The 64,911-nt window shown below is 53.3% G+C and overlaps 1 protein-coding gene and 2 long non-coding RNA genes across 11 annotated transcripts; all 3 read left to right on the top strand.

The window, feature by feature from the left end:
* Positions 1–15,895: 15,895 nt before the first annotated feature.
* LOC311440380 (uncharacterized protein) lies at positions 15,896–25,682 on the top strand. Of its 4 annotated transcripts, XM_084527233.1 has the most exons (6): positions 15,896–16,027; positions 17,649–17,722; positions 17,896–18,227; positions 19,205–19,360; positions 20,961–21,077; positions 21,929–25,682. In XM_084527233.1, exon 6 carries the CDS (start codon positions 22,041–22,043, stop codon positions 23,205–23,207), a length of 1,167 nt encoding a protein of 388 aa, XP_084383359.1. In that variant the 5' UTR covers positions 15,896–16,027; positions 17,649–17,722; positions 17,896–18,227; positions 19,205–19,360; positions 20,961–21,077; positions 21,929–22,040; the 3' UTR covers positions 23,208–25,682. The 4 variants fall into 4 exon arrangements, with proteins under 4 accessions (XP_084383359.1, XP_084383358.1, XP_084383360.1 ...); XM_084527232.1 differs by lacking the exon at positions 20,961–21,077; XM_084527234.1 differs by lacking the exons at positions 17,896–18,227; positions 20,961–21,077.
* Positions 25,683–32,248: 6,566 nt separating this feature from the next.
* On the top strand, positions 32,249–33,726 carry LOC311440382. The gene is made up of 2 exons (XR_014695375.1): positions 32,249–32,652; positions 33,295–33,726. It is a non-coding gene; the product is annotated as an uncharacterized lncRNA (long non-coding RNA).
* Positions 33,727–37,302: 3,576 nt separating this feature from the next.
* Positions 37,303–47,045, top strand: LOC311440381. Of its 6 annotated transcripts, XR_014695371.1 has the most exons (5): positions 37,303–41,034; positions 41,234–41,669; positions 42,263–42,562; positions 43,373–43,445; positions 45,410–47,040. It is a non-coding gene; the product is annotated as an uncharacterized lncRNA (long non-coding RNA). The 6 variants fall into 6 exon arrangements; XR_014695369.1 differs by having other exon boundaries at positions 43,373–47,045; XR_014695370.1 differs by having other exon boundaries at positions 43,341–47,045.
* The last annotated feature ends 17,866 nt before the right edge of the window (positions 47,046–64,911 follow it).

Here is a 64,911-nt window from a genome sequence, read left to right as displayed (position 1 = left end):
CCTGCGGCTGGAAAAGATGAGTCAAGGTGCTCGAAGAGGCTGCAGCTGTGGGGAGTGAGCTCAGCCAGCGGGGGCTGCCGGGAGCAGCAGGGCACGGATCCCCCGTGAAAGGGGGCTTCTGGCATTTTCCAAGCCCTCCCATCCGCAGCATCTCGCAGCAGCCTCCCCCGGGCAGCTCGTCATCTCCCCGTGCTGAGCAAGGCAGCGCAGCGGTGCCGCGTGAATCACGGCAGCCAGCAGAGCGCACGGCTGGAAAGGCGCTCAGGCGGGCGTGGATTTGGGGACAGGGCTTTGGTCGCTTGCCCTGAGCCGTTCCAGCGAGCACGGCATTCGTGCTGTGTAATGAAACCTGCCCTCGGTCTGTTGCACGTCCTCCTGTCCCCACGTGGCTGCTGCGTGCTGGGGTTTGTGCCGCTCTAAGCACCTCCCTGCCCTCTGTCTGGTGAGCTTAAACCAGTATCCCACTGGTGGTGGGAACTGGTGCATGCTGGCCCCTTCCCACTGCTTTTTTCCTGCCTGCTGCCTGTCTTTGCTGCTCTTTCTTTCTTCTGGAAAGCTGGGGAAATAATCAGGAGTTTGCAACAGTTTCCTAAGGAGCCTCTGCTCTGATTAAAGGCAAATAGGAGAGGCTCTAATTGCATCTGTGCTTTTATCTCCTCCCAAAGCAGCACGGCTTGTGGGGAGAATGAGAAAATCCTGGGTACCCGGGGCCGAGGAAACTTCTCCAGTCCCTGTGGTTCACCAGAAGCAGCAGGGCTCGCTGCCTCGATAGCTCTGCTGCCATCAGCAGCGTCCCAGCTCGCATCCAGCACGTGAGAGGAGACCCTTGGGCCCAAAGGGAGGTTTGGCAGAGGGGTGGCCACCGGCACAGGGCTGTGGTCCTGTCCTACCCAGGAGAGCAGACACGGCTGGGTGAATCACAGCATAAATGCTGCTCCACCGGAGATGTCACCCGGGGAAGGATGCGGGTGGGGACAGCCCCAGAGGGGGTGCCCAGACCTGCCAGCAGCAGGGCCACCAGCCCTGCACCCATAAGGGTTGGGGTCCAGCTGTGACACCCTGCTCAGCCCCCTCTGGGGCCAGGGGGCTGCTGGATGGGCGAAATGTCTCCTGTGGTGCACGAGGACGAGCCCTTGCGCGTTCCTCGCTAACCTCCCTCTCTGCTTCATGCATTTTCTAAGCAAATCTCTATGGAAACAGGTGCTGTTGGTAATGAAGCCTCCGTTTTTCACTCTGCTTTGCTGCTCGGGAGGAAGGAGGGGGCAGAGACCTGTGAAGGGCAGGCGAGGTTTGGGTTTGGGCAGGGAGAGAGGCTTTGGCTGCCCTGGCGGAGACGGGAGCTGCTTTGGCATCCCTCGGTCCTGTCGTTGCTGGAGTGAGACGGGGGCTGAGATCAGCCCGAGCCCTCCTTGGCTGCCTTGGTTTTTGGCAAGGACTCGATGTCTGGCTTGCCCAGCCCTTCCTCCTGTCCCAGCTGGGTGGGGGAGCATTGAGGTGTTGAACCAGGGGGAGGGCAGAATATTACCTAGAATTAATAACACCGATTTCATGTCTCCCCAGCAAGCTGCCAGTGTTACAGGCTACCTCGAAGGTCACCCAGTGCTGGCCTTGGCTCAAAATACAGCCAACAAGGCACCACGGGGACCAGGTGAGCCCCCTCTGGGGGGCTGGAAACCACCCCAAGACATGAGGACGCACGAGCCCCTGCCGCCGTGGGACGATGGAGCTCCGTCATCCCGCAGAGCTTCCCGCCCGCAGCCCGCTCCTCCCCGGCTCGTGAGCTTGCTAACTTGCTTATTTTTGGGGAGGGTGTGTGTGTGTGTGTGTGTGTGTGTGTGTGTGTGTGTGTGTGTGTGTGTGTGTGTGTGTTTCAGGAGGAATTCAGCAGCAGATCAGCACTCTCCCTGCATCAGGCAGCAGCGCGCCGACGCGCGCTCGGAGCTGCGGGAGGGAGCTGTGTTTGTCGGCGCCTGCTGCAAGACACCCTTGATATTCGGGGCAATTCCATGGGATGCTGAACCCAGGGGATTTTCAGGATGCTCCGGGCTGTTTCTATTTCCTGCCCAAAGTAAGCTTGGTCTGGAATCAGGTGTAAAAATCCTGGGGTGCAAAGGGGAGCCCAGGCGGGTGCCCAGCCCTCTGGGTGGCAATGAGGGTCGCCCACCCATCCAGGTGCCCAGGGGTGCTTGGCCAACAGGAGGGCACGCTGGAAGAGCTCTTCCTCTGCCTCCTTGCTTTTCTCTGAGCAATTCTTCCTGCTCAGACCAACCCAGCCATGTGCAGCCTTCCTGGCTCGCTCCAGACCACATCCCTGCTCCGCTGGAGGTGCCAGCACTGGTATTTGGGGACTGCCAGCGCCTTTCAGGGGCACCGAGCATGGAAAATGTTCCCTTCCCACTCCTGTTTCTGGGAGAATTGTATTGCTTTAAGAACAAGGGATTCAAAAAATAACACTAATGGTGCTTTCTTCCAAAACGAGTCAATATTAGAGTCTTTGTGGCTCTGCTACAATTACAATACGTGATTACTGGGGTTGAAACACTGGTTAATTACCTAGTCATTTGTTGTAATGCTCCCAATTAGCTTGTGAAAGCGTAGCAAATGCATTACTTCACACCTGTTTTTAATGGCTTGTACAAGGTTATTCATAGATAGTGGAAGATAAACCATTGTGCACGTGGTTTTAGGGTAGTATTGCATTTTGCTGCTTCATTACGTGTCCTTCTTTAGGCTGGGGAGGGCAGTAATTCGTACCTGAGATGAGCTGGGCACCTTTTGCTCATCTTTCACGGCTTTGCATGGCTTTCAGGGTGGGTGTGGGAGCCCAGCAAGGTTCAGCCTGCTGGGAAAATGGCTCAAAAAGATGTCCCCCAACATCACCCACCTCACCGAGCCTTGCGAAGTGTGGTTATCCTGTGCCAGAGGGAGCAGAGGAAAGGTTTTTGTGCCCAGCTGTCCCCAGCCCTGCTTCTGCTTGCGGCCGCTGCGCACTGCCTGATTTCGTGCCCACCAGAACACGCGCGTCGAGGCAGTGTTTGCCCATACGAGTGCCTGTTTGCCCACACAAAGCATTTGTACATCTGGCTTGGCAGATTGGTGCACATGCAAAAATGGGCAAGGAAACACTGAGGCCTGGATGGCAAAGCGGGGCTGGTTTTCTTCTTTTTCTAGGGAAGGTGCTGCTCGCAGGTACCCAGCTATGACTGCATTCAAACGTGCCCTTCGCAGGGATTTGGCTCCTGGTTTTTGCACTCTGACGGTTTAAATTTTGCCTGTGTTCAATGTGGTAGGTCATCTGAAACATTTGTTAGCTTTTTGCCCCTACAGCTTTCTAATGAGCCTTTCCTGACCTTGGCGTGGAGCGTGTTTCTGGACGTGGCTCTCTTGGCCTCCTCCATCTCCCATTCCCCTCTCTTTTAACCCAAGGTCTATCAAAGCCTCTCTGCAACGGCTGAGATGATACATGGGTGTCTAGGTGCTGCTCCTCGTCTGATTTCCTCCCTCAGCAAAGCCATGCTCGAGAGATTATCCCAGCCCAGCTGATGGTTTTTAACCACAATGGCCATGAAACTCTCCATTATGCATCTCCAAGCTGCTTAGCGATAAAGTGGGTGGAGAAGGAAGCCACGTTTCCTGCTCAAAGAGTGTGTGGGAATACCTTTTCAAATGTTAATTTCTCATGTTTTTCAAACAGCTACCCGAAGGCACTGGTCCGAGCAAGCGCCGAGAAGCATGTGCATATGCAAACCAGCTACTGACAGAGTAGGATTTAAGAAGTCTGCAGAGAGATTTGTTGGTGGGGGGGGGGGGAAGGAAGCAGAAGGAGCTGTGGGAGAAAGCCTGCCACCGTTTTTCCCCCACTTAAAAGTTAAAATGAGGTGTGTGTGTTTTCCCCTTATCTCCTGCTGGGAGAGAGGTGCTGGATGTGAAAGCCCAAAGGGAGAGGGACTCAAACACCCAACATCAAACCCAACACTGCTGAATGTCCCTCTCCCAAATCCTTCACCCTACAGCACCCAACATCAAACCCTGACCCACAGCAAAGCCCCCATGCAGGGCTGGCCTTGGGTAAGTGCCCAAAGGAGGTACAAAGCCACGTATCCTCTATTCTACACCCAAAGTAGTTTGGTTCCCCCAATATTAAGATGTCCCACTGCAAAATTCTGCAACTTCCAGGACTTTATTATTGATAAAAACCCTTCCTGCAGGAGCCGCCCAGGCAACGCGTGGCTAATTGTCTGTTGTTAATACATATCCTGGGGTGTTCAGTTGGAGCTTTTGCTTTAAAAACAGGAAAAAAAAAGAGTAGTGTGTGATTTTTTTTGTTAATGCAGATCTGAAAGAAAAAAAAATCTCTTGGGTCTGTACCCACCGCAAGTTTTAAAGTGCAGAATCTATGTCTGTTATTGAATAAGAAATGCATGCTGACTGCCAAATTTCAGCATGAAAGCAGCCAGAAGCTATCTGGGAAAAAAAAAAAAAAAATGTTTTGCAAATACCTTTTGTAATTGTAAAAATTAAAAGGAAAGAAAAAAAAATAGAAAGAGTTCACCAGTCATTTATTTCTAACCTTTGAAAAATAAGAGATCTTGCATAACTCAGAGCCCAGAACGACATCTAAGCTAACAGACTCTTCAAACGTGAGTTTATGGTTTGCATCCTATTCCTCGCAGCCAAGCAGTGTTGTAACCAGTGTCCCTTCATTTCCAGAGGTCTGATGCCATTTCCAGGTCTGATGCCAAGGTGCCGAGCACAACTGAGCGGTGACTTTTTTGGGGATGAGGATCCAAGGTCCCTTCACCTCCTGCAAGGTAAGGAACCACAGCCTTGGTTATTTTTTCCTGGGAGGGTTTTGCTTGCATTTTGGACAGCCCTGGGACTGTAACATCCCCTGTTTTTAAGACTGGAGGTTGTCATTGTCGAATGGAGAATGCAGAATTGTCTGATGGGGGTACAACAGGTACAGCTCTCCCCAGTCTCAGTGCCCCAAGTGTGGGACAGCACAGCTGATGTTGATGTGCTTTCCTCACCTTGGCTCTCCTGGGAGCCCCTCTTGCCTTACTCAGCTCCCACTCTACCATCAAGCCACTTAACACACAAAAAAGAAGCCTTCATGATGCACAAAGCAGAGGAAATCACTGGGAAAGGCTCTGCAAAACATGCTTTTTTTTTTAAATTTTTTATTAGAGGTCAAGAATTTCACGACCTAGTGGAAGTCACGAACAGTACGGGACCAGGCATTTGTAACAGTTGGTGCCTGCTCTGTGTAGCTGCTGCTGCTAATATCCCCAGATAAATTCTTCTGTGACTAATCTCTTGGAAAGAAAAACATAAAGAAGCTGTCACATGAAACGAGATGATTTTGATGTTTGTTTTGTGTTTATAAACATAAATTCTGCCTCTTGGGCTGTGTAATGTGCTTTATCTAAAACCCTGTTAGTCTCTGGCTAGGAAAATATTTGTTTGCTTTCTGTCCTCGTCCCATCCTTCCATCTTCCTCCAAAAGCCAGCCAAGATGTCCTTATCCTTCCTTTTGGACTCAGGCAAACATCTGCATGTTTTGCTGGAGATCTGGAGGTACAAAGTCTTAAATTCTAAAAATAATTGCAATTTCATTCAATGTGATTAAACTATGGAAAAATTCTTTTTTTTTTTTTTATAACAGCAACAATAAAAATAATAAATAAATAAAAAAAAACCAACAACCAACAAACCTGTTGGCGTCATCAGAACCTAAAAATAACAGGAAGACGACTGCTGGTGCCAGAACGATACCAAACAAAATCTATTATTGAATTAGATTCTTTCCAATTGTTGTTCTTAGGAATATATTTCCCTTTTCCCCTCAGGGTTTGTTTGGAGCCAAAGTATCCTGCCTGCCAGTGCCATTCCAGCACTCAAATTAACAAGAAGTGATGTCTCTTACAGTAAAAACCAATATCTATTAAAATATTGATGAAGCTGAGGAGTTTGCGGTGTCTGGTTCCTGGCTGGGGATGGTTGGCAGGGAGGGCAGCGTGGCAGCCTGGAGCAACCACGTGTGGCCCCAACAATGGACCAGGAGCATGAGAAGAAGCCCAACACCAGGTATTGGTGTAGCCTGTGGTGTGCTGGGGGCACCTGGCTTTTTTTCTCCCTATTTTTCTGATGATGCCAGGTCAGCAGTTGTTGCTTTCTCTCCAGGGTAGGCTTAGAGGCCCTGCTTGCTGGGCTTTGCTGTCCATTCACTTAAAAGATTTCATCTTTTATTTATTTTGCCCATCTTTCTCTCTAATTAAGCTCCGACCAAGCTTGTTTCACTGGAGCTGAGCAACTCAGCAGCCGTGGGACATTCCCCTGTGATGGAGAAGGGACTCGGTCCAACAGGTCAGCTTTTATATCTTAATCTACACCTCTAGCATCTCAGCACTACTTCAAGGCTCTCCTGAAACCATCTGTCTTCATCTCTCAGGGTATTCTTTGCTCGTTGGCATCTTATTTTCAGCTATTTCATTGTGACCACGGTCTTGGCCAGAAAAACTACATGACGGACCTGCCGTGCTCTGGGTGGTTTCTCCTTGGGTGTTGGACACGTCGCACGCGATGCCTTCAGCTCCGCCATCCAGACGCGCACTAAATGGCACCATCCGGGCTGGAAGGAGCCGTGTGTTTTCTTCTACCACCGTGCTTCCAAATACATCTCTCCTCCTTCCTCTCTGTACGGTAACTTTGCACACACAGACGTCAAACAGCAGCTGCTTGGCCGGGGTTTTGAACAGCAACTAGCGATTTCAGCTGCCTTAATGCCGGAGCTAGGGTTTCCACTCCATGCAGAGAAAAGGCTTCCTTTTCTTTTCCACTAGCTGGAGATGTTTTTACCAATTTTCTTTGTAAATGCAAGCCGTGGAAGCAGTCAGGCCTTATCAGGTGTGAACGTCTTTGAGGTTTCCCCTAAGTAGAAAGAAAATGTCACGGTGCCTGGCGGAGCCTCGTTAACCTGGCTTCTCTTGCTGTGATTAAGTGTGAGCAAACTGTGAGGTGTCAGATGTAAACAGCGAGCTGGATAATTCTGGAGGTCACTTCAGTGCTGTGCTTGGGAACTCGAGCAGAAAGCTGTGCTGAGAAAGGGTTTCTCAAGAAATCTTTGCTCCAGCCCCAAAATTTCTGGTGCTTTGACACTTGGAATGAAACGGGTATGTTGTAGGGTTGGAACTGAGGACCCGAGAATCCTCCAAAGCAGCCAAAGGAAGCCTAAGAAATGCAGCTGAAGGAATTGATTTTTAGGGCAGAGATTTCGTTGCGGTAGCTGAAATTTCACTCGTCAACAGGTTTGTTTTTTGCAGACCTCCCAGCTTGCAGTGCGTGGCTGCTGCTTTTCCAAGAAGCGCTGGAGAGCAGAAGGGAACCAAATCCAACAGGTAACCCCTTGGGAGCACTACAGGAACGAGTTGCTATTCACTGGCAAAAAGGCTAGAGGATATGATTTTTATTTTTTTGGTGTGTGTCCTCATTTAACTTATTTGATGACACGAGAGTCAAAAATAGTTTTTTTCACCTGTGCTGGAAAGCAGTAGCACAGAAATCCTAACTGCAGGGATTGAAGTGCTGCACCAAGGGGCTGAAGACAGCCATGGGGCTGTGGAAGAAGGGGCATGCCTGTGTACTACCAGAGAAGGGGGTAAAGCTGAGTATCCCCCCCAAGAGCACCTCCAAGGAGTGGTGTTGATGCCCCAAAGCACACAGGAGAGCCAGGCGGTGTCTGTCTTTTGATCAGAGTCAACGCTGGGACAAAGTGTCCCAGAAATTGCTCCCCCTCCCATGGATGGGGGTCGGGCAGGGACATTGCAGCATGCGGCTTTGCCTGCAAGTCCCACTCATCATGCACCAGGTTGTCTTCTGTGTAATCCTCCCTTCTGCCACACGTGGCTGAGTGATTTCATCACAGCCAGGCATTGTCCCCGGTAACGTGATGGGAGGCGACCGCCTGAGTGGCTTATGCCAGAAAGTGAAAAGTATGGGGTAAATGCTGGAACAGATTGCGTGCGGGGTTACGGAGCCTGCATCCAAAAGGCTTGGGTGCAGAGCCACTTCTTAAGCATTTCTGCCTGGCATGGCTTTTCCTGGAGCTGACCATGCCCTAGCGTTGGAGAGGCAAATGGCCAGGCTGCTGCAGTTCCCTTCAGCCCTATTTTTCATGAGTTTTGTTGTATTGCTGCTGGAGATCAGGAAGTATAAAAGTGAGACTCTGTCTTCTCTTATAAAACTAGAAGTAAATGCATAACAGCTTAATTGAAATTACTGACTTCCCCAGACAAGCTGGATGTAACTAGATCTACAGCAATCTGGTTAATGCAGAAAAATGGCTTGTGATAGGGCACGGATGAAGGCACTGAGGACGGAGTGGCGAGACAGCCAACCTCCATGGGGAAAGAAGAACATGTAAATTCGTAGCTGACACAAGAAGGATAACTTGAGTAAACCCCAAATCTGGTAGCTTGACCCTAAAGCAGGAATAGGAGGGGACAAGGGATTGGCTTAAATTGCACAGTCGCTGGGGTTTGGGTTCTTTGTAGAGTTTGTTGAGCGGCTTCCTGATGTTCTGTACCTCATCTGAAGGCTGAGTACGAACTACAAAGTTGTAGATGAAAAGAAGTCATTTAAGAAGGTAATTGAAAGCACAACAAATCCATTGAGCTGAGGGGCTGAGGTGTTTTGTCCTTGAATTCATCTGGAAACCCTTTACCATCTGAAGGACAGGCTATAGGAAAGGAGGACTACCTAAAAAGCATCTGGAGAGGGGCTTCAGGTGCTCTTTTCCCTATTTATATTTATTAGAGATGAAATTGAAGAGCAACGTGATTGAATTGTGCGTATAAAGAAGAGCTTCCACAAACAAGAAAACATAAGCAATGTGGGAAGGAACAGAACTGCAAAGAGAACGAGAGGAGCGAAACCGAACAGGATGCCAAGCTGCAAAAGACATTTCAACAGCACCTAATTAAAACTGTTCGCATTTGCAACAGACAGAAGGTAAAGACATTCACTAGGAAACAGAAGAAAGGGGAAAAAGAAAAAAAAAAATTATAAGGAGTTATTTAGTCAATCACAGGAGATTCTGGAAAAAATAACAAGCTCGAGGAAAGGCCGGCTGCAGAACATGAAATGCATCGAGAGTTTGGGGGTTATTTCTATTTGTCTTACAGCAGAGCCGAGAGACTCCAGCTGGTAGTAATGAAAAAAAATCAGATCACATAGCAACTAGCCCAGGACTGGGAAATCAACCCAGTTCTCCCAGGTCCCGCTCCACTGCCTTAATCATGAGATTATCTGCCAGCTTCTTTTGTTAATTGATGAATCTTAATCTTTTGGCTTTAGAAACCATAGGCACAGCCGCACTGGTGAGGCTGAAAATCCAGCGTGATGCCTTTGGTAGCAGGAGGAGCTAATAACAATTTTTCTCCCATGGCACATTTCAAAGTCTGATGTGTTCACCACTGGTTTGCCTGGTTTCAGCCGTGTAGCAGAGCAGCAGCACCTTAAAAGTGGAATAATCATGACAAACGAGTCCTCAGCCATCTTTCAAAGAGAACAAATCAAATCTTCGCTGGTGTGACAAAAACACAGAAGATGAAAAAGCAAGATGAAGAAGCTACACTGTGCTTTGCTTGTCTCTGTCTGAGCAAAATCATTTTAATAATTGGCAAACATGGAATGAAAAATAACAAATAACATTTGAAAGGGAAAAGACTCCAGTGTGGCATGGCTGAGAATGAAAACAGGAAAGTGTTTTTTTTTTTTTTCCTTCTTGTGGCAGAGCCTCCGCTTTCAGGAAGAGCTGGCTAGGTGAAAACTGAGCTTTCTTGCTGGAGAGAGGCTGATTTATGTGTACACGAGAAATCTCGCTGTTCCCAGATAAGATACCTAAGTGCTTCGTTAACGATGACTGATGAAGAAGCGGACAGAGCTGTAAGAAAGAACTCTTCATTAAGGAAACCAGGAGCTGTCAGAGGCCTTTGGTAACCAGTCTAGATGCTGTCTGAGATCTGGTCATCCTCTCCTTGTCCACCCATGATGCTACGTGGAGATGCCATAAATCATGTCTACAGTCATCAAGAAATAAGATCAGACCACAGGTTAAGCAATCCCATGCTGGGAGGATGCTCGTTTTTCCCCTCTGCCTGGTTAGGTCTAAAATAATGAGCCCTGCCTTGGTGGATGGCAGCTGGCAGGGGTGTCTTATCCCCCCTAAATTCCCAGAGCAGGGGGTGCCAAGGGGCTGGGGAAGGCCTTCTCAGGCCAGTCCTGGTCACTCTCTTGCTTTGGCATGCTTGTGATCTGTTTGTGGCAGCCAAGGCCAGGCAGAAGTTGTGTCCCCAGCCCTGGCTCAGCCATTTCGTGCTGGGCACTCAGCTGTGTGCTCTTGCTGACCACAGTAGGAGCACCTGACACAAGAAACCCGCTCCTAAACGGGACAAGAAAGCATAAAAGCCAGTCTCTTTCTTTCTAAGCTGCTTTTGCATGGAATATCTTGAGAAATGAGCAGTGTCACAGGGAGACAAGTGGCCTAGGCACGTGGCTGCAGTGAGCATCCCCTCAATATCATCATTTTTGCAGGGGGAAGAGCAAAATCCCTCTCCCCCCCCCCAGACTGCCTCCTCCTCTGGGAAGTGACTGATGAGCCTGGCAGCCTCTGAACAAATATTTCCGATGCAGAGAATTCACTTGTCAACTTGGAGGAGCCCCGGGAGGAAATTTCCAAAGCAAATCTGTCGGAGATAATGACACCGCGCGAGGAAGCCCTCCTTAGGAGGAATGTCTTCAGAAGATGTGGTGTGTCTGAAAATACCATCCTTCTGCGTGTTGCAGTTGATGAGCTAAAATTCAGGCAACCGAGGCTGAGTTTTTAACCTGTGAGCTATAGCAGATGAAGCACAAGGAGGAGGTGATTCACTTTTTCACCTTCCCTGATGCTTCCTTGGTCAGCCAGAAATATTTTTTTTTTCCAGATCAGAAACCTCCCTTTAGTACTGAGATAACTCACTGTGTTCTGCCTCGTCTGGATTACAAAGCAGGGATTTTCTGTGCATCTGGATGTTTGTGTAATTGCCTAACAGAGTGAAACCCCATCTCAGCTGAAACCTCTTAGCTCCGCTGCAAGATAAAAACCAATTAACAGTAACCGTAACCAGAAACATTTTTAGTGTGAGGACGGGCAGAGAATGGCAAATAGATACATCAACAAATCTGTTTTTGCCTTGTACTTTGCTGTTTGCAATCAATGGGTCATTAATTTTTATGTGGCTACCGTGTACTTATAAGCAGTTTGGGAATCTTGGAGTTATTACGGATGACAGGGGCTTTGATTATGTTGGCTGCTCTGCGTTGCCCGTGATCCTTTGGTTTAAAAGTCACCCCAAAGGACACAGCAGGCAGAGTCACGCACCAGGGAAGACCTGGTACCCAGAAGAAACATGGCCACGGGCTGTGCCCTGTTCCCTGCTCACGCTGGTTGAATCTCTCTAGTGCGTTTCATCAAAACGGGGCTGGATCTGTAAAGCCATCGCCCCTCTGAAAGCTCATCAGCATGCATGCTTAGTAGGTGTTATTCAGCTCGTTCTTCTAAGTAAGTGGTATTTTATCCTGTCAAATATGAAATTGGCTCAGGTCAGAAACTTTGTGCTGAGCTAGACAATCTTCGTGGTTTTCAGTAATTAAATCTGGGACAGATAACCGATAGATTCTTCAGCTGAGCAAGAATAACTATTTTAACCTCTTTTTCTAGGTGTTTTTGATTATTTTATATTTTCTAATTCATTAGCTCAAGTTTCAGTTCTCTAGGAAGGAAAAAAAAACACAACAGAAACTGTTAAATACGTAGGGCAATTTAAATTTTACTTGGCGAGTTGATTGCTTTATATAAAGTATGGTTTATTTTCTGCAAAGTCACGGAGGCATCTGTACAGGATATATGCGTAAAACCACGTGAATAATGCTAGTTGGATTCAAGCAAGTGGTGCTTTTTTAATCTGAATAATTGCAGAGTTTCCAGTAAGGAAATACAGAGACATCAAGGATGAGATTGCCTGTTATCACACTCTGCACTGGAGCAGTGCTTCGGTTATCATATGTCTTAAGCTCTCTCTCCTGGTTTGTTTTGTGTTAGTCTGTGTTTCGAGATAATCTAGCAGTGATTACCTGTTTAGTTGTATTATATCCTGTTCCCTTATGCACTCGTTCAGGACTTCATTTGCTCCCATCTTGCAGACGGTTTTAAAGGTTAGGCTTGCTCGTCCATATGGAGCCGAGCTGCCTCTGCTGCAGGTAAGTGTTTCGTGAGATCTCCCAGGTGTAAGAACACCATACTGCATTTGTTACACTTCAGATCAGAAAGGCTGACAAATGCAAATCAAACCAGACCCTCAGCGTCTCGTAGGTTAAGAGGGTTTTGCAGAGACATTTGTACATTTAATATGTAGCTGTGTGTCCTGCTCGGCCCATCGGTAGCATGCTGTGGGCAGTACAAAGGCAGCATGCTGGAGCCATTCAGCCTGGCAAGCTGTGATGCTGGCACAAACCTCACCAGTGCTGCCACAGCCACCTCGTGCCCATGGGACAGTACAGACTCAGCTCCCTGTCAGTGAAGGCAGAAATAAATAAATAAAATAATAATAATAATAATAATAATAATAATAATAATAATAATAATAATAATAAGCTTCTCTGCTGCCCTGAGTGTGCCTAGTTCCACAAAAACATCTCTTTTGTGGGTGATGACAGAGAGCAGTGGCTGAAAAACAGCCAGCTGGGGCTCACTAGCTGCCCATCAGCAAGGGATTTTTATGTCTTGACTCTCCCAAAAGGGAGCCAAATGAAAAGGCATTCATACAAATATGCAAAGACGGACACCTTGGTCATTCAGCAATCTGGTCTGGTGGAACATGTCCCTGCCCATGGCAGAGGGGTCGGAAAGTGATGATCTTTAAGGTCCTTTCCAATCCAAACCGTTCTGTGATTCTATGATCTGTGGCCAAAATATTCAAGGCAGATTGATTCTCGCCCTTGAACTATGTGATCTTTGTGAGGATGGTCCTGCAAGCAGGTGCATAGACCCCAACAGAGATGTGAGAGAGATCTGTTGTGGTAGAAAACCGACTGTGTCAACCAGTCAAGCTGTGGTCCAACAGTTAATCTACTGAGAGTTTGCAGATAGGAGAAGGGAAAGCAGGTGTTCCTATAGATTTCTGTTTTTCCTCCTTGCTTCTTTTTTAAAAAGGATAAATCTCTGCTGTGCAAGTTTCCCGACAGCTGAATGCAAGCAGAAGACAGCCTGTCTTATCTCCATTTGCCCCCTTCTGTGCAAACGCTTCAGTTGCTTCCCTGCAAATTCAATGTTTCTCCAACTACTGACGTGCTCCTCTTCCCCGCACTGCAATTATGAACCAACGTGCTGATGTTTAAGTAAAATGTTTTGTTTTTAAATGTGCGACATCCAAATTTACAAAAAAAAAAAAAAAATTCACCTGCCTCCCCAGATTCTCTCCTATGGTAATTATAGAAATCTCAGCTCTCCAGCAGAAGTGTCAGTCGATGGAGAGTTCAGCTCCTTTTCTGTCTTCAGAGACTGAAGCTCTGGAAAAATATTCTGGGGATGGTGCAAACAGCTGGGAGGTGTGGCAGGTACATGCTGGAGGGGAATGCTGAGAGTTTGGAAATGCAGAGACTTGTGGGGCTGCCTGTCCCCTTCTTCCCACCACACACAGAATATTGCTGGGTCTTCATTTTTAAATCCTCTAACGCTCTGCTGTCAAGGCACGCGTTGTTTTCACAGAGTTGGCACCCGAAGTTATTTTTTTCCAGCTCCATTTAGAGAAGGGTAACAAACGTTCTGGGTTTGCTCTGAAATCATTACAGGAGGAGTTCCCGGTTTATAAATCACGGTTGCTCCTGCAATGAAAGCGCAGCTCTTCTGTCAGTGTCAGCTCCGTGGTGTTTCTGGCTGCTAGGACAAGGTCCCAGACTCTGTCCCCAGCATGACAGAGGCTAAGGGTACATTTGCAAAGTCACTTCAGGGATCGACTTTTTATTAGGGATTCTTATTTACTTATTGCACTCCCTTATTGCACAAGAAAGCTGGAGGCATTTTTTTTTTCCTAATTCATTTTAGAGGCAATCTGACATTTTCTAATGGCTCTCAGGTATATATAATTCATCCTGTTCCTTGTGTGCAAATATATACTGGAAAATTATTTGGGTTCCTGCTTTTTTAGGACAATCATTATTCTCACTTTTTTTTTCCAGGTTGACCTATAAATGTCCATATGCTGCAGGATATTTGCAGTAGGTGTAGGTTCCTTTGGAGACAGTCTTGTGTGGGAGACAATATGACAGCTCATCTGCATAGCACAGGCATCATACCCCTGACTTGATTTAGCAAAGAGTCCTGGATCTGGAGGCTTCTCCCCTGCAGCCCGTGTATTTAGGGGATTGCTCACACACACACAGTGCACTCGCACTCTCTCACACAGTCATTCCTCCGTTATCCGTGGGCAGTGCAGGTGGTTTGCACAGAAATCACGGCATGCAGCAGGCGTGGCTGACACCCTGCTCGGGGGCATCGCTTCTGGGCTTGCTGGTGGTGGATCCCCCTCATGCCACTGGACATCCTGCGTTATTAAATGGGTGTTAACAGTCTGCTGCTCCTGTGACGGCGTGGTGCTGTCCCCTGATGTGTTTTTTGATGGCTAGTGTGACCACGGTGTGCATTCGTTGCTCTTTGGCTTCCTCGGCCCTGCTGGCTGAGTGGTTGTGTGAGGAGGGGGACATCGGGGGACATCGCAGTGTCAGGCGATGGTGGTGTGACAGGTCAGGGGACAGGGGTGGTCCCAGTGCGACAGGCACACGGTGGGATGGAGCAGGGGTTGTTCTCTGGCGGTGTTGGTCACACAGGTGTGTGTGATGGGGACTGATCTTGGGGGCTTGGTCACAGCAAGTGACGAGGCTGGTCCCTGGCTGTGTCAGTCACCCTGCGGGTGTGATGGGGCTGGTGGTCCTCTGCTTGTGACAGTCCCTGGGGGTGTGATGGGGCTGGTCCCCTGCCTGTGACAGTCCCTGAGGGTGTGACAGGGGCTGTGCTCTGCCTGTGACAGTCCCTGGGGGTGTGACAGGGGTGATGCCAGGTTGTGACAGTCACACTGGCGGTGTGACAAGGGGCAGTGCTCTGCTTGTGACAGTCCCTGGGGGTGTGATGGGGCTGGTCCTACACCTGCATCAGTCACACTGGGGGTGTGATGGGGCTGGTCCTTTGCCTGTGACAGTCCCTAGGGGTGTGACAAGGGGCAGTGTTGTGCTTGTGACAATCCCTGGGGGTGTGACAAGGGGCAGTGCTCTGCCTGTGACAGTCGCTGGGGGTGTGACAGGGGCTGGTGCCAGGCTGTGACAGTCACACTGGGGGTGTGACAGGGGTAGTGCTGTGCTTGTGACAATCCCTGGGGGTGTGACAAGGGGAGTGCTCTGCCTGTGACAGTCCCTGGGGGTGTGACAGGGGCAGTGACAGTCACACCGGGGGTGTGACAGGGGCAGCGCTCTGCCTGTGCCTGTCCCCCCGGGGCTGTGACAAGGCTTTATCACTCAAACTGAGGGAGGAACAGGGGCCGGTCTCCGGGTGTCAGTCACACTCGGGGAGCGCCGGGGGCCGCTCGGTGGCCGCGTCCCCGGCCCGGGGGTGTGACAGAGCCGGCCCCGGCCGTGCCAGTCACGGGGGGGTGTGCCATGGCGGGCAGGCGGGAGGCCTCCATCCCCTCCTCCTTCACACCGATTGGCGCGCCGCGCTGCCAGTCACCGATTCCCGCGCGGCGATTGGCGAGGAGAGCCGTCAGTCAGGCAGCGAGGCGGGGCCTGGCGCGTCAGCGGCGGGCAGCAGCCGGGGGGCTGCCGATGGTCCCGGCAGAAGATGGCGGCCGCCGGCCGGGCCGGGCCCTGAGCAGCGCCGCGCCCGCTCCGCCCGCGGGGCCGAGGCCGCCGGGGGGCAGCGCCCGGCCCCGGCCGCACGGTGAGGGGCAGAGCGGGCACTGCGGGCAGCCCCCGGGCCCGAGGGGGCGAAAAGAGGGCGATGGGACGGGATGGGGGACCCGAGGGGACCGGGGGGGCGCGGGGCTGGCTCGCTGAGGGTCGGGCGGAGCGCCCCGGCCCTGCGCCTTTTTGGGCTGAAAAACCTGCGGAGAGGGTACGGCTGCTAAAAATCCGCGGCTGGAGCTTCAGAAGGTCCTGCTGGAGAAGTGTCCCGCTGCTGAGCGGCTGCTCCGGGAGGTACCAGCGGGTACCAGGAGAGCTGCAGGGCTCCCAGACCTCTTTCAGTTTTTTCTGCCTTTTCTGTTTTTTTTTTTTTTTGTGTGTGTGTTTGTTTGTTTGTTTTTGCAGCAAAATGTGTAAAGATACAGCATGTGGGCTGATAACAGATACACAATTCGCCCCCCTAAAGCCCCAGCCCAGAGGGGTGGCCTTGCCCGTGCAGCGGTTGGAGTTGGCAGAGTTGGGCTGGGGGCGTTAGCAAAGTCAGGCGAATTCTGCACAGAGGTTTGGTGACAGCCCAGATCGATACCTGCAGGAGAAAAGGGAAGTTTGAGAACCTGGAGCATGCCAGAAAGGCTTCTTGCAGTCCTCACCTGGTTTCCTCCAGCTGATTGTGCCTTGGTGACTCCAGATTTTGTGACGGCGCCTGGCGTTGGCTGTAGTGAGGAGCTGTCTTCTAGTTTGGAGCTGTTTTCTCAACATGTTCACCTATCTGAATGCCTTATTTACAGGATGATAGTTGTCCGGGACCCCAAGACCTGGAAGGCCCCAGAAAGCTTTGCAGAAAAGGAATAAAGCCTTACGTGCCTTTAGGTGACTAAAGGTAGTGCAGTGATTCCTTGCACTGGGTCACTTGAGAGAGGGCAGCATCAGATCCTGAATCTTCCTTGAACTGCTCTCAGCAGGGTGCTGCTGTGCTTGTTCCCTTTCTGCAGCTGTAGCGTGTGTTATAACCAGCACTGGGAGGAGAGAGCTGCCCCCTGCCCCTTGATTAGGGCTTATTTTGCTGTGCTGCAATAAATCATCGAGGCTGATGGAAAATGCTTGGAATGTAAAATTTAATGAAATCATGTGCTTGTAAGTACAACGTTTGAAGCAGGAGGCAAGCTATGTTCCAAATACCTCATTATTAGGAGTAAAATTAAAAAAATACACAGAACTTGATAAAGCCAACTATATTAGTCTGAAAACCAACATGCGTGTGATCAGATCTCTGAGCTTCATTTTTCATTTTATTCTTTTTATTTAGGTTAAAAAGGTTAGCAGGGTGGCCTGCTCTTCATTACTGAAAGCAAGAGGCTAGTATGGGGACTGTGCTCGTGATTTGCATGAGTGTATCAACACTTCTGTGGGTGCAAGTCTTGGGGTGTGTAAATGCTGGCTGTGTTATCCTGGCATAAGAGCCCTTTTCTGTCGTGTCTCAGAGCAACAACAGGAAAAAGTGTAGTGAATAGAGTTGTCCCGGGTCCTCAGTCTAACCCGTGAGTTAGCATTTGGAGTGTTCTGAGTTGTGTATTACTCCTAAAGTATTTTGAACTAAATTGACGTCTTAAATCCTAACTTTGCCTGGCAGATAATAAAATTCTTGTTTATTTTCTAAGGAATCTGCCCTGGAAGAAGCCAGCCATGAAAGGTCATGGGAACTTGTGCTGCCTGTCTCCACAATTACTAACAAGTAAGTACTCTGTGACTCTAGAGGCTGGAGGTGGACTTGGTTTCTGTCAGTGACAATCCCCACACAGGTGGGGAACACTTGGGTGATTCCAGACAGCCCTCAGAGTTGGTGGGCTGCAAATCCAGCCTCCAGCTGGAGGTGGAGGAAAATTACTCACCCCCATCTACTCCTAGGTGCCTTCCTGCTGGACCATCAGTTTGAGAAGACGTTCGTATAGAACTGCAGTCTGAAGAAGAGGAAAGCTTTGAAACTTGCCACCAGAAACATAATTCAGCCACCCCTGGGGTTTTTGACACCTCCAGTACCAACTTAGACCTGCAGAGTGAAGACAAAGATTTAGAGCGCTGTTCCTCTGAACGCTCAGAGGAACCTCAAGGAGGGAGAAGCAAGGATGATGCAAGCATCATTCTTATTAATGCTTTTGGGGAGGAGGACCTGGAACCCATCTCTAGAGATGCTTTGACTTACAGGAGAAAGAAATGCAATGCCTCTTTCCAGGATGCAAGTGAGTTGCAGGAACTCAAGCAGATTCACCTTGTGGGAAACCCGTGTCACTGTTGGTAGCAAGCAGCTCTTCCTTACTGCAAATTTATAAATGCACATATGCATTGTAGTGGCAGGCCACGTGAGTGTCCAGGGTGTGACGAGGGTTTCACTGGCACGGCTAGTATCTGGAGGCAGCTACCCAGTGTGCACAACATAGAGCATTCAAAGATTTTAGGAAATGGTGTGGCTGGGAACCCTTGGTCTCAAGTGCACAGGACCCAGGAGGATGAGAACAACATCTATCAGGAATATTCAGATGACCATAAACCTGGAGAAGAATGTAAACTGTAAATCTGTCCAACGTGTGGCAAAGGTTGCCATGAACTTAACGTGCTTTCCAAGCACAAGGGGCTCTACTGGCAAGAGTCCCCACCCTCTGATGCTGGTTTTGCAGAAGTCTCACTGCTAGGCTGCACAGCCCGCTTGGCCAGAACCACTCGTCATCCCTTCTTTCCATGCATCCCCTCGTGTTTTAATGTATCAGTTGTAATGACCCATGATTTGTGTGCGTATTGGGTTTGGGTTTTGAACAGAAAATGACCATTTATCACCTGCACCCCACACAAACATGCTGGCTGTTGGTCCCATACATGCTTCTGTATTGCTAGGGTCTTCCTAATGAATAATGATGAACAAAGGGATGTGTTAGGGACAGCGAAGAGGTACGTGACTTTGTGTGTCATGGGTCTAGGTGGAAGAAAGCCTTTGCTGTGCCCAACTGCTGCATTACAGTAAGAAATGTCAGAGATTTTAAATTCAGAAAAAATGCTTGTTTAAAAAAAAAATCATGAGTTTTTTCCTAGTTTGTGAGAGTTGAAATGACAGCTCTTTCTCTGCAAGATTCTCACAGCAAAACTTAAATGCCATATTTCCATGCTAATAATGTACACTCCTGTTTGGTTTTGACTTCATCTCCCCATGTGCTGTTATTTGTAGATACCCATTTTGAAAACCTGTGAGCTTTGTTAAGAAGATCCACTGAGACAGCTGTCCAATGTTCGGCATAACTGCAACGCTGAAAGCAGGAGCAATCTCTGCAAGATCATGTGGTGGTGCTGGAGAGTGATGGTGACTGCAGGAAGCACCGCACCGGTCAGTACGATAACTGGGGGAGGAACGTGTAGTGGAAGAGAAGCTGTTGGGAGGTTAATAACGGGGCTTCACGGGGACTGCAGCTTCGACTCTTTGTGTTGAACAATTAGTCTGATGGTGCTAATGCAAGAAAGGAGTTGTGGGAATGAAATGTGTTGACGTGGAGTATGAACAGAGCTGCAGAAAAATAAGAAGACTTTGGGAAGTGGTGGTAGACAAATGGTGAAATTTTCTGCTTCAAATTGGTGGCTTATCAGCTGTGAAGGAGGGAGGAAAGGAGCCTGAGAATGCCGGGGGGCTGCTGCTGTCCTGTGGCTTTGAAAAAGGTAGATGGGATCCTAGGATGTGTCAAAGGACTGCCATTAAGAGTAAGGAAGTAGTGCCAGGTAGTGGAAGGCCTGGTGAGACATCAAAGAAAATGCTGCATGCAATTCTGGGTGTTGAGGCTGAAGGAAAATCTCATTCAAACAGGGAATGAGGCACAGAAGTCAGGGAGGTGGCCAGAGCCTTACAAGCACAGAGCCTGTTTCTTCTAACAAACCAAAGCCTGGAATCAAATCCAATCGCTGCCAAACTTCTGTGGAAAGATGAGCAGTTACTGTTGGCAGGGGGTAATCGTGAGCTCCCTGATAGCCCTGGGGCTGTTCCTCTGCCTGTTCTTGCAGCTCCAAGCAGCAAGGCCACCCAGAGGGGCACTGGGGGGTCACCCTGCCACCAGCTGCTGTGGGACTGGGTACGCTGTGACTGCACTGCCAGCATGGGGCCAAGCTGAGCCCAGGTTTTGATGAGAAGCCCCACAGGTAATGAGCAGGGCAGGGAAAAGCGTGGTGTTTTCATTTTGCCTTAATTTTTCCTTTTTTTTAAAGCCTGCATCATGATTTAAATACTTTTCCCCCCATGGAAACCAGGCGGGCATGGTCAGGGAGTTTTATTAAGCCGAGCAGTGCCAGCCTGCTTTGAGAAGTTCTTCTTCGACAAAGGAAAAAGCAAATCAATGACTCAACTAGGGATCTGAAGGTGTGCCACGGGAGATGCTCGGCATCTTGTAGGGAGTGAGGAATAGTTCCTGTTTTCATGCAAGTAGTATTAAATTAGTGGGAACAGTTGAAGTTGGTGGGTGAGTTGAGCCATTCTGTTCCAGGCAGTGACTAATGAAGACGACCGATTCAGGCTTGTTTTCTGCATCACAGTAGAAGAAAGCGCAGTTTGTGTCTCGAATGAAACCGGCCTTTCTGAGACGTGAATGAGACCTTTCACTTAAAGCACGCTGCTATACTGCCTTTATAACTATTTAAGCGTACTGAAATCAAATAGCCAAGCTTTGTATTTGTGTGCATGTCAGTATGGAATTGTATCCATGCATACATACGTGCTTACATGGATTTGTGAGGGTATATAAGTGCTTGTGTTCAGAGAAGTCTTACCCAGACAAAACCAGCCACGAGGAAGTGAAGAAACAGTGGGAGTGCAGGGAATATGAAACATGGGTGTTAAGGAGAACGTGGGGGTCAGGGACAACCAAGGGAGTCATCAGGATGGAAAAAAATTGTGCTTTCCGAGGTTAGATTAGCAATTCAATGCAAACACGTTTTTAAACCAGGTGATTGAAAGCTCCCCGTGGAGCTGCTGTCATCAGAGGCTGCTGGGACAAATCTTGAAAACCTTGCAAATCCACAGCTTGGGATGGCATAAATGAAAACATCTTCCTCACAAGAAGGTTTGTGACTCATGCGTTTTGGACCGATTACCTTTGCATATATTCATATTCTCTGTTAGCAAGGTCAGTTTGCAAGGGCTGTTTACCCAGAGTATTTGAAGCTGTCGCAGCGGACCAGCTCTGGAAGATTACTAGCGGCGCTTTGAAGCCTGGGAGGATGGTTAGCAAGCTTTCTGGACAGCTCTTTGATACCTTTTCTTGCCTGTTGCTGCAGAACAGCGGTCTTCTCTGCATGGTGCCAGCTGATGGTGGCACAGGGGTCCCAAACATCCTCAGGATGCTTCGGATAACGCTGGTAAAGATGACCGAAGGTGCTCCAGAGCTTGCCAAACCCACCTTCTGTACAGAGCCTCTTATTGCTGCTGGGTTTGGCTGCTTGGCATAGTCCCGCTGTCTAATTGCATTACCTTACCAGTCACAAGGTGCTTTCCTCCAGTAACAGGTTCTTCTAGTTTTATTTAGCAAAGTAAAAACAAACATGAGTCCTTTGGATAAAGACTTGTGGGGGCAACTAGGGAGATAAGTGCAGGACTTTGCCTAAAGCGTTTGCACCCCGGAGTTCTGAAGGCTTCTTGTCTTTAAGTGAGTTAAAATTGTAAGTTGTTTAACAATTTATATTTGTAGAGGAGGCTGAATTGTGACAGAGGATTTAACCTTGATAAATGTAGTCTGTGTGTATTCTACATGCTGAATGTATATATTCTACAGCTATAATAGCAGAAAAATTGTTTTTCTCCTTCCACGTAAATGACTGCCTGTCCCATTCTTTTAATAAATAAAAATAATCTTTACTGTGTTAACTTCTATTAATACCAGAAAATCACTGTTGAAACGGATGTTTTATTTTCAAGGGAGGACTGTAAGGAGAGCTGAGAATGAGATGGACCTACCATGAAAGACTTGACTCTCTTGGCATCAGCATCATCAAGGAGCTGCAGGTGAACACGGCGTACACAGCAGAGGATGGATGTGAAGGTGGACTGGGGCTCTGAGAGTAACTCTTGTGACACAGGTGAGAAGCAGTCAAATTATTCCAGAAAGACCACCGAGGAGGTGGGCCACAAACCTAACCTTCAGGAGGAGGTGGACATGAATTTCTCGGAGACATCCAGTCCTTGTTGCAACTCTGCTGGACTGCCAGGTAAGCAGGAGCTTCCAGCAGAGCTGCAGAGCGAAGACAAGGAATCCTATGAGAGCTGCTACCAGAAACGAGGTGAGAGCACGACTGGGATATTTGTCCCTTCCAGTACCAACTTGGACCTGCAGTGTGAAGATAAAGACGCAGGGCGCTGTTCCTCTGAGCGCTCCAAGAAGCCACGGAGAAGAGCGCGTGGTGATAATGAGAACGCCATCCTTGGTGCTGTGTTTGAGGAGGACGTGGAACCCATCTCTGGAGAAGCTTTGCCGTATCGGTGCAAGAAGTGCGGTGCCTCTTTCCAGGGGATGAGCGAGCTGCAGGAGCATAAGCAAACTCACCTGGTGGAACACTCCTATCGGTGTCCTGTCTGCGCCAAAGAGTTCTTCCGCGCGGCCAATTTGCGCATGCACAAGCTGATCCATTCTAGTGACAGGCCGCACAAATGCCCCGAGTGCGACAAGGGCTTCATTCGCACGGCCGATGTCTGGAGGCACCTGCGCAACGTGCACAAGATAGAGCGCTCCATGGTGATTTTGGGGAATGGCATGGCTAGGAACCCCTGGTCGATCGTGCACCGTAACCAGCAGACTGTTGAGTACACCGACCAGCCTTGTGCGGAGAACCACAAGGCTGAGGAAGAAGACTGTAAGCCTTACGCCTGCCCCACGTGCGGCAAAGGCTTCGATAAACCTAACCTGCTTTCCAAGCACAAGGTGATCCACCGGCAAGAGAAGCCCTATAAGTGTCAGGAATGCGGCATGGCGTTCGTGCAGCTGCTCAGGCTGAAAAGACACCAGCAGACTCACTCCGGGGAGCGCCCCTTCTACTGCGAGGAGTGTGGAGGGACGTTCACCCGCCTGGCATCGCTCCAGCGCCACCAGCGCATCCACACCGGGGAAAAACCCTACTCCTGCGACTACTGCGGTCACTCCTTCACCGAGTCAGGCACCCTGCGGAGGCACGAGCGCACGCACAAGCTGGACAAATCCTAATTCTTAGTTCCTTTGTGGCTGCGGTCTCCTTTGGTTGCTTCGTAGCCTGAACGAGGCCTGTTAAAGAGGCCCGGGGAAAGCACTCCGCTGCATGCACTACAGCCAGTCTGGACCAACTTGAGCGAGGAGCTCAGGAACTTGTGCTGGTAGAGCTTGCACTTACTGGCTTTAAACTGTCTTCGCGTGAATAAATAGCTAAATTACCACTGAGTAACGAAATGTGAGACTTGTGAAGACTGAAATAGCTCACGTGCTGGCACTGTGTCACCACTGTGAATCGGAGATGCATCTGCTTGAGCTTTTTGCAAGGATGCATGGGCTATGAAACTTCTCTCTGCAGTCTTGGTCACTGGACAGATTGGCCCTGCCCTCTCAAGTGTGGTGGCTCCTTGGCACTGGGTCTGGAGATCTGTTGTTGCAGGTCTTTGCTAAGCCAGAACAGTCCGTGGTTGTCCTTGCGTCCTCCTTGCATTCTGCAGAGTTTTTCTTTCCATTATGTATTTTTATTTGGAGGGGAAGTGTCATGTTAGTTACTTAAAAAACAAACAAACAAACAAACAAAAAACACAAACAAAAGACCTACCCACAAAACAGTTCCTTAATAAACTAAACACTTATCAGCTGTATTTCATAAATGTTTCGGTCCAAGGGAGCACCAGTCCTTTATGCACCTTTGTGTTACTGGTTGAATGACTGTTAATAATGAAGAGAGTTCTATTTTCGTTATGACACTGCATGTTCTTAGGGCGAGGGATTTGAACTCATTTATATTTATGATGGGACCGTGCGCTCTGTATCTGTCCAGCTGAGTACGACAGTAGCAAAAGCTTGAGAACACAAAAATTGAAAGAGCAGGAGAAAGACCCAAATTAAGTCACCTTTGCTACTTGTTGCATAGGAATCTTTTCCTAAACATTATTTCCTAAACATTTTTGGACATAAGGAAGCTTCTCCTAACAAAACCATGTTTTGTGCCCTGTCTGTGTACTACTCAAAGTGCGTGCTAGACCCTTCACTTTGATTTAGATTCAAACGATCAGTGAAGAACAATTTCCTTAGAAAATAGCCAGGCAGACTCGAGCAGATGTTGCCAAATACCCCAGGACTATAACACTGAAAGAAGCATGTAGTGACACATTATGGCAGTGGGGTTTGTAACTTTGAAACATAATTATGGCACTTAAAGTAGTCTATTGTTGAGCACTTTGGTAGAAGCATCCAGTTTGTCCTTAAGTGACAGCCCAAATTTCCTTTCTGTGTCAGAAAGCTTTGCTTCCTTCCCCTGCCAGCTGCTGTAATTTCACTGGTTTCTGTCTAATGCGTTCTGCCTTTTCAGCAGGAGGCTGTGCAGCAGGGTGAAAGTAAAACTTCAGGGTAATGTACCTTTGCATTTCCTACCAGGCTATTTCATGTAAAGAACTGATGTGCCATTTGTTTGCAGATTTCGTAGAGTAAAAATGACTGATATTCCCCCGGATTTCGGTGCAGGTGTGAAGTCCAAGCTCCACGTTTCTGTGGTTAGCTGTGATGCTGTTTGAGGGGTGCTGACTGTTTAGCTGAGCAGGAGAGTTACAGTCCTGGTTACTGGAGAGTAAACCACCATCCTCTGCGACACTTTAGCGTGATTGTGAATGGGAGATGAAATCTCCCAGTCTCACCAGTAGATCATTACAATTTCATTCCTCAAAGGAGCCTCCAGATAAGGGCTCTGATCTGCATTTCAGGTCTTAGGGATGTGTTACGCCGTCTCTGAAGTGATGTTACACAGATACCTGCGCTGGGATGGATCTGGACCCTGCGTACCATTTGCATTTACTACAGCTGTGAGAGAGACTTCTCCCACCTCCCCCCTGCAGGTAGTTCCAGTATCAAAGGGCTTTTCAGAGAGACTCTCAGCAAAGGGCCTTATCTGAGGGCTGCTTTGTCTCTCTGTAAGAGGAAAGATCTTCACACAGAGAAAGTTCTGGCTAAAAGGCAATAGTGGGAAAATGATCTGCAGAGAGAGGTCTGTTCTGCAGGAACCGTGCTGTTCCACATAATCCGGAGTGCCCCAGAGAGAGGGAGGATGGCAAGGTGACAGAGCTACCCTGGAAGCTGCCATGCACTGACTTTGCACCCTCATCCTCTAAACCCGTTTTTAAGGTGTCAGCTACAGTCTCCCTTTTTCAGCATCCTCCTCTCCCTTGGGTGTGCAGTACTCTTGCCGTAGGGGGGTTTAATATCCAATTAAGCTGCACCAGCGTGCACACCTTTATGTTGTGTGACTGTTCTGCTTAGGCAGTTGCTGTAATTAGGAGCATCGAGTTGTTCTGCTGATTGGGGTTAGCAATTGGTGGGATTTGTACCTGGGAAAGCATAATGGTGGAAGTGTTTTGAACAAAGGCCTGCTTAATGGGAAAAGTAAATGGCTGGTGAAATGGAAACTACTAGGCTTAACTAAAAGGTTATTAAAAAGATACTTGCCTGGAAGGTTGACTTGGATGTGTGAAGAGAGTAATTAAAATGTACAATGGTTTCTGGGAAAAGTCTCTTGGACCCTCTTCAAAGAAACTTCCACAAACTCCTGCAGAACTACAGGAAATCCCTTGCAACCTAATTTAGCCCAGAGCTCGTCACTTCTGTGTTTTACGTTTTTAATGTCAAGGTTTGGAATTCACTCCTCTCTTGGTGTCAGTGTGAGTTGCAGGTAGACTGCAACAGGCATAGCCAGTCGCGATGGTGATCAAAATACACCTCGTCTGCCCTGCAGCCCCTGGCCAGTCCTTGCCCTCTGCAATGCCCTTTTTTTTTTTGTTGACAGAGATGTTGCGTGGTAAGCAGGCCTGTGCAGTGGAATGAAATCCAGCAGTGGCTTTCTGCCTTCGCCAGCTCTTGAAGTGCATTCGGTACCAGCAGCAGCTGTGGCTGTAGGTGGGTGTAGCAGCCTCGCACAAAGGAAAGGCTGCTGTAGTACAGCCTTCTGCTCCTCTGCGTGCCATCTTCCTCCTCTCACAGCTTGCCTTCGAGTGTGGAGGAGTCTGCAGCAGCAACCTTTGATGTAAGCAGGGAGTGCTAAGCAATCCATCATTTGTCAATTAATCTGAGCAAGGGGGATTGAAATCTCGGGAGCTGGCAGCTCTGATTTAACGTGAGGCCTCGTCACGTGGTGATCTGCCTCTGATCTTGTCGAGTTCCTGGTGGCGTGAGGAGCCCCCGCTGTGGCTTTCCCGTTTGCAGACTGAAAACAAGCAGAGGCAGAGATCTCACCGACAGAGCAGCAGATGAATAGCATTTCACTCGTATCATACGCTGGAAGCAGAAGGGAAAACTGGGGGTTTTATTGTGGAGGCTCCAGTTGTGTTGGATGCTCACAAAATCAAAAATTCATGCCTCTGTGCAAGGTTGGAGTCATTATAAAAGCAACCACCGAATGGGAAGTAGCCCGTGCAGCAGGTAGTATGGATCTCTGCATGTTTACAGAGTGCATCCCCCCATAAATTCACTGTAGGGTGGCTGTGCCTCCGAACGTTGCTTTCCAGAGGAGAGCGTGCTAAAATTAATGTGCTTGTGCAGGCACAAGAAGGCAGGAGCTGTGAGTTCTGGGTGGGTCTGTTCCTGCACAAGCCACCAGCATCTTGTTGGCTGCAAGGACTCGTTAAGAAGCAAGTCCCTGGGCTCGGAGCTGTGCACAGGTACCAGCGAGGTAGGCTGGCTGCCGACTTCCCTGACCTTTCTTGAGGGACCTCTTGGGAAAACGGCTGGTATTTGTGTCTCAGTACTTGCATTTAAAAAGCTCTTGGGCCAGTCGTAGCTAGATTTCATATTTATACCTCGCTTATTTAAGAAGTCTGGCTGTGCAAAACGTTTTGCCCCAGGAAGCTGAAAGAAGACAGGCTTTGTACGGTGAGAAGAGTCTGCTGGTGCCAAGTGCAGCGGGCTGGGTATGTTTTTTTTTACCCATGGCAGCGTGCCTTGGGTGCTTCTTGGAGCACTTTGGGGCTGGGGGATGCATTTCCTGGGCACAGAGGTGGTTAGCTGGTCCCATCTTCGCACTCACAGCAGCTCCTGGTCACTCTGCAGCATCGTGCAGGTACAGTGGAAGTGGTACATGGAGGAAGGTACCTGGAGAAGGTTTGTGCTTGTGGTCCCACAGGTGAAACCTCTGCTGAGACAAAGCTGCCTGCACACTGTCTGCAGAGCCTCCCTCCAGCCTTGTGCACCATATTCCAAAACCAGGGATACCTGCAGGCTTGAGCTGAGGCCCAGGAAGGCATCTGTGAGTAGATGCAAGACCTCAGGTCCTGCTTCACCTCTGGATGTGTGCAGCTGCACACCCATTGCGTGCAGTTACAGACACTGAAACGTGCTGTGTCTGTACAAATACCTGGCTTTGCTCAACGCCACTGCAGCACACGTGGGCTAAAGCACAAGAGATTTTGGTTTTAGCTGTGGCAAATGAGTAAATAGAGAGTATTTACTTACCCGTGTATTCACTTGAGATACAACAGCAGCTTTAAAATAGCTCCAGGACTGGGGATTTTGTGCGAACACAGAGAATATCCCCGATTTTAAGCACGTTATTTTCTTCTCTGTTCACACAGCATTACGCAGCATCCACTTCGTAATAGACAGTAAGCACTGTGAGACTGAAAGACAGAACTGGGCTCCCCCCAGCCTGGCCAGTTGCTGGCAGTTAAAATACTTTAATGCTACAAGCACGTTTATTCTGAGCATGTTTATGGATCAGCTGCAGATATATTTCTGTGCATTCAGTAGCGCAGCACAGCCAGGTGGTCTGGGACCAGGGCTCGGCTCTGCAGCAGGTTTTTACCACGGTGAAGGACAGAAGAAAAAGTGGTGATGTTCTGCACAGCTCAGATGCTGCTCCCTCGCAGAGGGTGGGGAATATTGGCAGCAGTGTTTTTCCGAAGCTCTGACCCACTGAGGAAGCGATGTCAAAGACCTCTGCTCCTCTTCCAACTGGAAATGAGGACGGCGCTTTTTGGATGTGCTTCCTGAAACTGATGTGCTTTCTTGTCCCAGCTGAGATAGAAGACAAGCAGCTCTGAGCAAGAAAAGGCCTGGCTTGACCTGTTTTATTCACATTCTTAGAAAGGAGAAGCAAATCTGGGAGGTTTTCATTGCAGAGCCTTGCTGAGTGCACTGTGCACTCTCCTGTCTTCTGATCTGACTTTCTTTTTAATTCACAGATGGCTGTAATTGCATTTTTGCTCCTCTACCCTTAAGGAGGAGTTTTAAGTGACTTCTCTGTCACATATTGTCAAGATTTTGCTGGCTGACTGCATACAGACCTGTAAAACATGACCAGCACAGCATCCACCTTCCTTGCTCTTCCAGACTAGATCCCAAACCCTTCCTAGAAGAGCCTCACACTGGAGGTTGGACGAGCTGAAGCAGAGCACTGCTGATGCTGGAGCAGCTTACACCCACTGTGGGTTCTGGGTTTTATCCTTGTGGGGCAAGGGGCTGCTCATCCTAAAACCCCAGCGAGCGCTGTGCTCCTTTTCAGAAGGTTAAGCAGTCAGTCTTGCGTGCAGGAGACTAAAATCTTAATAAACACCACTTTTTTCTTCTAGCTGATGAAACAGGTGGAAGGGGCTTTTTCTCGCATGCGCCAGGCTCTGAGCCCTTCCAGTGAGTAGCTGGGCAGAGGAATCTGGCTGGCAAAATGCTTTGTTTTTGTTTGCTTTTGTCACCAACAGATAAACGGGTTGTTGGCCACTAAATATCACTGCCATCATCTGGAAAACCCCTGGGTTCCAGCAGCTGGGGAGGCAGCAGTAGCTGGCAATTAATGATCAAAAGAGAAGGAATTAAAAAAAGTCAAAAATGCGTCTTGCCCTTTTGTTCTTTACAACAGGCTGGCGAGAACAGGATGTTCCCGGCAGGAACTTTTAATTATTTCACCACTGCACATCTCTCTTATTCTGCAAGTTAGAAATGTCAGTTTAATTTTCTTTTAATTGCCTCAGCTCTCAGGTACTCGAGAAAAGCCATTTTTACCGACCGGCTGGTCCCTGTCCGTGGCCTGAGAGCAGCTCGCTGCTGCACAAACACTCGGAGCATTTCTGCTTTGGGAAGGGGCTGTCCTGGGAGGAGAGCAAAGGGTGCAAACGCCTTGCTTGTAATTACTTTATCCAGCGTGCTCTGGGTGAAAGGGATGTGGTTTGCAGTGCTCGGCTCAGGGGCAGCACAGATTTTGGGCTTCAGTGTGATTTTCTTCACCCTTTTCCGCACAGAATTGAAAGCTGGGATGTGCCCATCTCCAAACCCGTTCCTGGAGCTGCTGCCTGGGCTCACCGCGGTGTCCTTGGTCCTTGGTTTCCTGGCCACGCTGCTGGCCTTGATGATGGTGAAGGTTTTGCTGTCCTCCCCCTCTCCAGGTGGCACATGCTGGTTCCCCTTCTCCTCCAAGCTCCTCCTGGGCCAGGAGCTGGTGTCTTGCCGTGCTCCACCTGTGCAGCAGGCATGGATATCTGTAAGGATTGGGGTTAGGAGCTGCTGCTGAGCAGGAGCTGGGGATGGTTCAAAAATCAGAGGGCAAGAGAAAGTCACTGGAAGAGATCTGTGAAAAGGGAGCCGGCATCAGGGGCAGCATGGACCCATGGTAAGCTGGCATTGCCGTGCCCCGTCCAGCCACACCGGGTGTTTTGGGGGGTCCCTCCCCACGTACAGCTCCCTGCCCACGACAGGATTGCTGCTATGGCCAGTTGAAAAGAAGAAGAACTATTGCAGAAGGAAAAGGTAATGTTGATGAGCATCCCTTCCCTTTCAGCCCCTCAAAAGAAGGGCTGAGCACGTAGTCAGGGAAAAATACAGCAGCCTGTCCTCCCTGCTCCTGTCTGTGAGCAATGTGCTCCGGGCTGATTCCATAAATGCAGCAGAGCTCTGTGCTGAAGATGCAGCCAGAGGAAAGCCTTGTGAGGTGCCATATAATAAAAAAGCCCGATGCCTGCACCCTGGGTGAGGAAGCAGCGATTTAAGAGGACATCACAAGATCCCAGGGCTGTATCTCGCAGTTTACAATCCTGCAGCAAAACTGTCGTGGCTGTTCTGCTGGTGCAGCAGCGCTGCTTTGTTGTTTCCTTGCCTCTTCCTCCTCCTTGAGATCAGTCCCAATCCCAGCCGTGCTCTGGCCTGCTGTCCCCAGCTCGTGGTTTTGGGATGGCAGTGGGGATATACAGCCTCACGGTGTTTTCCTGGTCTCTCCCTGGGGGAACCTAACTCAGCGATGAAGCTGAAGTCTGTTTTGTGTGGCTCGCCTGCGACACTCACATAAAATCTGCTCTCCTCATCTCCTTATACGAAGCGGACTGGTAGCAGCTGGGGCAAAGAAGAGTTTGGACGGGTGTCAGGGAAGGATCAGTGACAGCTTCAGGGTGCAGCTTCCCATATGGAGGAGCCTGACGTGTTACAGGGAGCAGAGGAGCCCTGCTCTGCGTGTCAGCACGATGAGGCAGTGCCATTCTGTAAGGCAGGGTATGGGGTGAGGAGCCGGGACCCAAAGTGCCGGGGGAGCTCCAGAGATGGGCTGAAGTCCTCATCCTGCAGCACACAGGTGAGAGCATTTGTTTCTTTGTGAAGCCCTCCCTTTTCCCTTGTGCTCTGCTCTGAGATCCAGGTGTTTGCACTGGTTACTGGGACAAAAACTGCATTGCATGCCTGGAGAGGAGCACAGAGAGGCGAGGGGAGCCCAAATAATACCTTGTCCCAGCTGATCCCAATCACATGGAGGGCACAGAGGAGATGGGAACCCAAATTCCAGGCTCAGAGGGGCCCACTTATAAAGCACACAGCTTCAAAGCATTTAACAGGTATAGCTGGAAACCCTGTTCCTTCTCTGAAGGTGAACTTCCAAGCTGCAGGTAATTACCCTGTTCTCCCTTTGATGGCTTCTTTTGTTTTAGGCTGTAGAAACAATATGTAGGTGCTTGAAAGTTTAAAATAAATCGGTGTCTCTTGGTTTGGCTGTGAGTTACAAAGAAAAAAAAAAAGAAAAAGAAAAAAGTGTTTGCAGGTGGTGAAAGGCAGGCACAGGGGGCTAAAGGGGTTCGGTGGTACCCAGAGCGTGGGTCACCAGGGCAGTGCTTGGTGATGGGGTCTTGCTCCGAGGAGGTTCAGGGCACTGATTTCTCTCCAAAAAAGCATTTATTTCATCCATATCAATTTCTGAAATATTTTGCAAGCCATTTATTGCCCATAAAATAGGCTCTACAGTGACATTTCGCCACTGACCACCACAGGGGTAACATCAGGCTGCAGGTACCCTACCCACCGGGGTGCTGGCGCTTTGCTTGGCTCTGGAGATGTCTTATTTTTACTCCTCGGTGCAAAACCAGCACAAAGCGCTCCAGGTTCAAAAACCAACCCCCCCAGGAGGAGAAACAGCAGCGGGTACCCGACCTGCCGGCATTTACAGGGGTGTCCTGGCCGGCAGCGGGCAGCAGGTGGCATTGTCGCCCTGCGAGAGCTGCGGGCTGCGCCAGCGGCTGGGGACAGGAGCGATGTGACCCCCCCTTGGCAGGAGCCACCAAGGCTCAAGCAGAGCTGGGGGCCCGTAGGGATGCTCCATAGCCCCCCGGCTGTCCCATGTGGGGACCAGGGTGAGCGAGGGGGCAGCAGGGGCACCCCCTTTCTGCCTGCTTCCCCCCTTTCCTGTCCCCTCATCCATCTGAAGCAGCCCCAAAACAGCCCCGGGTGTCCTCCCAGCTGGATTTGGACAGCTGGGGAAACTGAGGCAGGGAGCGTTGTGCCTGGGAAAGGGCACAGGGGGCACCGTGGGGCTGGTGTCCCCCACCCTGTGTCCTCCCCCTGGGGCCACAGGGCACCCCCGAGCTGTACCCTGGGACTTTGCGCGGCCGCGCTCCCTATCTGATGGGAGGCCAGCCAAAACCAAAGCGGTTTCTTCTCTTTTTTCCAAGCAGCTCCGTCACATCTTGTATCAGGCAGGGCTGCTGAGCTCAGGGAAATGGGAGCTGTCTGCGGCCGGGGCAGGATCCCAAGGAGCAGCCGTGGGATTTGCCCTTTCCCCCGGGATAACAATGTGCCTGCGGCTGCGTCGGTGGCATGGGGCTCCCTGCGTGCAGGCGGCAGCTTCTGGGGGCCACCACCACCCGCTGAGGGCAACAGCAGCAGCCAGGGCACCATCACCACCTAGTGATGTGATGGAGAGGCCAGCTGCTGTTGGGAAATAATTTTTTAACTGCTAGGAGCTGTTCTGTGGGTTCCCATGGATAAAACACGTGCCATCTTGGCTGGGGGTCGTGCTATTCCCGGGGAGAGGGGCACTGAATGTGGGCTCCATGCTCACAAGTGCTTCAAAAAGTGGCACAAGGCACTGAAAAATAATTAATTTCTTCCAGCTGAGAGCTGCTGATCCAGCACCTCTGCTTTACAGCGGCTGTGAGATAACAAGACGACGCAGTGTGGTACTCATCGTGGCCAGGTATCTCCTGATTAGTGCAATTCAGCGATAGTGGCCGTGCTCTCTCAGCAGGCTGGGGACACAGGCGGGGGTTAGCGAAGGGTGCGTGGGTCATGGAAAGGGGGCTGGCACTTTGTGGCTGCCCTGTCCCCAGCCCCGAGATAAGGGACATGAGCACTTTGGAAGGTGCTGGCTGTAGGATCAGGTCTGTGTGCAATATCTTGAGCCTCGTTTCTCCCTCTCGGGAGAATTTGTGTGGCTCTGATTTCTTTTTTTTTTTTTTTTTTTCTTTTTAGGCTGGGACTTCAGGCCCCTAGCTTGGTGTTGGGGTACCTCTACCGGGGCAGTCCCAGAGCGGGGTCAGCACCAGCAGAACAGCCCCGGCACCAAACACCATGCTTTACCCAGCAGCGAAATGTCCCAGCAGGGGAGGCTTTGCAGCAGGGACCCCCTGGGAAAAGGGCATCTCCAAATGGGAAAATTTGGGGGGGGCGATCCACGAGATGTTTGTATCCCTCGCTGCTGTGTGTTCCCAGGCTGATACCTCCACGAAGGTGCTCGAGTGGGAGAAATCAGGCTGAGCGAGGAGGTCCTGAGCAAGGCTCTGGGGTGATGCCGTGTGTGATTTCATGTGCTGTTGTTTCATTTTTTGTGCATTTTTAGCCCTTCACCAAGACACTTGGCTCGGTAGCACCAGCAGCACCTATGAAGGCACGAAGTGGCTGCGGGCTGCAGGGGCTGGAAGGTGCAAGAAAAGCCATGGCTGGAAGCGGTGAGGAAGACAACCCTGCCTTGGCATCAAGTGCAGAACTGAGCTGGATCCTTCACCGCTTGCTCTGTGTCCTGATCATTCACGAGTCCTGGAAAAAATCACGGAGAGGGGAAAACAACGAACCCACGAACACACTGCGTGCTGTCAGTGCCCTTCCCTGCAGCAGAGAGATAAGGAATATGCAGGCTTTGCAGTGGGGGAAGGAGCCTGTTTCATCCCAGCAGCAGATGATGCCTATCTGCTGGACATTGCCTGTGCCACGTAAACCTGCTGGGGGCCAGATTGCTGCCAGCATTATAAACCTCTGTCGTTCTCTAGGTGCCGGTAAGCCTTATCTCTTCCAGGGAATCTTAATTAACAGGGAGTGGACTTTGCCACCTGTATTGTGTTCTAGAAACCTTCCTCAAGGTTCTTCACAGCCAAACAAACTGGGGAGGGTTTGAGAGGATGGAGGAAAGGAATCACAGAATCACAGAATCACAGAATTTTCTAGGTTGGAAGAGACCTCAAGGTCATCGAGTCCAACCTCCAACCTAACGCTAACAGCCCTCCACTAAACCATATCCCTAAGCTCTACATCTAAGCGTCTTTTGAAGACTTCCAGGGATGGTGACTCCACCACTTCCCTGGGCAGCCTGTTCCAATGCCTCACAACCCTTTCTGTAAAGAAGTTCTTCCTAACATCTAACCTAAAACTCCCCTGGCTCAACTTAAGCCCATTCCCCCTCATCCTGTCACCAGGCACGTGGGAGAACAGGCCAACCCCCACCTCGCTACAGCCTCCCTTGAGGTACCTAAAAAGAGCGATAAGGTCACCCCTGAGCCTCCTCTTCTCCAGGCTGAACAAGCCCAGCTCCCTCAGCCGCTCCTCGTAGGACTTGTTCTCCAGGCCCCTCACCAGCTTCGTCGCCCTTCTCTGCACCCGCTCAAGCACCTCCATGTCCTTCTTGTAGCGAGGGGCCCAAAACTGAACACAGTACTCGAGGTGCGGCCTCACCAGAGCTGAGTACAGGGGGACGATCACCTCCCTAGCCCTGCTGGTCACGCTGTTCCTAATACAAGCCAGGATGCCGTTGGCCTTCTTGGCCACCTGAGCACACTGCTGGCTCATATTCAGCCGACTGTCCACCATCACTCCCAGGTCCTTCTCTGCCTGGCAGCTTTCCAACCATTCCTCTCCCAGCCTGTAGCTCTGCTAAAAACAAAGCTACAAAGAAAAACAAAGCGGTTTCTTCTAATGCCACCCTGGGTGGGCACCGCTCCGGGAGCAGCTGCAGCTTGGGCTCACGCTGACCCCCTGCTTGCAGGGCCATACTTTGGCAAAGGAGAACATCACGAGGGCCCTTCCTGGGCCTTTGATGACTTAACGTCCATCTCTGTGCTCCCAGGGAGTCATTCACTGGTGGCCTGGGAAGGGAAAGGTCTCCATTTCATGCCCCATCTATGTGTGAGGACAGGGCAGCCCTGCAGCCTGCCATCCCCATGCAGCGTGAGGAAAATGCAGCACGTTTCTCTTGTGCTCACTGCATGGGATGCAAAGTGCTGCTTAAACCCATCAGCATGCACCATGAGGGTGCTGAGGGACCACGGAGGGTCATGGAGATGCCTCAGTCCCTCCAGGTGACCTCGAAGGCCTGGCGGGGCAGCTGTAGGCCCGGCGGCCATGCTCAGAGGCCTGCAAAGCTTTGTGCTGCTCCGTCCCGTGTCCCCTTCAGCAGAGGGCACTGCGTGTCTGTGCACAGCCCTCCTGGCCACGGGGGGATGTCCTCTCCATGGCTGGGGCAGGCATGGACCAGCTCCCTGCCCGACAGCCCTTTCCCCCTGCTCCCCGACAGCCCCCGGCTTGGGGCAATGGAAAGCTTGGGGCTGGTGAGGGGAAGGAGGAGGCGCTCGCCGCAGCGGCTGGCAAATTTAGATCAAACGGCAGGAAATCCGCTCTCAGCCGTGCAGGAGGACTTGGAAAGCGCTGGTCCTGCAGGAGGTCGTCCAAGACAAACAGGGAGCTGCCTGACGGGGCGGCCTGGGCAGCCAGCAGGATGGGCGAGCACTGGGGAGCTGGGACGGCCAAGCTATAAAAGCAGCTGGGCTTCGTGCCTCGCTGCGGTCGCTGCAGGGGGGCAGGATGGTGCCCCAGCCCATCGCCATCCCCTGAAGCCATCTGCTGTTTTTTTTTGTACGTCAGAACGAGATATTTGTCAGAGAGGCATCAGCGTGGGCCCCTGTGTCCTCCTTGGTGGGAGCCTGTGTTTGGGGACAGGCTTCAGGCTCTTCTAAAGGGAACTGTTTGTGTGCAGACAGAGCTGACCATCCCAAAGGGGAAGGCTGGAAGTACCTGCTCCCCAAAGGGAGCCAGGTGCTACCTCAGGTTTTGCTGTATCACAACCAGCTTCGATGCAGCAGCGACTTCTCCTCGGTGGAGGTCTCTTTGGCCACCGAGGCAGAGATCAGAGTCCCGTGAGTGCTCTTTGAGGCATGTCCTGCTGGCTTTCATGGGGCAGGGAGGGAGAGTGGCAGAACTGGGGAGCGTTTCCTCTCCAGTGTCTGTGCTGGGTGAAACCTGGGCTTGTCCGAGCACTCCGGGAACCTGCCTGGGAGTTCACTTCTTCACTGAAGCCTTATCAAGAGAGTGAAGGTGATTGTCCAGGCTTGCTGTCCTTGGGAGATAGCCTGCTTGGGGCTTTCCAAGAGGCTGCAATCAGCAGCTGCCTTCTGACAGCAGCGAAGATAAAGGCCCCTGGAGGTCAGTGTGCTGCGGCACACCCAGATGCTCAATCCCCAGCAGAGGAGCTCAGCTCGCTCCCTCCAGCTCCCTGCTGGACACGAGAAGGGGAGAGGTCCTCAGGTGGGTCCAGCTGGCGGCTGGGAGGCTGCTCCGAGCCGAGATAAGGACCTGTGGCTGTGCCAGCCCGCCAGATGGATGCGGAGGTGAGCTCCAGCAAGCTCTGCACCGTGTCCGTCCTGCAGGAGCCAGGCTCACTGGCTTGCCATCGGGATGCAGCCTGGGAGGCTTTCCTCAGATGAAGTGCTGGGAAAAGTCCTTGGCTGCTGGGCTCGCAGGGATTGCACAGCCCTCGGGCTGATGAATGTGGACAAGACCTCTGCTCGCCGCTGGCAGGCAGCTGGTTCGAGTGCTTCCAGAAGGCAATTGTTCTGTGCCTTGCAAACAGGTTGGGGTCGGGTTATTTAGTGCCCGTCGGTCCCCTTAGGAGCCTGCCTCGGGGACCTTCCCTCTCAATTGTTCACAATCTTCCACCGACTTCCAGCCCAAACGCATCCGCGGCCGGCTTTTTGCTCATTTGTTCTGGAGCCAGAGACCAGTGCTGGCACAAACAGCCCTTCTCCCTGCCCGCGCTCCTCGATGTTGATTTGAAATAGTCTTTCTTTGGCCTTGGGTTTCAGAGGGATGCATTTCAAAACCAGAAATAAATGGGCTTGAAATATTTCCCATAATTTTTTGCAAGATCTTGACCCTCTGATAGCAAGATTACAATAAAGATAACAAGAAAATCAGCATTCAGGCTAGAACCACTGTTGTTAAAGTAGACAACCCAGCAAAGCCAGTACTTTTTGTTTACAACTGAACTCATGAATTTTTAGATATTAATGTATGAAGGATTGAGTAAACAACCATTGTGCCTCTAAGGAATGAGTCCCAGGCTGTCCTGAGCTGGAATACTTTGTACTTTCCTGATTGCCTTCCAAGAATTTCAAATTACTTTGTAGCAGAAAAACAAGCCTGCTTCACAAGACGTGTGCGAGCTTCTCGGGGCAGCCTTAATTCATCCGGGCTGTGATGTTTTTGGGGCAGAGCTGTGTGTCGGGGCCCGGGACGCTGAGCACGGTGTTCACGGTAAGGTGAGGACAATGCATGGAGAACAAACTGCTCACAACAGCAGAGCCAGCCAGGCTCTTCTCCTTTCAGGAGTATCTGGGATGCTCTCAGGCTTGGGTGCACAAGAGCAGCCCCAAGGACCAGGTGACAAAGGGATGTGTGGCCACGGCGTGTCCCCAGCACCGTGCCGAGCTCTCCAGGAGGCTGCAGCCTGTGTTACGCACCCACAGGCTCCCCAGGCTTACCAGGGCGTTTCTGAGCACGGTGACCCTGACCACAGGCTGTGGTGTGCTTGCAAATTGCCCCATATTTCTGGGTTTCCTATGTGAGTGCTCTCCAGGAGCAGCCAGCCCCTTTTCTTCAACCAAAAATAATGTTTGGAATTGGAGACCAGGGTAATTTAACGTCCCTGCCTCTCCTGCGCGGCCCCAGTGCCATTTGCTTAATGTTTGCACTCCTGTCAGTGCAGTCCTGTCCTGGCATCGTGGCCACGCTTTGGCAGAGTGGGCAGGATGGGTCCCTCGCTACCTGGGTCGTGCTTGGGTATGGTTTCAAAGCCAGCAGCCTGGAGCTGTGGAAAGAGTCATGAATTCGGGTTACCAAACCATCTGCTGGCTGCATTTTGAGAAGCAATTAAAGCAAAATTGTTTCCAGCCCTTCTGTTTGCAAGATGTAGTTTGAAGAGAGCTAGCCAAGCCAGGATTTGCCTGATCCTGCCACAGCTCCAAGTACGAGTTAATTTGCTCTGGTACCCATGGTGTGAGGTGATGAGATCCCCCCCGAGGAAGCGTGCCAGTAAGGGGCTGTTAGCAGAGAGGCTCCAATGGCACGAAACCCATGGAGCCCATTTTGGTTACCGTATTTATTGCTTTGAATCAGAAATTGTTAAATAGGGTAAAAAGTGTAGGGCGCAAAACCCCTTCTGTAGGGTAGAGGATGGTGTGGAGAGGACTGCATCGAGGTGACCCTGCAGAGATGCTCTGGTGGTGACCCTGGCATCCATGGGACCCAGACCCTGTGTCCAACATGCTTCCCTGATCCCAAGCCTCTTGGCTTTTCCTCCTTTTGGACACTGAAGCTGGTCCCCTGTGGGGACAGTTTGCCTTGGTGGCACCTCTTGTGACTGCTTCTGCAGCGCTCTGGGTGCAGGGTGGAGAGAAGAGGTGAGGTCTGATGTTATGGAGGTATTTTTTGGGCTGAAACATCTCTTTTTTTTCCATCAGGAGAAGGCAGCAGCCTCAGTGCTGGGCCTTGACAGATGGCAGGGTGGCCTGTGGGATGGCACGGTGGTGGCTTGTGGCGTTGTGGGATCCGAGCATCGCTAATGGGCACGGCCAGCTGAACTGAGCCTGGGGAGAGGCTGCGTATCGGGGAGAAAATAACCTCAAGGGGCTCACAGTGAGGCAGGAGAGGGGTCCTTCTTGGCCGGCGGGGCGGGATACTGCTTGGTTTGCAAGAAAAGAAGAAAAGAGCCCCAAGAACAGCGCTGAGCTGAGCCGGCTGCTTATGCAAGAGCTGGCAGTGGGGCCGGCCGCACCGAAAGCCAGCGGGTGCCAGCGGGGCGCGAGCGGCTCCGCGTCCTCCTGTTTGCTCAGCAGCTTTCGTGTGGCGGGGGAGCGGGGCGAGGGCGCGAGATTCCTGCACACTGAACTCCTCTGTTCCTCTCGGCGGGGTAAACAGGACACAAAACAAAGCCTCGAGCCAGTGCTCGCCTCCGAGGTAGTGCCCTGCCAGCCCCCCGAGGTGCGCGGCGGTGATGGGGCCGCGCTCGGCTCCTCCAGGGGGTTTCTGGATGCTGGCGCCGTGGATGGATGGATGGGGGTTGTCCAAGGGTGAGGAGCCAGCAGGAAAAAAGGGGGTGAAGCACCCCAGAAAGCGTGGGCAGGGATCAGACAACCAGGCCAGCATCCTCGGAGAGCTGAGGACGCGGTGAGCCCAGGCACCGTGCCGATGCCGACCAGGTTGGGTGCCCCCTGCAAAGGGATTCACCGTGCCCCTTTGTGGGGGACCGAGCCCCATCGGATGTGCGAGGAGGGAATGAACGCCACCCCTCTCTGCAATGAGCTCCCTGCACAGGGTGTCACTGCTCTCGCAAAGCCCTGCTGCTCTGTTTGCAATTGCCCCGAAGGAGTGGTTTCCAGGCTCCCTCGTCCCCAGGCGAGATGCCTGTCAGTGACAGAGGGCGATGGGGCTGACCTCAGCCCTTTCCCAATGCGCTGTTAGCTAATCCAGCTCCCCGGGGACACAGCTGTGGGGCTGGGCCCCCCGCCAGCCCGAGCCTGTGCCAGCTCCCCTGCGTTTCCACAGAGCCACGATTGCACCACCGCAGCCTTGTGCGGGGCAAGGTGAGGAGGCAGGGAGCAAGCGCTCGCTGCTGCACCTCCACACGCTTCTGGGAGTTTCCTTTCAAGAAGGATTTGCACCCAAGGCTCCCGTAGCTACCTTGAAGTCACTCAGTAGGGGAAAAGCAGTGGCCAAGCACAAGGTGTTTTGGTGCTGCTCTCTGTCCTGGCTGTCCTCCCCGCGGGATGCTGCGGGTGTGTTATCCCCAGCGCCCTGCCCTGCTCCTCGCAGCGCCTCGCGCAGCAGCACCGCTGGCTTCTGCTCCCCAAAGGAAGATGTTTTCTGCTCCGAAAGCTGTTTGCCTTGCCACGACCTGGGGGCTGCGTGCCCTGCCCATAAAAACCCGTTGGAAATGCAGAGGTAGGGAGGGCAGTGACCACGGGATGCCAAACCCCGGGGATGCAGCGAGGGATGCAGGAGCGTGCCGGGGGTCTGGCGGCTCAGCCTCCCCCCTTTACCCCGCTCTGAGGCGCAATGTGGTCACAAGCTGCGTTCGCAGGAAGGGATCAAGCACTCAAAAGCAGCGCGGGATCAAAGCTTTCTAAACACTCAGGGCATTTGGCCCGGGAGGTTTTGTTCCGTCTATTTATAGCAGTGGGGCCAAGCGAGTTCAGAGTTGGGAGGCAAACTTTTCCAAAGCTGGGGGACGTTTGGAGCGGGGAGGGGGGAAAGGGAGCTCGGCCAGGCCCGTCTCCAGCAGGCGTTGACTCCTTCCCTTAGGTATGTGTTGCTCTCCATGACACACCAACAACAAGCCCGCATAGCAGCGCCTGGCCGAGGCTGCAGAGATTGAAGCAAAAATGTGAATTGGCTGGGAAGGGGAACGTGAAATAGAGAGTTTCCAAACAGCAAAGCCAGTTTGAAAGTGAAAACGGTTTCCCTACCAGCATGTTTCTGCCCCCGGGGGCACCATCCTTCAATTACAAGTATGCTGGTATTGTTTTCCAGGGGAAGGCTGGTGATGATTTCAGGGCAAAATAAAGGGAGAGGGCTTCCTGCAGCGTGTGCCGTGCTTAGAAACGGAGAGGAAGGGTCTTCTAACCCTTCAAGGTGACACTTCGGCGATGTAACCGAAGAACACGTTGTTTTTCTGTGCTACTCCCTGTAGTCCAAGCCAAGCAAACAAACCCAGGAGCACAGATGTGAAGCTGTGCCGTGGTCACACCGCTGCCCTTGCAGGGCACACAGGCAGGAGCTGGGGTTTCCTTGCATCCACCAAGTGAATGGTGCTAGCAGTGCTTCATAGCGAGGGGCACGAGCAGCACGCTTCGGATACACAAAGCAGCTTTTGCACGCCTAGATCCCCTCTCTTGCTGGGAAGGCTCACTACAGGTTATAAAAATACCTCGCTAATTACCAGGAGCTTCCTAGCACGCCGCCAAACCTCCACTGCTCTGTGGGAGCAGCATCTCCGAGCTTGCTTCTCCATGAGGAAAGGGTGCAATTAGGCTCGCAGGTAATTATAACCAGCGTAACGAGGGGGTGGCTTGAGGAAAGGGGGTTTGGCAGCCGGGTGGAGTCCAGCCCAGGTGCTCTCCTGGCCGGGGTGGTGCGGGGGTTTGGCACGCTGCTGCGGGCTGCAGGAGCTGGGTGCTGGGTAAGCGTCTTAGCGAGGCACACAAGTGTCCCACGTGCGTGCCCCGGGTTGTTTTCAGAGAGAGGAATGCACAGCTGGAAGGATTCCTTCCATCTCCGCCACCACAGCAGCTCTCCGGAGGCAGAGGGTGCCCATCCTGGGTGGGGAAGCCGAAGCGTGCTCCTTCAGGAAACGCTGTGAGAGCCTGGTGGGTTTTTAGAGGGAATGGGGTGACCTGGAAGGTGGGAGCAATGACTGATGCAGAGCTCAGTGGTGTAAAACAAGTCTTTGGGCTTGAGGAGCAAGAACGTACGATAAGAGAGGACTTGACGTTGTCTGAAGGTGGCAGAGAAGAGCCTTGGACTATCCACAGGTCTTGCCGTGACTGTAAGACACTGCCTGAGTGCCATCATGCGAAAGGTGGACGCACTTTTAGGGGACTCTCATTACAAGGTTTCTGCATTGACACCAAAACCTTCAGGGAAGCCCCGCCAAGACCTCTGCTGGAGCAGCAGGTACAGACCTTCCCCCAGAAGATCATCCTCCGGGTAACCATCCTTCAGATGGTCTTCATCCCCCTGCAGATCCTCCTGCCCCCAGGAAACGTGGGGCTGGAGCGAGCGCACGGCCAACCCCTGACCTGGTTGCTGGCTGTCCTTCCCCACCTTGGCTCTCCAGCTTGGCAGCAGCAGGCTCTCAGCCTGGTTTCCACCCCTACCAAGCAGCAGAAAATGTTCTTTTTTCCCTCCTAATGATGGTGACGAGCGTTCACCTCTCGCTCTGTACGTGTCCTTGCTCTGAAAGCCCGTCCTTGTGCTTGGTGCTGGTGTTCCCAGCTCCGGGCTTGGGAAGGGTGCACCAGCCAACTGGACAGTCAAGTGCAATTAACAGACAAAATGCCCACCACTGTGGCTGGAAAGAGGTTTTAATTAAAATCCCTTGGTATTGGCCCCGGCCGGACTGTGAAGAGGAGGAGGGCAGGGGCCTGGGTCATGCCTTGGGTCACCCCAGCAGAGCATCCCTGAGCTGGGGCTGAAGACAAGGCAGGGCCTGCTTTTTAATTGCGTGCTTTTTTCTCTTTTCTTTTTCCCTTGGGTGACCTGCCCAGTGGACATTCGCAAGCTGATAGGAGCACAGAGAGCCCAGCCGACAATTGGGACAGGTCCACAGGTCATCTGAGTCCTAATGAGGAACCCTGAATAGACGCTCACATCACTCTCAAGGGAAAAAGCACCTCGCCCTCTTCTCTAATGAGCACGGCACTCAAAATCCCTTTGTCTTGGGCTTTGCTTGGCTCGCAGAGGTACACGGGGACACGTCTTCCAGGCTGCCCTCACCTTCCCTGCCTCCCCTTCCAGGACAGTGCCTCGCTGTTGTTGGTGGCCGGGGAGGATTTGGCGGCACCGCGGTGAGCAAAGTACGGGGCTGGTGGGGTCACAGAGCTGCATTATGCGGCTGGTTTGGGTCCGAGGCACCTTAAGACCACCTAGTTCCAGCCCCCAAAGTCCCATTCAATTTGGCCTTGGGCACCTCCAGGGATGGGGATACCCCCGGGTGGATGATCCCTCCGTGCACGTGCCCGTGATGTGGTGAACATGAGCTGCAGGTGCTGCTTGGAGCAATGTCTGCTCCCCTGGGAAAATTAACAACGAAATCCCACAGCAAAACTCACGCAGACATCACCCAAAAAGCCCCAGGAAGCTGGAAGCAGGACGGGGTCCCGCGTCACCCCGCTGGTTTCCAAAGTAGCCAGCCCCCTGGGCCTGTTTGTTCCCGCTGCTCGGGACAGTGATGGATTTTCTGGCCTGCATGCTAACGAGCGGGCAGAATTAAGAAATAACAGCAGCTGAACGGGTGCCAGCCCCGCAGCTTGGCACTCCAGGGCCAACATTAGGGTCTCACCATCCCTTGTTACCCATCAGCACGGCATCGGGGCTGCTCCAAAATATATTTTTTGAAAACTCAGGCTGCTCAAGTAACTTTTAGGGGTGAAAGCCCCCCTTGTTTTCATGCTCCAGGCCCAGAGCCAGCCCTCGTGCAGCAGGATGGAGCGGACATCGGGCACTGTGAGAAGGGAGGGGGTTTTCCTTTTTGCTTGCTCTCTGGCCTAGAGCAATCAGCGGGGTTTTACACGTAGAAGAATAAAATCAATCCTTTCCTGCTGCCACTTCAGTTTCTCTCCCCAGCTTTGGGGTATAATTTGGGGTGTAAATCCTAGGTGAGTCTCAGCGTGCGCTGCTGAAGGAGGAGATGGCACCAGGATGAACCAAGGCTGGTGGCTTCACAGGCAGGTGAGCAGTTGGCGGGTGGATTTGGGGTGGGTTGTGCCACGCACAGCACCGCGTGTCCAGTCCATCAGCTGCCTGTGGACATGGCACGGAGGAGGGGGGATGAAATTTTGGGGCAGCAGCAGGATTTTTTTTCCTCTTCCCCTATAAAAATGCCCATTTTGATACCAAAGCCTAGCAGACAAAGGGGTTGGCCGTGCTTCTCCCCTCCCTTTCAATCCCCTTTCTGCACGGTGACATTTTCCCCTTCCAACCCCTGCTCTTTTATTATTTTTTTTCCCCCTTTTCCCCTCCTATTTCCCCTCCCTCCTCCAGAGCCCCCCCGGGGGCAGCCCCTGCCCTGGCTGGGTGCCCGCAGCGGCTCTCCCAGGACAAAGGGGACATTCAGCCGGGCACCTCGCCGCGAAGAACAACCCTGGAGGGAGAGAGGGACCCCCCCGCCGCCATCCCCGTCCCCCCACCGCCTCCCCAAATGGCACCAGGGATGGAAACAAAGCGGCTGAGGCCGTGTCCCAGCGCGCTGGCGGAGGCGAGCTGGAATCCAGCGCCACAAAACGCGCCCTGTGCGCGCTCCACGCGCGACGCAGGCGCACGGGTGTCTCCATCCCCCCCCCCTCCCCCCAAAAAAATCTCCAAATCTGCCCGGTAACACCAAAGCGGGCTCCCTTTTTTTCCCCAAGGCCCCGGCCAATGTGCGCGCTGCCAAGGCGGCGTCGCAGGGAACGGCATGTTTTCCTCCCCTGCTCCCTTTCTTCCTCCCGAGCCGCTTGTTTTTCTGCGGGGACGGAGGAGGAGGAGGAGGGGAGGGGGGGGGGGCGCAGGGCTCAGCTCGGAGGCTGCCCCCGCTTTTGCACACGCGTCCTTTCCCCCCAAAAAACACAATATAAACAACAAAAAAATACATATATATTTCAAGGAAGCCTTGTTTTTCACCACAGGCAGAGCAGAGATTTTTTTTTAGGAGCGGGATAAAGGCAGGAGGGGGGAGAAGAGCAAGGCAAGCAGGGCTTCCCCCTCCCCAGGTCCAACCAGATCTTTTCTGAAAAGCCCCTGGTTGTTTTCCCACCCCCTCCCAGCTCCTCTGTTTTTCCTCTCCTGGCTTGCAGCAGCTGCTGCGTTTGCTGGAGGCTGGGCTGCTGTAAATCAAGCCGTGCCGAGGCGCCGGGAAGCGGTTTTATAGCGGCTGCTGGTGGGGCTCCAGCCCTCCCCAAAGCACCCGGTGTCACCGAGCACACGGGGTGGCAAGGACGGTCACCCCATCGTGTCCCTCTGTACAGCCTGAGCCCCCCAAACCGTGGCTTTCCACAGGTGCCTCCGATTCAGAGGATAACGGCGAGGTGAAAAAGAAAAATTAAACAGTTTGGGGGTTTCTGGCTTGTCTGTGGGTGAGTTTGCCAAGGAGGGTGTCAGCAGGCAAAGCGTGAGCTGCGCTTAGCGGGGTTGGGATGGGGAGCATCAGGTCACCGTGCCTACCCCTGCCAGAAATACAGATTTTTGGCTCTTTGGCAAACTTTTGGCCAACTTCTCCCACGCTGCCTGCTCGCACGCAGGGTTTCTCAGGGTGCAGCAACCGAGGAGAGCCAGGAGCCGGAGCTGGAGGAGCTCTGTGTGCTCGGCAGCAGGTTCGCACCCCGCCGAAGCCTCGTCCCAGCAGCGGGCCAAACTGCGGGGCAGGAGCTGGATTGTGCCAGTCTTTTGGGAGATGTCTGCAAGAGCCTGGCGAGGGCACGATGTCCCCGTGGGGAGCTCCACCCCAGGGAGAGGCCGAGCCCGGGGCTGCTTGCATAAACTGTTTGTGCAGGGGGAGGAAAGCCACGGAGCAGCTCGGGACGTCCTGTGGCAGCTGCCCCGCGTCGGCTGCCAGCTGGGCCGTGCTGGATCTGCACCCAGGTGGTGCTTCTGGAAACAGTTTTGGGGTCTTCTGCTCCTTTATCGTCTGTTTCTCAACATTTGCCCCTCTCCTTCAGGCCACCGAGTTACATCGGGATGCGCAGCAGCCAAAAAGCTCCCGTGGTGCACAGCTCACCGGCACCACCGGCCGCCTCCTGGCCCCGCACACCTCCAGCACGGATGCCGAGGATGACACAAGTTTGGGTCGACGTGGTTGCAGGAGGAATAAGGATGCACGCAGCGACACCGCAGCTCCGGGTGCCGTGGATGCAGAGCTGGGCAGGGGGCAGGTGCTGGGCAGCCAGGGCTGGTTATAGGGGATCCTAGAGAATATCATAGTATAGGACACAGGCACGGTGTGTAGGGGATCCTATAGGACACCATGGTGTAGGATACGGTGTGTAGGGGATCCTACAGGACACAAGCAGGGTTTACAGCCAGCTGTAGCAAACACCAGGCAAACCACCAGCTCAAGAGCTGAATTTCATATGGCACATGTCACGAGCTGCAGAAAATGGGCTGGTTTTGCCCAAATCTAAAGTAAAACGAGGAGAATTTCAGGGGTTACGGCCTGCTGCACCTTCCCTGCAGCAGCTCTTCATCCTGAGGTGGCCTCACCTTCCTCACACACCCTCTGATCCAAGGGGGGGAGTGCAGGGGATTTATTAAATCCCTCGGGAGACAGATTTAGGGGCTGCGGGGCATGCCTGGTCAGGAGGAAATTATTCCGAGGGAGGCTGGTATTTTTTCCAGCCTCGGTGCCTCGTGCTGCCCATTCCTTCGCACTTCATTAAGCTGCCCCAGCCCCAGCCACGGTGGTGGGGACTGTAAATCACCACCACGGGACCCACCTTTAGCCACGGACACTCGGCCACGAGCCAGCCCGAGCAGGGATCGGAGAGGAGAAACAAGATTTACAGGGGGGTGAGCCTAGGAATGGCGCTGGACGGGACTCGGGTGGGAGTGAGAGCTCTGGTTATGTGGCAGGGCATATTCCAGGGCCTGGATCCCGTGTCTGGGTGTCAAAGTGCAAAGAGGTGAGAAGCCTGGCATGTGGACGTGCACGCCAATGTATTTATTGCCTCTCCGGGGCTGCCTTGCATCTCAAATTTATGGTGCAGCCTCTCTCCCAGCAGCGTTTCCAGGGCCCGGCGCTGGTTTCCAGGACCACGGGGATGACTCTGGCGATTGGCATGCAGGGGGTTGCTCCTCGGCCCCCTCTGCCCGGGGGGAGCTTTTCCTCTGATCCCTGCAGCTCGCATCCGTGCCGCTCGCCTGCTGCACACTGCAAGGCCGGCCTGGCGCTGAGCTCGGATGTTTCCTTCCAAATGAAGCTTCCTCCAGTAGTAAAATATGAAAATAAAAAAGGGAAATGTGGTTTGTGTTGCAACCAAGCATTATCTGTGCTCTGTGGCTCTGCCCCGTGCATGTGGTTACCTACACAGGTGTGGCAAATCCCTTGGCCCCATCCAGCCCCAGGTGCCCTCTGCTCCAAGTCTCCTTTGCACGTCTCCACTCTCACACCCCCAAAGGAAGCCGCAAAGCCCCAAAAAAGCTGATGAATTCAGGAGGCCGGGCTCACCCCGCTGTGCCAAGGAAGGCCGGACAGTTCTGCCTGGAAAACAGCTGCTGCTGGAGGTTCCCCTGCTGCTCTGCTCTGCCTGGGGCTACGAGCCCTCGGTTTCCAGCAGAAAAAAAAATAAAAAATAAAAATAAATAAAGAGGCTTTGAAACGTGCCTTTGCAGCTCCTTTGTCCCCCTCTTGGTGCCATCCGTATGGTTTCACATCGGCGACACAACCCCCCTGGGCAGGGCTGTGTGAAGCTGACCATCCTCTTCCTCACTCGCCAGCTCATCTGATGGACCACAACGATTTTATTTGACCAGGTTAGGGGACTCTTACAGCTTTAGTGTTTTTTTTTTCCAGGGCAGGAGCATCCAGTGGCATCGCCAAGGGGTTCTTTGGCAGAGCCGACAGGGAGCCCGGCTCCCCAAATGGCGCAGGGGAGCTGGCGAGCTGTGCTGCTTTGGGGAGCGCTGCGGGGAGCAGGCCTTCAGCCCTGCTGCCTGAAGAGGGGGCAGTTCACACGGCCATCGCTCCCACCGGCCTAGAAAATGGGAAAAAAGAAACCTTTAAAGCAGCTTATTACGTCTCTGGCGCCTTTGGGGATGGAGCCCTTTTGGAGACAGGAGCCCTTTTCTGCTATGGCACCGTAGATAAGGAATAACCCAAGCCCTGGCTTGCTGGCAAGCTTTGCACAAGCAGGTGCAGAGACCCATGCACACCCCCAGCCCCTCTTCAAGCTCAGCACCCCCTGTCCCCCAGCATCCCATCGTGTAGGGGCCCGCAGGCAGCTCCGTGCATCCCTCCCCTCACACCAAAGCCGGTGTCATCCCCAGGACACCTCTGCTGAGCCCAGAGGGTGTGTGCACAGAGGTCCTCATTAGCTGGGGAAAAAGACGTGGGCAGGCATTAAAAAATTTAGCACCTGCTCCAGGATCTCCGTAGCTGAAGCTGAGAAACCACACTGCAGGTTTGGATGGATAAAAATGAACCATGCTCCCATGCAAGTCTCCGGAGGAGCTGGGCTTGGAGCGCGGCTGCGCTGCGAGCTGGCTGGCTGCTAGGATTTAGTGCATGGCCAGACACATCCCGTGCCTGTCCCAAAGAGGTGACATTGCAAAAGGAAACCTGCCCAGAGGCAAAAATGAATCAGGCTGTGCCACGCTGGAGGCACGGCCCCTGTCCTCCAGGCACGTGCAGCTCCTCCCCTGCAGCCCAGCACCTGGGGATGCCCGGGCATCCTGCACGGGGCACGGCGGGGACCGAGGGAATAACGAGGTGCTGAAAATAAGGAAGCAGCAGGCAGAAAATAAATCACTCGCGGGAGCCCAAGGCTGGGAGCTGCGTCGGGAGGCTCCGGCTGGCTACGCCCTGATTTGTGGTCTGACCTCGGCCGCGCTGATTGAGCTGCTCGGGCCCTGGCTCGGCTGGCTGGAAAACCGAGAGGAATAAAAAGCCGGATGGCGGGGCTGGGCCCGGAGTTTGCTTCTGCAGATAAATTGCCAGGAGGTGAGGAAATTGGCGGCGTGCTCAAACAGCCTGTCCTGGTGGGGCGGCCGGGGGGAGGGAGCTGGAGGCATCCGCTGGAGGATGCTCACGCCCCAGCAGGTGCCTGTATCCGCCTCTCGCAGCAAAGATTTTATCTCGAGGCACCTCTGGCACCTGCAAAGCTTCTTTGGGGGGACCCCAAGTGGTGAAGAGATTATTAAAGCTCATGGGGACAGAGCAGTAACCGCACCCTGCTCTCATTTTCCCCACAGCCCCCAGCAGCAGGAGCAGGTTCCTTCTGTTCCTGATCCCATCTCTGGCCTTTCTGCGGCTGAAACAGCAAAAGCAAATGGAGAGTTGTACCCTGAGGAACGGCGCGGATGCAAGAAGCAGAAAAAAAATCCCCTGTTATATATAAAAAGACATATATAAATGCTCATTTAGTGTTCGTCTGGATGCCTGCCAGAGCTGCATCTGCTCTTCAGACGGTCGAGCGCAAGCCCACTATCTGGCTATTAGATGAGAAGAATTTCAATAATTTTTGGCACGTGTAGGGAGAGGGGGTGGGTACCTTGCTGGAGAGCCTTTCTGCACCTAAAGCTCACGTCCACTGAAGGCTACATGAAGGCTACCAGGCCATGCGTTGTTATTTCTCTTTTTTAGTGCTTTCCAAAGCTTGCACCGTTTTGCACGCTGAGCACCACGGCCAAACCAAGCGAGCAGCAGCTACCACGAGGTGGGCTCACGTCCTTGGCCTCGTGCTGAGGGCACTTTGGTGAGCCTCTGCAAACACGCCCGGCGTGCATTTCTTGGAGAAAAGCTTCAGGGACCAAACACCCTATTGCTGAGTGTTTGCAGGGATGGGAAAACAAAATATTGAAAAAAGGAGAATCCTAAATGTCCTTTCACCACCACTCCAAGCAGGTCCACATGCAGCTTTTCATTGCAGTGTGCTCAGGCTAGGCTAAGCAGAGTTACCTGACTGATACACGCTCGTGTGCCTCCTGCTTCGTGTGCAAGAAGAGAATAAAATATCTTTAGTTCTGGTTTTCATACGAAATTTCATGGATATTTTCTTCTTTCCTGTACCTGCATTTTCCCAAGGGTTTTTCACTCTGGAAAGCAAAGCTCAAAAGGACTTGGGCTGTGGGCAAGACACCCTCAAGAGCCCTTTAAAACCCCACAAGACTGTCTTGTGCAGACCCTAAAATTCTAGCCCTGGTGCCCCACAGCACCAGCTCAGCAAATCAAGATTTTCATGGTAAACTACCTCAGGAAACCCTCGGGACACCCCCAGTTCACCTCTCTCTATGGGCTGGCAGAGCCCGTGGCACCCCTTTCTGCCTTGTTCCTTTCCATCCCTCTCCATAACCTCTTCGGAGAGCTTAAAGCCATTTATCTGAAGCCAGGGAGGGAGAAATACAATTAGCAGGGCAGAGATTTATCTCCTGCAAGGCCCCCAGCAAGCGGCGTGTCTGCTGAAACAAAAACCTCCATTCGTTTCGCCCCCATAATTGCATGAGCAGTGCCGGATCCGGGGATGAAGCATGGCCATTCCCAAGGAGTCACCTTCGTCACTGCTGCATCTGTGCCTGGTTAGCTCTGCCCAAGGCTCACGGGGCAGGAAGGACCCCAGCAGCTGGGGAAAATACCCCAAAATGGGCTTTTTCATTATATCCATCCCAGAAAAAGGCACGGGGTTGCTGAGCGGAGCTATCTCAGCCTTGGGGTGGGATGTTCGTCTGCAGTGCCCGGGATGGGAGCAGGGACTTGGGAGGGGAATGCTGCGCCCCGCTGGGTGCTTGTGTCGTGTGTTAAACAGCCTGAAAAACCTGGTGTAAAACACAAAACAGTGCTTAACTGGGAGGATCCCAAGCCCTGCTGTGCTTGGGTTTGGCCTGGGGTAGGGAACAGAGCTGGAAGGGGGATATAGTGAGCAGTAAAACATAATCCGGGGATTACAGGCAGCAATTAGCATAGCTCACATTGCTCTGTGCTCCTCGACTGCAGGCTCAGGGAGCAGGGTGAGCACCTCCAGAAACAATCTCCCCAGTTTTGGGTAGGATCCGTCCCCTGGGCTTGCGCCACACTGGGATGCCCGCAGCACGTTGGCATCACCAGTCCTTAAGGAAATTCGCACAGCAGAGCCTGGAGGGCTCCAAAATGTGCTGGCCCGGGCCTGCGAGCAGGGGGAGAGGTGCTGGGGGCCGGGATGGAGCAGGAGCTGCACCCCGTGCCCAGCCCTGCCCTCGCCAGGGGGAGCGGGCAGGTCGCAGGCAGCTTTCCAGAGCTGGGGATTAATTACAGGCAGCGCTTGCCTGCCAAGGAGGTGTCAGGAGGCAGCGAGCAGCGCGCGTTTCCCGGCCCCCGTGAGCTTGTTTTCCGAGGAAGACAGCTCGCATGATAAATCGGCACAGAGGTTTCGCAAACAGGCTGGGCTGAGCTGACCCCCTCGGACAGCTAATCCTGCATTTCTCAAAATCCGGGCCGCTTCCCAGCGAGCCGTGTCCAGGAGAGGGCAGGGCTGGCCTCGGCCAGCAGGCATTTCGGGAGCTGGCTGCTGCCAGGATCTCCAGCCAAGGTCAGCAGAGGGTTTCACCTTTTTCCTTCTTGCTTCGGGAGCAGAGCCCCTCGCGAAGCCTTCAGGCTGTGCCTTGTCCTGGTGCTGAGCCATCGGCCAGGCTTTTCCACATGTGCCCCGGAGAACACACCTGACGTTAACAGAGGGATCGCTTGCGAGAGGAGCTGCCCTTCCAGGAACAGGGGCAGAGCCCTGGCTGCTGTTTTGCGACAGGCTCAGCCCCTTGGCAGGGACGCTGGAGCCTCACCAAGCAGCGCGGGAGCAGCAGGGCTGGTGGAAGCCCACCTTGGTGCATCCCCAGAAGCTCTCCCGTGGCCAGACAGAAGGCAGGAGATGCAAGCAGTGCCCTCTCCACGGGGAAACGCACTGGGCAGCTCGGCAAGCGCCTGCTTGACCATAAGAGCTGTAGGAAGTGGGTGGGGAGGAAGGCTGGGAGCTGAGGAGGAGGATGGAGGGTGGGAGATGCCCGGCACATGGACCACCAGAGAGCGGGGACACTTTCTGCGCACTGCTTTCTCCCGAAACAACTCCCTCCCCTTATCCCCTCCGGCGACTCCCCTGGCCTTGCCCTGGCCGCAGCCCCTGTTAATGTTTAACCCCCCGGACAGGACAGCAGGCTGGGGCCGCCACGAGGGAGGTGTCACCCGGAGGCGTTGTCACAGAGGGGGGGACACCTCCTGGCACCAGCGGGGGGACCTGCGTGCCCGCTGCCGTCAGCGGGCACCTCCGTAAGCCCCTGGGCTGAGCCGGGGCCAAGCAGCTTTGCCTGGGGCACGTGAGGGCAGGTGGCCACGAGCCACATGGGGCTGGTCCCCAGGGAGCTGCTGGCTTCAGCCTCCCCGGGAGGGTCACAGCCGAGCCACGGGGTGATGCTCGGCACGAGCTGTGGGGTGCTCGGGGCCGGGGGGAAAAATAAAGCCCGGTGGGGGGAAAAATACAGGTTCCTCGTAAGCAAACAGTGCTGGACTTTATTGCCTTCGAAATGCAAGCAGCACAAACAGAGGCAAAAGTGCAAACACTGATAATGCCCAGAACATTTTGAGCTGTGCAAACAAGCCAGGGGTGGAAGGGGGGGGGTGTTGAAACGAGGGGGTGATGGGGAGCGAGTGTGGGATTGCTGCGATGCTGAGCCGGGGCTGGGGGTGGAGGCAGCCCCCGTGCAGCCAGGGCAGACGCGCTGCATGCACCCTGTGCTCCCCAGCAGCTCGCTCTCGTCCTCTCATCATGCCTCTCCCACCCCAGCCATCCGAAGTGGTGATTCCTATGCTGTGCCACACACCCTGGCCCTTCCCTGCTAGCTCATGGCCCCCAAACCCCGTTGCCAGCACCCGTGCTCCTCGGGGCACGTTTTGCAGAGCACCCTGTGCCGTGCACGGGAGGCTCAGCCGGCGCCGACGGCCAGCAGAGCACCGTAGGTGGGGATTAAGGTCCTCAAAAGATGTTCAGGCGTCGGCCTCCTAGGATTTAGGATTACCCAGCAAGTTGGGAAAAGTCGGCCACTGCAAAGTGGGTCAAAAGAAAAAAGGGAGAGACCGGGGACTGATCCCCGGAGAGCCAGGGAGGGTGCACGGTGCTGAGCCTTCATTTCAGCCCGGTGGCTGTGTCCCCAGCCCCGCACGGATGGATTAGCACCTTCTGCGGCTGTCTGACCGACTTGTCCCTAAGCCAGCTCGAGGGGGGGCTTTTCTTACCAAATCCACGTCCCACCCCTATTTTCGCCCAGGCAGTAAGACCCCAATACTCGGGGGGATTTATTTCTTTGCTGGACCTACCTGAAATCAGCCAGCTTGGCGTGCTGTTGCAGAAGGGACAGGCAAACACCGTGGTGACACTGGCTTCTGGAAGGCTCGAGAAGACAGGCTAGAGCAGAGCACATAAACCAGCAAAAGACAGACAGACTGGGGTGCGTTCTCTTGGTTTTGGACAAAATGATTTATTTACTTTTAATCTAAACCTTCCTTTGCCTCTGCTCCTAACGTTGCAGTCTGTCTCGAGTGAGGATTTGGGAGATTGTCCCAGTTTGCCTCAATTTGGAGAGGCCAGCGTGGGAGTTCCCAGCTGCAGAAGAGAGGTGCTAAACGTCCCAGGTGACACCAAGGGTAATTTCGTCCCGGTGTGTCTTGTTGGTACCCCTAATACTAGAGCCCAGAAGGAGATCAGAGTCCCGTGCCTCAGACAGAACACATAAAACCAGCAGTGCCCAAATTTTCGGGGGGCTCGGCTCAGCCCAGCTGTGCCCCCGGACCACCTGAGCCCCCCGACGTCGCAGAAGATGTGAGGGGCGCTCAACGTCGCCGGGTTTTCAAAGCAAGCCCAGCTGTACCCGCCCCTCGGGGCACTGCGAGCTGTCAGGCTAAAAATTCACAGCTCCCCAGAGAGCAGGGAAGCTATTTTAGTGGCTCTAGCATTGCAGCAGCCCAAATTATTTCCTGAAGCCTGCGTCAAGCTATTCAGGCATCTGGCTGTGCAGGTATGAGGCAGCTCGCTCAGCACTGCTGCTCTGTGACCATTTTGTTGTGTTCCCACACTTGCATTTCTTCTCTTTGCTACCAGGATGCAGGGAAATTATTTTTTTTTCTGATTCAGGATGGGGAAATAAAAGGATTTTGTGTGTGTGTTGTGTGTTTGTGGCACCCGTGTGGCCTTGGAGCACAAAACTCACCCGTAGCGGCGACTGCATGCACCCGGCTCTTGGGCATAAAGTCCCACAGGAGGTAACACTCATTCCTGGCTTACCTCGGGAAGAAAACCACCAGGTTGCTGCCCATGCAGCCCATCAGAGCGTGCCTGGGTTTCCTCCGAGGGCAGCTCGGTGCCCTCTGCCAGCCCCATGGCAGGGTCAGGCAGCCGCATCACGCGCCCGCGCATCGCTGCCGGCTGGCACTCGGCAGCTGCTCCCCGCGGGTGCCAACAAATCCCAGCCTTTGTGCCGAGTCGCTCCCCCCCTTGCCTCCCGTTAATGGCCCCTTTCTGTGCCCGGGGAACGTGATCCTGCATCATCCCATCCTGCTGCAAACCCCAGCACTGCTGGGTGCACATCCGACCCGGCCAGAGCCTTGGGTGTGATAGCAGAGCCAAATTTTGGGGTGCTTGGGGGGCGGTGCGTTGAGAAAGGTCCCTGCTGCTGACGGGCAATCCTCCTGCATTTGGCTTCCACCAAAACGGGCGTTGTTCTTCCATCACTGCAGAAGCATCTCCCCGTGGCACGCGTTTGGCAACCAAAGAGCCCAGCGGGCACAGGGAGCCGCCGTGCACGACCTGGGGCATCCCAGCAGGAGGGCTGGAGCAGGGCTGCTATTTGGACGCTGTCCGGGAGCACTAAACACCTAGCCAAGCTGTTCTCGTTTGTTATTCCGCGTTAAGGAAATCTGCACCATTCTCCTGTCATCCTCCCCATCCCGGAGGATAATTGATGCTCACGTCATTTCATTCTGCTCCAGCTGCCAGGCTCGGGAACAGATGTTTTATTGTTCGAGCCGAGCACAAAACAAAAACCAACCCAAAAAGCAACAAAACCCAGCTAATTTGTGCTTGCGGTGAGGTTAGCCGCAGCTTCCTCTCCCCAGAAACACTCAGAGAGGGAACGACAGCCCCAGAGAAGCCCCAGACCTCCAGGAGAGGCAAGATTTATACCCCCAGCACAGATTCGTGCTGGTATTGCCAAGGAGGACCACAGAGTAAGGATGCACATCCGTAAGCATCTTTGGGAAGCTACCACCAGGCACGCTGTGGAGCAAGTGGAAAATGCTTCGCTGGCTGCCAAAAAAGAGATGTATTCAAAAAAAAAATGCTTAAAAAAATTAAATTTCCTCCCCAAACCCACCCTCAAGTGAATGGATATTTCATATTCATGTTCCCTCTGGCACGAGCGCCCCTAAAGATAAGCGTGGCACTTCTCCTGTGCAGGAGCAGTGGGAAATGCTGGTACCTGTCACTCGAAGCAGGGAGGAAGGGCACAGCTCTCTCCTGGCTGCTCCTGCAGACGGTTTTTGCCGTAGGTGAGAGCTGGCCCACGAAACAAAAGGCTCCAAAAGGCAAATCGCTCGGGTGCTCTTCCCTACACGGCCAGGGCAGGAGGCACGGGGCTGCTGGCAAAGCTGACGTGAGCATCTTTTGACACCTCCCGGTGTGTGCCACATGCCTGTCACTGCTGCTGGCAGCATATTGGGTTTTCTCCCTGTTCCACGAGAGGGAGGTGGTACGGATCTGGTCCTTTGGGGAAGCTTTGGGTGCTCCAGAGCTGCCCCGCTTCTCCAAGAAGCCCACGGCGAGCTCCGTAGGTGGTGATTCAAGCCCTGGGACGGCCGCCTGCTTGAGTCACTCGCTGTCCAGCCCCAGCCCTGGCGGGATGTGTCACCTCGGTGCTGGCGACGAGGTCTGTGCGCAGCCAGCGGTGTCATGCTGCCGGCCACGCACCCTTCCCGCATCACACCCAAGTGATGCCGGCACCCAAAAACCTCCCTGCAGCCCACGAGCACCCTGCCACTCGGGCTGCAGTCAGCAAAAAGTGCCGGTGCTCAGCCCAAAACCCTCGCAGCCCACGTGGCTCTCAGCAGAGAGACAAGAGGCCGTAGAAGAATTACATCAGCAAGCCCTGAGACGCCTTCAGGAGATGTGCTGGCCAGCTTTAACCCCCTTGCATCTCCCTCTGCTAGCTCGCTGCCCTTCCCAGCTTTTGACTCACCACGCTGCCGACTCATCGGTCCCTCCAGCCAGCACAGTACGCTCTGGCCTTCTCCTTGACGTCCCCGAGGTCCCCACCCCTCCCCGGGACGGGGTGACGCTGTTTCGGCACCCGGAGCGTGGCCCCCACCTCCGTGCCCCAGGACACTTGAGCCCCGGCTCAGCTGCTGGCTGTCGGAGGAGCGGGACGGGGACACGGAGCTGCAGGCTGGAATTTCACTTGCCGCGAGGACCTCGTGCCTGCGGCGCGCTCTAAAAATACAAATAAAGCGGCGGGTGGTCAGAAACCCACCCTGCTCCTGCAGAGGGTTGGCCAGCCCCTGCCCGCCGCGCCTGCAGCAAAGAAACCAAGCCGAGAGCTTGAAAAATTGGCCTGCTCCCATCCTTCCCCAGTGTGAGCTGAAGAATATAGCTGGAGATCCACAGCTGCTCTCTGAAATCCTCTCCCGTGGCCGTGCCGCCCAGCCTGTGCGCTCCATGTGCACCCAGATTTATTTTTGGGGGTTCCCCCCCGTGCTCCCCGCTTTGCTCAGCCAGAGCAGCCAAGCTCGCCCATCCCTGTGCCAAAAGGGGCTCCCCCACTGCCCCGCACCCCACATCCCATAACACGGCACCCTGACACCCCGAGGAGCCGCCAAAGTCCCCGGGCGGGGAGCAGCTAGCGCAGGGCGCCGATCGAGTTACAGGCCAGCTATTGTATCATGTTTACTCGCTCCCCGCCGCATATCCTGTGCTCGGAGGATTCCTGGAAGCCGGGGCCCACGTCGCACCCTCCCTGCCCCACAAACACGCCGGCTGTGCCGAAAGCGGATCCCTGCACGTGACCGTGGCCAACCCCATCCCTCCTCCTCCTCCTCCTCCCTGCTGCATGCTTATCGCTCCGGGCTCCAGCACAGGGCTGGCTCCATCTCTTTTTATTGCTGATCCTTTTCCCCGCCTTGCCTTCCCGTCTCTTAATTCAAAGCAGAAAGGGTGACTCCGGCAGGAGCGAGGCGAGGGAGCTGGAAGAGCCCAGCCCACGCTGCTGGTTGAGCCCTGCCCTGCGATGAATCAAGGATGTGAGTCAGGGGCGAGCCCCGAGTGGCACCGACAGACCCGGGGTTCTGTGGGGTCAGAGGATGCTGCAATGCGTCCCCTCGCCGTACCAGGGCCGTGCTGCTGTAGGAAGGCTGCCGGTGGGCATCACTCCTGGGGAGGCCCTGAAAAAAAGCAGAAACTTTCATTTTTCCCTTCTCTTTCATCCCTGTTAGCCTCCGAGCAGTGCTGCTGGAGGGAGGAGAGGTCCTGGGAAAGGCTGTCCCAGCCTTTGTGCACTTTGTGCTTCCATTTCGAGACCCATCTCCTCCAGCCTTCGTGCTGGCACAGGATGAGGCCCCTCTCCAGCCCCTCGAGCCCCTCTGTGGTCACGGGGGGAGGACGCTGGGTGCTTACAGGGGCTGCTCAGAGGGATCCTCAGCCTTACCCCGTGCCCCTCTGGACGGGCATCATGCAGCCAGCAGCAGGGTCCTGCCCGCAGCATCACCCCTTTGCAGGGCACATGAAGGCTTCGTGTGTCTGCATCGTCCTATTTTTGTTCGAGATCTCTTTTTAAGACAGGCTGTTAACTATCCTGAGTTGACCCCAAGGTTTCCCTTGGTTGTATTTACCCGTGCAGGATCCCAAACCTCTCAAAGACTTGCAGGAGGCAGGGGGCTGATCCGCAGCGTGCCTGCCCTGGCACAGCGGTGATTTGGGAGGACACCCGTGTGGAGATATGCGTGTGAGTTCTCTGGACACTCACTTTTAGCATAAGCTCGGTGTCCCCATCACATCTGCGTGCTCCTGCCCCCTTTCCGTCACCCACCCTCCCTCCCACCTCCCCTTAAGCACAAACCCATGTGTAAGCCCAGGCACGAGCCCCGCTAGCAGCCAGGCTCCTGTCAGCACCCACTATCTCCCCGTCCTCAGCGAACTGCTTAAAAATACCAGCGGGGGGACATTGCTCTGCCGTAGGCATTTTCCATGGGGTTAGCATGGCCAGACTGGGTCATAGGGCTGCTTTGCGCAAGACCCTATAATAGACCCTAATAGTCCTCTCCTCGATTCCCAGCACCGTGGAGATGGGACCACTCCGTCCCAGTTCATCCCAGCTCCCACATCGTGGTGCTGAGCTTTGGCTGAGCACCAGGAGAAAGCTTCCAGACCCCTCTGTCCCGTTTTGGGGTGCTTTTTGGGGTGCTCCCCTCCCGCCCAGCTGGGGACGGAGTGCACTGCCTCATTGTGCCGGGGCAGGGAGGGTTTCTCTGGCCGTATTATTCCAAGCTGGCCCAGAGTCCCAGCAAAACAAAAGCTCCTTCCTTGCCAAAAGGAGGGCTGGTGAGAGGCAGCCACTGCAGATGAGGGCTGGGCTGCTTTCTGGGCTTCCGAACTCTACATTTGGGTGTTTAAATTTAGCCCTAGATGGGAATTTTGCAGACGTGAGCCCTTCTGGTCAGCCGGCAGTGCGGCCAGCACCGACAGGAGCTTTTGCCATGGGCTGTGCCCATCCAGTGCCCTTCCTTCCCAGGCAGACCCCTGGCCGCCCACCAGAAACCACCCAGACGTGCTGGGGGGAGCCACGATGACTGCACAGGGCAGCCCATTTGGGGATAATCTGGGGATTTTTGGCCACCTCGAGACAAAGGAAGACGCAAATTCTTCTCTCCGCTTTAGGCAGATGGCCAGCCTGGCCACAGAGGACACGCCAGACGCGGTGGAGATGTCAGGGGATGATGGAGGCACTGGCAATGCCTTGTATCGCCTGTTTTTTTCTCAGAAGTCTTGATGGTTTTGGCCTCTTGCACTCCAGTCCTTCAGGCTGCCCATCCTTGCCCTGGGACGGGAGCCAAGCCCCACGCTTGCATTTTATCACCCTTGTTGTCTCCCATTCTCCCAGAGCACGGTAAATGGCTTCCACGAAAAAGCCTTGCTCACAGCGTCTCTCCCCTCTGCATTCAGACCCCCAGATAAGAAGGATGCTCTTTTTTTTCCCCCATAAACATGTTTCCATAGTGCTCAACCTTGCACCTGGGATGCTGGGCATGGTCCAACGCTGACCCCAGGCTGCCCAGCTTCGTGGGCCCTGCTTGAGATGGCCACAGGAGCCAAAGCAGCCAAATACGAAACCAGGAGGAATGCTGTTTATTTGCTGGAGTTCTGCAAACAATTAATATGGCCTTGTCCTTTGGATGAACCTGGTTTGATAAGGATCCTATTCGTATTCCAGGGACTCCTTACGAACAGAAAGTTGAGTGCAAGTGAGCAATCCAGCTCCTGTCTGCCCCATGCCTGCAGGCTCCTGCCCCTGGGCAAAGAGAGATGCTCCCAGCTTTCACGTTTTTGGTGGTTTTTTTTGCATAAATCCATGCGAATTACCCTATAAATTAGGAGGGAGGGACAGGGAATGGTGTGGAACTGCTCCTACACAACACGGCACGAGAGCATTTCATACATCATTTCCCCTGCAACTGCCTTCCCCAGAAATCCAGACCCATCACGTTCAGACCTGATGTGTGTGGCCAGACAGTTGTAGCCAATTCCTTTATACCCCAAATTAGAATACAAAGATAATGCAAACAGCCTAATGCCCAGTCCTGTGTCCTATTAAAACTGGAGGGAAGCTGATCCTCTCTGCACGCAGCTCCCTAGGGATGAGATGGGTTTCGCTGCTCTGCAGCAGGATTCAAGTGCTACAAGGATGCTGCACAGAAAGCTTTTGAGCCCGGCAAGTCTCTAGGAAACACAAAAGTAGCTTTGTCCACAGTCTATCAACCCCTCTTTTTCTTAAATAGCAATTCTGACTCAAAGACAAATACTCAACGCACTCAACTATGCGCGTCTCTCTAGGAAGGAATCTGCGAGCGCACGCGGCCATGCACGGGCTGGGAACGGCAGCAACGCCGCCAGCCCTGCTGTAAGAAACTTCTCACCACGAGGGGAACCCCGTGCCACTGTAAGGATTCCCTGAGTCGCTTAAAATTATGCTCTCCTAAATTTGTGGCCCGTCAAGAAACAGGGATGTAAGGAAGGTGCTGCCTACTGCATGGGAGTATCTTAAGACCATCTCATAATCAAGCTTAGATGCTCTACCAAAGTGTTGATTGACCCTGAAGAGCCTTGGAATGGAGTTTAACTCTATTTAAATCAACCCATTGTCCCTAAAATGCCCACCTTTTCCCTGAGAAAAGGTTCTGGTTACTCAGAACACCCGTGGGGAGCAGAGCTGAGTTTCTTGGGGTCTTTGCCCCGCAGAGACTTCGTGATGTTCCTCCAGGGTGGGCTGGGCTTGGAGACGGACTTGATAACCGAGCAACACTAATAAATCCAGTAATAAATCCACTAATCAATCCACTAATAAACCCAAAAGGAAAATTAGCAAGCTACGGGCATAACAAGAACATTTTGCAAACTCGGTCTTCATTGCCCAAAGTCACGTCTTTGCTTCAGTTTCCCAAGAATCCCTGAGATTTCTGCAGAGGCTTATTTGGCCTTGGCCAAAGGAACATGGTTTGGGACTCCAGCTCCTCAGGGTCAAACCCTGTTCTCCGGCTGCACAGTGCCACCCCCTCGCACTTCTCTGTGGTTATGTAAATATATAAGGCAACTCGCTGGGTTTTTACCACCCTGCTAATTTATAATCAGGTGTGCATGAGAGCAGACCTTCCTGGATCAAATCAAAGAAAAAAATATAAGACAATAGAGGTGATTTTTGTGCACCCTAGACCCCTGCACACCTTGCTGCAGAGGTCACAGCGGGCATCCCACCAGCAAGGATGTGGGCTGAGGCTGGTGGGGAGGACAGCCCCGCATCACCGATCCCCCCACCGGCAGCTTGTGTTGCCAGGGCCTTCAGGTCCAAACCTTTGGAAATTAGGTAAAAGGTCTGAATGCTTTTTTCCTACACTGCCAGCAGCCCCTGGCCTAGCACAAGCCCTGCTCCTGCTGGGCGCGGGAGGGCAGCAGCTGGGATGAAGGATTAACTCTCACCGTCCCGGGGGTTTTCCAAATACACAGAAAGAGATCTGTCCGAAGGACTGACGGATCCTCTCCAGCCCCCCAGATAGGGATGGATTTTAAGTGGATTTCATTCTGGAGGGCAGAGCTGCTTCAAAATCCCATGGGATGGGGTTTTTGCATCCCAGGTAGAACTGAGCATCCCTGTGCCAAGGAGCATCCTAGAGCTGGAAGGGCTCAATGCTCCCCTTCTGGAGCAGCACCAGCAGCCCAGGCACCCACTCGTGATGCCCCCGGGCACGAGAGCATGCCCTTCAGCTGGGAGGGGAGGCGGCTGTGAGCTGGGCAAGGTCGGCATGCTGGTGACAGAGGCAGCTCCATGCTGGCATCACACCCACCCGCTGCCCACCCACGCGCTGACGCTCACCCCGTCCCGGGAGGCAATGCATCATCACCCACTCACCCCATGGCCACGCATCCCTCCCCACCAGGACCTCCCATGGATGCTCCTCGAGAGGTTCCCATCCTGCTGGCCCCGTCTGCGCGCCCCACTGCTGTTTTTTGGGGCTGGGGAGCTCCGCGCAGCCAGCCTCCCCCAAACCTCGTGACAGCACTGCCGGCGTCTCGCTGGCACGGGTTCAGGAAGCTCGGCAGGGCAGGGGAAGCACAACAAAAGGGCCTTTGTTTCTCCTGCCTGGTCCCAGCCCCGCTGTCGCACCTCCCAGGTGGGGTCACCTTTCCGCAGAAAAGCCTCCAGCGGAGCTGGGAGCGATCCAGGCAGGATGTGGCCCCAGGGATCCAGCCCTGTCCCCATCCCTGCCATCTCCCACCCAAAGTGCCCCTTTCCCAGAGCCGTGGAGCTGAGAGCTGTGCAAAGCACTGCACGTGCTCTACCTTCTCGCTTTAAGCCCTGTTTATGTGGGAAAGCCACAAGGAATAGGCTTAAAGGTGTCAAGCACCTGGAGTTTGCAGGGAATTGAATTATCTCCTACTGAGACAGCTAGGAAAACCCCAAATTGCTGCTGACACAGCTCCGAGACGGAGCCACAAACCTCCCAGCCAAGCACAGAGCAGGAGCAAGGCACCTGGTTTGGTGCTGGCTGTGTCTCTGCTTGCACGCTGCTTGTTTTCTTTCCTCTCCTGACAAACTCTGCCTTGCCTGGAGCCTGACACCAGCCCTGCCCAGTGCCAGCGCTGATCAGAAGACACAGTCTGTCTGCCTGCGGGGATCCCACTGAGAAATAAATCTCCCCTCAGCACCGGGGCCAGATATAGCCACAGCAAAAGAGGACCACTTGGAGAGTATCATCGTGTTCTTTGTCTGCTCTCTCGGCTCCCTGCGTGGAGAAAGCCCACCCTGGAAAAAAACGCCCTTGGCTACCAAACATCTGCAACTCCTATAAAACATCAGCTGGGGGCATTAAAAAGGAAAGTGGGTGCCCAGCAGGGGGGACTGCGCTGCCCAAGTTCTGCTTGGCTGCTTTCGGCAGCTGGGAAGCCGGGAGCTGGGCTCGCCTGGCAGCTCACGCCTCCGCCACCACCACGAGCTCCCGACTGTCTCCGTCCCCTCCCCGTGCCCAGGGGAGCAGCAGGAGCCAAGCTGGGACCCGGCGGGGTCATGCACACTGAGTGTAGGCACGGGTTAAGAGCTGCAGCGTGGAGCCGCCTGCTTGCTGCACCGGCTCCAGCAGTGGGTGAGAGGCTTCTTGCAGGCGGCTGTGCTTCCCTGTCCTGCCCACGAAGTTAATCATTTCCCCGCTCCACTGACGACAGGCTGCAGGAACATGCTCATGCTCTGCCTGGCCTCGTTACTCAGCGCTTCCTGGTCTTCCTCCTCCTCCTGTGATCAAAGGCAAGGGCTTCGATGGGGCAGCAACCTGGGCTGGTTGAGCACGCAGCATCCTGCCTGAAGTGCTGTGCAGTGACAGCCATGCACAGCCCCCGTTAGTTCCCGACACCAATAATCGTGTGATGTGGTGGCAGGCGATTAAACAGCATCTCTTTTCCCCCTGGGGTAAGCAAAACAATATTCCTCCCTGGCTGTGCAAGAGCAAAGCGATGGGAAGGATGCAGGGTGGAGTAAAAATTAATGAGGTGTCTCCCCCTCTTTCGATTCTCTCTTGCCACATCAGGTTTAATGGCTGGAACGCAATCTGAGATCAGCAGATGTCAGCGGAGCGGAAAAAGCGCGCCCGTGCAAATGAATTACAAGCCCAGCACACCCAGCCAAACCTAGAGATGGAGCAGAAACGTGCAAGGCAGTAAGCCCTGTGCGGCTCCTAGGAAAGCTGGACCAAATCAGACAGAAGAAGCCATCCATGGGCACGATTAACTCACCGGGAAGGCACGCTTGTGGAGCACAAGAAGGGGACGTACAAAGAAGGGGAAAAGCTCTGAGGGTAGCAGGATGCCCAGAAGAGGGCCAGCACCTCCTCAGGACACAGGTGCCCCATGGCAGGGACAGCCCAGGGAAAAGTGAGGGCATGGGGCAGCGCTTACATGGGGTACAACAGCACAGGGCAGGTGCCTACAAGCAGCAGTGCCCATGGAGCAGCTCCTGCCCAAGCCAAGGAAAAGGACCAGCAGCACCCACAGACACATCTGCTCCCACTTTCTCTGCTTTCCATGCTACCAATGTTCGAAACAAGCACACATATTGCATGCTTCAGAGCAGGACTGTCCAGCAGCAAGAGCTCAGAGACCTCCTTGCACAACCAAAATCCCACCCAGCACAGCCCAGCTCCTCGCCCTCCTCCTCCAGCAGACACCAGTAACATCATACATGACTATTCCTGCGCAAAGAGCACCTCTCCTCCCCAGAAATCCTCCAAAGATACATGTCACCAGACTGGGAGCCCAGCTCAAAGCTGGTACCCAGCAGCCCAGTGCCGAGGCCAAGCAGAATTGCACCAATTTCCACCAGCCGTAGGTCTGGCCCAGCTTAGCTGAGAACACTTGATCTCTTCCCAAAGTGCTGCCAGCTGGTTGAAATACAGCTGCTGCTTAAATAGCACCCACAGAGGGGAAAAAAAAAAAAAAAAAAAAAAAGGCCTGCCATTATTTACAATAAAGGGGAAAAAAGACAAGTATTGCAGCATTTGCTTTAGATTTCATTTGAGCATTTTCCACCGGGTGCCAGCAAGATCTGCAGACTTCTGCAGAGCCTGCTTGGCATCGCTACCTTGATTGTGCTGAGCCTTTCCAAAACCCCAACCTTTGCAGAGATTTCTGTTTTACCGAGACCAGCAGAAGCCCCGCATTGCAACGACACGATCCCCTCCAGCTCGAGCAAGCCCAGCAAGCCCAGGCTGCCTCTTGGCAAGATGCAACGTGGACAACCGCTGGCTTTTGTTTGGAGAGGACCACGTAGGTTTGTGCCTGCCCATGCAGAGGCTGACACTGCTCCTAATCTCTTAATGAGATATTTCCTCCCAGGTCTCCAGCCCACAGTGGCAGTGTCGCTCGCTGAGCACTGGCACGGTTGTTTGCCAGAAGGGAAGGCATCCATGCCGCAGTGAAAGCATTTTAAAGAGCGGATGGAGACCTTGCCAGGAGAGCCAGCCACATGGAGAGGTGGAAAAAATGGAGCCAGTTAATCACCCCGCATGTGTTATCTGTCTGGATGGAAAATAGTCTGAAAATATCTTGTATTTCAGGGCAAGCGCATAGTTTTCGGCGATTCAGCCAGCTGAAGCCCTGGCCTCTGAGCTCCTGAGACGGGCTGAGCCCTGCTCCAGGCCCAGCTGTTGCAGGGCAGCTTCCTAAAAGGAGCTGGCATCCCCACAGCACCGCCTGGGCACGGCTCCCCCACCTTCAGCTTGATGTGTGGCTCAGGGCACCCAGCCAAGGAGAGGAGTCAAGCACGGCACCTTCTGGGGGTGAAGCAATGGTCGGTGCCAGCATTTGAAGGGCACCAAGTACCTGCATGTATCCGTGCTCTCCATAATCCCACACATTCAGCTCAGAGGGGGAAGAGGACCCTGCTTGCTCCCTTTCCCACTATTTTAGGCTTTTTGGCCAAGATCTGGATGAGGGCAGAAGCAGCTGAGCCATTCCACCAGCTACTCAGCATCTCCGCAAGCCATGAGGATGGGCTACAGCCACCCAGCTTGCGCTGAGGAGTAAGCAGCCCGGACCTGGATCTGATCATTAATTCTCACTTTAACAGCATGTTTAGCACTGGGGAAAGCTGCCAGCAAAAACTCTGGAGTCTTACCCACCCACAAGACCTGAAAACACACGGCAAGGCATGACTGCTGTCAGCTTCAACCCAAGGAGAAGAAGTGGGCCTT

The sequence above is a fragment of the Aythya ferina genome, assembly GCF_964211825.1.
Source record: "Aythya ferina genome assembly, chromosome: 8".
Classification (NCBI taxonomy): domain Eukaryota; kingdom Metazoa; phylum Chordata; class Aves; order Anseriformes; family Anatidae; genus Aythya; species Aythya ferina.
This window is presented reverse-complemented; position numbering and strand designations above follow the sequence as displayed.

Bases quoted from the DNA above. Each gene is read 5' to 3' on its own strand.
- LOC311440380 (XM_084527234.1), top strand. From the start codon at position 22,041: ATGGATGTGAAGGTGGACTGGGGCTCTGAGAGTAACTCTTGTGACACA.